We start from the raw sequence: 72,089 nt of genomic DNA, 5'->3' as shown, positions 1-72,089 counted from the left end.
GGATTGTCGGGCGATCGATGTGGCTCGCCGGAAGGTGAATGCCGCGGTTGCTAAGTTTGTGGTGGCCCAAGGCGGTGCGGTAGTTTGGCACCAGCGGATCAAGTCCCGGTACTTCTACTTGTTTAGACCTGATGGGGTTCACTTGACAGGACAGGGATTATCTATATTTTTGGAGGATCTGTTTTCGGTGTTTGGTTCGGTAGGTTAGGGGTATGGTTGCGGTGCGTAGTTTCTGTGGAACAGAACTTCGCTGTTGGCGGGAAAGAACGGCAAGTTAACATTTGTTGTATTAAAGAGTGGATTGAAAGTCGTTTGGTGTTTGATTTTTAGGTGCGCTCTCCTTCGCTGACTGGTTTTACATCTGCTGGACCGCCTTCTCGGGTGGCAGCCTCATCACCTTCACGGGTGGGTAGTCAGGATGGAGGTTGAGCGGATACCTATTGTTTGTTGGAAGGTTTACGTCAGTTTTTTATGAGATAGTTTGCTTATGGGATAGGGTTGTTTGGCCGTTCTTTCTGGCCACCATACTTTAGTTTAATTATTCACAGTTAATGGTTCACTTAAATTAATAACTAACATTTTCTGCCAAATTCTCAAGTCTCCGTGTCTTTATTTATTATAATTAAGTGTTAAGATGTTATGGTTTATGTTACGGACAATCCTCAGACTATATGAGGTTTAGGAGAACGAATTGACAGAATAGGAGAGGAGTGGGTTAAACCTCAGCTTGTCTGGGGGCAGGACGGTAAGGCATTATGGGAGTTTTATGGTTAGCCAATAGGAATGAATGTTGGGGGTTGGTGGAATGGGTTCTTAAGCCTGGGAAATGGGCCGGGTCAGTCTCTTTTGCTTTTGTCGTCCCACCCTCCCTCCCTACTGGTGGTGTTTGTTTTATGCTGTTGCGTTGGCTATTTTCGTGATGTGGGTTGTCACAGTTTGGTTGTGGCGGGAAAGAACGGCAAGTTAACATTTGTTGTATTAAAGAGTGGATTGGAGGTCATTTGGTGTTTGATTTTTAGGTGCGCTCTCCTTCGCTGACTGGTTTTACATCTGCTGGACCACCTTCTCGGGTGGCAGCCTCATCACCTTCACGGGTGGGTAGTCAGGATGGAGGTTGAGCGGATACCTATTGTTTGTTGGAAGGTTTACGTCAGTTTTTTATGAGACAGTTTGTTTATGGGATAGGGTTGTTTAGCCGTTCTTTCTGGCCACCATACTTTAGTTTAATTATTCACAGTTAATGGTTCACTTAAATAAATAGCTAACATTTTCTGCCAAATTCAAGTCTCCGTGTCTTTATTAATTATAATTAAGCGTTAAGATGTTATGGTTTATGTTACGGACAATCCTCAGACTATATGAGGTTTAAGGATATTATGAGGCTGATTCTGAGTTGGGAGCAAAGCACAAAAAAATCAAGTAACTTTGCACCTGGTTAAACCATATTGCACAGCAGGTGAGGCTGATTTAGAAAGCACAGAAATATTTAGAATTTGTGAGGATTGTGACCAAACTCAAATCTAGATTGCAATCTAAACATAAAGCTGTCCAGTATTTGTGGGCTACGTTCTGCCTCCTGAAGCAGTTGCAGTTTGCAGTGAAAGGCATTGAGGGATACAAATTCTCAATATCATGGGATTGCTGCTTACAGGATGGCATTTCTGCATGGCGCACCAGGCTTTTACTGTTGGCAGCCGGCAATCGGTCTATTAGGTCCTTTAAATCCATTAGGTATTAACGGAGCGATCGCTGGCTGCAAATAGTCAAAGCCTGGCACGCCATGCAGAAAGCCGTCTTGCAACATGCTGCACCGCATGGCTCCATCTGTATGTCCACCAATTTAAGCCTTTTTATTTATACAGCCAGCATGAATATTTTCCTAATTGTTGCACCATCTACCTGGCATCACACTGTGCATACACATTGGTCTTCATCATGGGGCTGTGCTACACTTGACAGCGCTTACAGTGACACCCCAAAGCACACAGGACTGCCTGCACACCAGCCAGACCAGAATTACAGCATGAACCAGCTGTCAGAAATGTCACTGGTCTCCATTTCCACAGGACTGTCTGCGACTTTGGCAAGAGTCCTGCGACTTATGTGACCACAGCGGCCTAATTGAATATTAACCAGTGCCGTGCTTATCATCATTTTGCTGCAGTTACTGACATCCTGAAGCACTGCCCTATAACAACATTATTTACCATATTCCCCTCTGACCTATTCTGCATTCCTTTGCAAAATCTGCGGATTCACCTGATCATAGGAGTAGCATTCCCACTGCACTGCCACTGAGGTGTCTCAGCGGCAAGTATCACCCATAAACATATATGGGAAACAGCAGCATTGGTTAGCAGGATTCTCAGTAGTGTAGTAATTACTATTGTGTGACTTTAAAACTGCGAAGTGGTTGAGATTCAGTCTATCTATTAGACTTAGTGATGTGCACTGGAAATTTTTCAGGTTTTGTGTTTTGGTTTTGGATTCGGACGCGTTTTGGCAAAACCTCCCTGAAAATTTTTTGTCGGATTCGGGTGTGTTTTGGATTCAGGTTTTTTTTTTACAAAAACCCCTCAAAAACAGCTTAAATCATAGAATTTGGGGGTCATTTTGATCCCATAGTATTATTAACCTCAATAACCATAATTTACACCCATTTTCAGTCTATTCTGAACACCTCACACCTCACAATATTATTTTTAGTCCTAAAATTTGCACCGAGGTCGCTGGATGACTAAGCTAAGCGACCCAAGTGGCCGACACAAACACCTGGCCCATCTAGGAGTGGCACTGCAGTGTCAGGCAGGATGGCACTTCAAAAAAATAGTCCCCAAACAGCACATGATGCAAAGAAAAAAAGAGGCGCAATGAGGTAGTTGTGTGACTAAGCTAAGCGACCCAAGTGGCCGACACAAACATCTAGGAGTGGCACTGCAGTTTTCTAGTGAGAGGATGAGTGCTTCCATCCTCATGTGAATCTGAACCACTAACCATGAACATAGGCCAGGGCCTCAGCCGTTCCTTGCCACTCCGTGTCGTAAATGGCATATTGGCAAGTTTACGCTTTTCCTCAGACACTTTTAATTTTGATTTTTGGGTAATTTTACTGAACTTTTGTTTTTTGGATTTTACATGCTCTCTACTATGACATTGGGCATCGGCCTTGGCAGACGACGTTGATGGCATTTAATCGTCTCGGCCATGATTAGTGGCAGCAGCTTCAGCACGAGGTGGAAGTGGATCTTGATCTTTCCCTATTTTACCCTCCACATTTTTGTTCTCCATTTTTTAATGTGTGGAATTGTATGCCAGTATCAATAGCAATGGCCTACTACTATATATACTGCGCACAACTGAAATGCACCACAGGTATTGATGGATAGTATACTTGACGACACAGAGGTAGGTAGAGCAGTGGCCTACTGTACCGTACTGCTATATACTATATACTGGTGGTCAGCAAACTGTGCAAAACTGAAATGCACCACAGGTATGGATGGATAGTATACTTGACGACACAGAGATAGGTAGAGCAGTGGCCTACTGTACCGTACTGCTATATACTATATACTGGTGGTCAGTAAACAAACTGTGTAAAACTGAAATGCACCACAGGTATGGATGGATAGTATACTTGACGACACAGAGGTAGGTAGAGCAGTGGCCTTCTGTACCGTACGGCTATATATTATATACTGGTGGTCAGCAAACTGTGCAAAACTGAAATGCACCACAGGTATGGATGGATAGTATACTTGATGACACAGAGGTAGGTAGAGCAGTGGCCTTCTGTACCGTACTGCTATATATTATATACTGGTGGTCAGCAAAATTATGCACTGTACTCCTACTATAAACTACAATGCAGCACAGATATGGAGCGTTTTTCAGGCAGAGAACGTATAATACTGGTGGTCACTGGTCAGCAAAACTCTGCACTGTACTCCTCCTATATAATACTGCTGGTCCCCAGTCCCCACAATAAAGCAGTGTGAGCACAGATATATGCAGCACACTGAGCACAGATATGGAGCGTTTTTCAGGCAGAGAACGTATAATACTGGTGGTCACTGGTCAGCAAAACTCTGCACTGTACTCCTCCTATATAATACTGCTGGTCCCCAGTCCCCACAATAAAGCAGTGTGAGCACAGATATATGCAGCACACTGAGCACAGATATGGAGCGTTTTTCAGGCAGAGAACGTATAATACTGGTGGTCACTGGTCAGCAAAACTCTGCACTGTACTCCTCCTATATAATACTGCTGGTCCCCAGTCCCCACAATAAAGCAGTGTGAGCACAGGAATATGCAGCACACTGAGCACAGATATGGAGTGTTTTTCAGGCAGAGAACGTATAATACTGGTGGTCACTGGTCAGCAAAACTCTGCACTGTACTCCTCCTATATAATACTGCTGGTCCCCAGTCCCCACAATAAAGCAGTGTGAGCACAGATATATGCAGCACACTGAGCACAGATATGGAGCGTTTTTCAGGCAGAGAACGTATAATACTAGTGGTCACTGGTCAGCAAAACTCTGCACTGTACTCCTCCTATATAATACTGCTGGTCCCCAGTCCCCACAATAAAGCAGTGTGAGCACAGATATATGCAGCACACTGAGCACAGATATGGAGCGTTTTTCAGGCAGAGAACGTATAATACTGGTGGTCACTGGTCAGCAAAACTCTGCACTGTACTCCTCCTATATAATACTGCTGGTCCCCAGTCCCCACAATAAAGCAGTGTGAGCACAGATATATGCAGCACACTGAGCACAGATATGGATCGTTTTTCAGGCAGAGAACGTATAACACTGGTGGTCACTGGTCAGCAAAACTCTGCACTGTACTCCTCCTATATAATATACTGCTGGTCCCCAGTCCCCACAATAAAGCAGTGTGAGCACAGATATATGCAGCACACTGAGCACAGATATGGAGCATTTTTCAGGCAGAGAACGTATAATACTGGTGGTCACTGCTCAGCAAAACTCTGCACTGCACTCCTCCTATATAATACTGCTGGTCCCAAGTCCCCACAATAAAGCATTGAGCACAGATATTTGCAGCCTCCTGAATAAAACTGAGAGGACGCCAGCCATGTCCTCTCACTATCATTTCCAATGCACGAGTGAAAAATGGCGGCGACGCGCGGCTCCTTATATAGAATACGAATCTCGCAAGAATCCGACCGCGGGATGATGACGTTCGGGCGCGCTCGGGTTAACCGAGAAAGGCGGAAAGGTTCGAATCTGCCTCGGACCCGTGTAAAAAGGGGGAAGTTCGGGGGGGTTCGGATTCCGAGGATCCGAACCCGCTCATCACTAATTAGACTTAACACTTTTTTCTATCATGGGGGATAATTCCAAGTTGATCGCAGCAGGACATTTTTTAGCAATTGGGCAAAACCATGTGCACTGCAGGGGAGGCAGATATAACATGTGCAGAGAGAGTTAGATTTGGGTAGGTTATTTTGTTTCTGTGCAGGGTAAATACTGGCTGCTTTATTTTTACACTGCAATTTAGATTGCAGATTGAACACACCCCACCCAAATCTAACTCTCTCTGCACATGTTTTATCTGCCTCCCCTGCAGTGCACATGGTTTTGCACAACTGCTAAAAAATTTCCTGCTGCGATCAACTTGGAATTACCCCCATGGTGTATTAATTCATACAATATTATGCAATATGTAACTCATATATACAGTAATGTCCTGCATATATTTCTGGGAGTGTTCTTAGAATGTATATAATAATATTTTGATATCTAACTTTACATATATATGCTTGTTAATAAATAAGATATTTGATATCTATTGGTTATTGTACTTTTGTGTGCCGCACCACCTACAGCTTTTCTCTTTCCCTATGTTTGTTTGGGAGAATTGCCAATACTCTCAAGAGGTGTGCAGCTGCAATTTTCACAATTGTGTTTTGGGATTATAGTATATTGGCACCAGGATAGTCATAACTAGAGATGTGCACCGGACATTTTTCAGGTATTGTGTTTTGGTTTTGGATTCAGTTCCGCTGCCGTGTTTTGGATTCGGACGCGTCTTGGCAAAACCTCCCTTAAGAATTTTTGTCTGATTCGGGTGTGTTTTGGATTCGCGTGTTTTTTTTTAAAAAAAGCCTCAAAACCAGCTTAAATCATAAAATTTGGGGGTAATTTTGATCCTATAGTATTATTAACCCCAATAACCATAATTTCCACTCATTTCCAGTCTATTCTGAACACCTCACACTATTATTTTTAGTGCTAAAATTTGCACCGAGGTCGCTGGATGACTAAGCTAAGCGACCCAAGTGGGCGGCACAAACACCAGGCCCATCTAGGAGTGGCACTGCAGTGTCAGACAGGATGGCACTTAAAAAAAATAGTCCCCAAACAGCACATGATGCAAAGAAAAAAAGAGATGCACAAAGATCGCTGTATGGTGGTCGCTGGATGGCTAAACTAAGCGACACAAACACCTCAATATCACAGGAATTATTCGTTCTAATCAATGGTATTATTTATTGGTCCAAATCACTGGAAGAAAATGACAAAATCACTAGAATTAAAAGCCAGTATCACAGGAATTATTCATTCTAATCAATGGTATTATTGGTCCAAATCACTGGAAGAAAATTACAAAATCACTGGAATTAAATGGCAGTAATGTCGAGAATTATATCAAATGGCAGTACCACTGGACATAAACAGAAGTGTCAGACATGATGGCACTTTAAAAAAATCTTTTTTTTACATGACAGGGACAAACCCACATTCCTAACAATTGGCAGGGCTGATTAAACAGCCAGGGGGAAACTCCTGAATCCAGTTTCTACCCCTGGGTAATAATTTTTATTATCCGGGATATAATAATAATCACAATAATCACTAAGGCTCCCCTGTAGTGATGTAGATGAGATCCCCCCCCCCAGTGGACACCACATGGGAGTCCTTCCGCGTCACGCTGAGGACGCTAAGGGAGTAGAATCCAACCTCTGAACCCGTGCACATGTAGAGGGTGCAGACTTTCTGCTCTTTCTATGGCCTAGCCTCGTGCAGAAGTAGGCCCTCCCGAATTTTCTCGATCTGGCAGCCCAAGGGGACTGCATCAGAGAAGCAGAGTTACGTCTTCTCACAGGTGGTGCTGCGGAAGGATTTGTATTCAGATTGTCAAGCGGTGTCTCACCTGCGAAGGGGAGGTACCTCTTGGATTCGGCGTCTGCGTTCCATTGGCGGACCAAGAGACCTCTGCGAGACGCTCCTGCCATGGAGGACGCTCTAGAATTCATCAGCCCAATGTCCCTCATGGCTTTCATCATGAATGTAGCCGAATCCTTTATGTGACCTAGAATCAAGACAACATCATCACTTTGATTGATTCAAAGTCTTCTATTAAATTGTCTGACCATTTTAACATAGCCCTAGCTACCCAAGTGCATGCAAAAGTGGGCCTAAGGGTGGCTCCAGTAGCTGTGTAAATGGATTTTAGAGTTGTCTCTATCTTGTGGTCAGTCGGCTCCGTTAACGAGGCCAAGCCTGGTATAGGTAATGTAATTACCCCCGATGGCCTGGACACCGAAATGTCCATTATGTGAGGAATCTCCCATCTCATTCTATCCTCCTCAGGAAAGGATATGTCTTAAGTACTTTATTGGGGATGTGAAAAACCTCTTCTGGGTTTAACCAGGATCTTTCAAATAGGGTATTCAACTCTTCCGAAACCGGGAATGTCACTAATGATTTTGCAGTTAGCACACAAGAATTTTCCTCTATTTGTATAAGTATTTCTAACACATCCCTAATGGCATTGATAAATTGCTGAATTTTATATTCCAATCTATCATAGTGCCCCCCCTCTAACTTCTGTGTCGATCCCTGTGTCGGCATCGATGTCCGCGTTGGCCTGCAAGACCTTTGTATCAGGAGCTGAGGGGGTCCTAGATGAAATGGACTGATCTATATCTAGAGCATTCTTCATAGCTTTTGTCCAGCAACTTAATAGAGTAATAGAGCCCTAATGAACTCTGATGAATCTTATTTCCTAGGCTATCCAGCCATTCTGTCTCCATCCTAATGGGATGAAACCACTCAAGGCAATCCTGAGTACCTGGTACAGACTCCTCTGAGGAAGACACCTCCACAACCTCCAAAACATTTTGTTCTGACATGACACTGACCAGTGATACTGAGCACTGTTCAGGATACTAGAAGTGACACGGAGCAGCAATGGGCTACTGTACTGTACTACCATATACTGGTCACCACAATGCAGCAATGATAATAATGAGCACAGATTCTGAGCACTGCTCAGGATAATAGAACTGACACTGGGCAGCGAGAACATCACTGGATTACTGTACTGTACTACTATATACTGGTCAGTGGTCACCACAATGCAGCAAAGATAATAATGAGCACAGATACTGAGCACTGTTCTGGATAATAGAACTGACACTAGGCAGCAAAATACAGCAATGGACTACTGTACTGTACTACTATATACTGGTCAGTGGTCACCACAATGCAGCACTGATAATAATGAGCACAGATACTGAGCACTGTTCTGGATAATAGAACTGACACGGAGCAGCAAAATACAGCACTGGACTACTGTACTGTACTACTATATACTGGTCAGTGGTCACCACAATGCAGCAATGATAATAATGAGCACAGATACTGAGCACTGCTCTGGATAATAGAACTGACACGGAGCAGCAAAATACAGCAATTGACTACTGTACTGTACTACTATATACTGGTCAGTGGTCACCACAATGCAGCAATGATAATAATGAGCACAGATACTGAGCACTGTTCTGGATAATAGAACTGACACTAAGCAGCAAAATACAGCAATGGACTACTGTACTATTATATACTGGTCAGTGGTCATCACAATGCAGCAATGATAATAATGAGCACAGATACTGAGCACTGTCCTGGATAATAGAACTGACACGGGCCAGCAAAATACAGCACTGGACTACTGTACTGTACTACTATATACTGGTCAGTGGTCACCACAATGCCGCAATGATAATAATGAGCACAGATACTGATAACTGTTCTGGATAATAGAACTGACACAGAGCAGCAAAATACAGCAATGGACTACTGTAATGTACTACTATATACTGGTCAGTGGTCACCACAATGCAGCAATGATAATAATGAGCACAGATACTGAGCACTGTTCTGGATAATAGAACTGACACAGAGCAGCAAAATACAGCAATGGACTACTGTACTGTACTACTATATATATATATACTGGTCACCACAATGAAGCACTGATACTAAGCACAGATATTGAGCTGAGATTTAGCTGATATTGGGCTATTCAGGCAGAGAACATAGCCACGTCTTCTCGCTATCTCGACGATGCACGAGTGAAAATGACGGTGACGCGCGGCTCTTTATATGGAATCCGAATGTCGCGAGAATCTGACAGCGGGATGATGACGTTTTCCCCGTTCGGGTTTTGCATGTTAGGCGGGAAAAACTGAGGCTGCCTCAGACCCGTGTAAACCACTTGAAGTTCAGGGGGTTCGGATCTCGATGAACCGAACCCGCTCATCTCTAGTTATAACTCTTTATTGTTACCTTCAAAAGCAGCCAGTATTTACTAGGGATGTGCGGGCTCAGTTTCCTGAAAACTGAGCCAGCTCGTACTTCAGGGATCCAAGGGAGTCCGAGTATTGTCTCGGGTCTTCTTGCCTTGCTGGGATAAACGAGTCAAAACATAATCTTCCAGGCATCAGATCTCGTATGTCTTGGATTCCATTTAAGTCTGTCCCACAGTGATTCGGGTGCCATTTCACACCGGACCGGGGTGTTGGATGTCAGGCATTCAGAATAAATTACAATCAAGATTTAAAGAGCACAAGAGGACACTATTTGATGGGCAGTGGCACCCACATGTACCATACTTATTGTTAACAGTGGTGCCGAGAGAGGGGGGGAGAGGATAAAAATTACCCGGGCCCAGGTGTGATGGAGCGGCTCAGTTAGGGCCCAGTGGGGCCCCCAAGCTTCCTCCCCCTTAACTGGCAGCAGCAGCTACAACTCTTCTCCTAAGCCCAGCACACGCTGCTGACTGCTGGGCTGTAGTGTGGCCATGGTGGTGCTTAAAATTCTATTTTTTCAGTATTTTTTCAAAGGGTGCATGACCACGCCTCCTGTGATTAGGCCATGGCCCCTGAAAAGTACCTGGGCCCAGCCAGGCTCCCTTATGCCCTGTATGAGATTGTAATATCTATCTATATACGTGTGTGTGTGTGTGTGTGTGTGTGTGTGTGTGTGTGTGTGTGTGTGTGTGTGTCTATCTATATCTATATATGACATGGCTGGAACTCCAAAATACTGCTCAATTTCCCGGGTGCCCTTAGTGGGATGACAGGTACAGTAGTATAAGCAGAAATACTGTGGCACTCTTGGGACTTACTAATGTAACAATATATTCTGGCAAGTCAACATTTCAGTTTATTCAACTTTAATCATAGTAATAGGCATTTCTGCATATACTCTATGGGGGTCATTCCGACCCGATCGCTCGCTGCAGATTATCTCAGCACAGCGATCGGGTTGGAATTGTGCATGCATGCACCGGCGCCGCAGTGCGCTGGCGCATGCCGGACGCCTAAAGGCCGCCATTCAGTAGCTATCGCCTCTGCCTGATTGATAGGCAAAGGCGGTCACAGGGAGGGAGGGGGCTGGACGGCGGCGTTAAGCCACCGTTTAAGGGGCGCGGTCTGGCCAACACAGGCATGGCTGGACCATTGGGGGGGCGAGCCGCTGCGGCCAGTTGCAGTGATGATCAACTCCTGGCCAGCCGTAGGAGGTGCGCTGGCCGGGTGTTACTCTACAAATACAAAAGCATCGTCGCTGTGCGATGCATTTGTACTTATGCGGGGGGGGGGGTGGACTGACATGTGGGGCGGACTAGTCCTGTGCTGGGCATCCCCCCGCAAGTCAGGGAAGATGATCGTGGCTGTGCTAAATTTAGCACAGCTACGATCAACTCGGAATGACCACCTATGTTTCTGTGTTTAAATGTGAGTGTGTGTGTGTGTGTGTGTGTGTGTGTGTGTTAACAGTGATTGCACTTACATGCTATAGCGCATCCTTCATCCCAAAATTACAATGGAGTATCCACTTTCACAAAATGATGGTCTTCCAGGGAATGCGATCTGCAACCAATGCAACTTTTATGTGAGTGACCCACCATCCTAATAGTGAACACTTTTGTCCCAACTGCTTAGAGCTAAGTCATGCTCTTGTGAGTGGGTACCTCTCTTGTGCTAGACATGCCCCCAAATTGGTGCAGCCTTGCAACTAACACGGTGTAGCAACGCCCCCTGCAGGGGGGCCCCAGAAAGTTACTGTACCGGGGCCCAGGATTTCTCTTGACAGCCCTGATTGTTAATACTGACTGTGCTATATATATATATATATATATATATATATAGCACAGTCAGTAATTGTAATTTTGGGATGAAGGATGCGCTATAGCGTGTTAGTGTAATCACTGTTAACACACACACACACTCACATTTAAACACAGAAACATAGGTGGTGATTGTTAATACTGACTGTGCTATATATATATATATATATATGTATATAAATATATATTAGAAGAAAGATGGAGGGTGCAGATATGAGTAAAAGATTTACAATTCCATTTATTATAAAAACATGCTCACATACATCTCAGCTTAAGTAGGTAAACTCAGTTCTACGTGCGGCGCCTGAGACTCCGGAAAGCTCTCTCCCACGCTAGCTCGCACTGCTGACAGCAGAAGCCGCAGGTACCGCCTGTTGTTTCACCGGGACCGGACACAGCAAAGTCAGTACGTCTCTTGCTTCACAGGCCCAGGCCAACGCGTTTCGCCGATGGACTTCATCAGGGGGTGTAGCTTTGGTCCGTCTCAACATCAATTTATACTTCTCCACAAACCTGTGCTCTATTTCTAGCTCCAATAGCTATACTGTGGTTCACATGATTCATTTAAACAACAAAACTATGACATATACTATAATTAAATATAAAAAATATATATATTTCATCCATTAATATACTAATAATTGCTACAAGAGATCCATATACAAAGTGGTCTCTCAAATTTTATATATATAAAAACAAGACGATTTAATGTCTATTACAAATTCTACATCCCATGTTCAATAGCTATATAACAATACTAAGTAAAAATACACAACTATTGTTAATAATTTCAGGTACCGGGTATAAATCATATAGTAATACAGTAGAACCTAAAGGATAATGGATAAAAGGAGAAAAGACACAAAACAGTCATGAGAACAACCCATAAACATAAATTTCTCTCAAGATTTTTATTTAACCCTTTATACTCATATATCAACGGTATCTTTAACTGGTTGCAGTTAAACATATCATTGATATATGAGTATGAAGGGTTAAATAAAAATCTTGAGAGATTTATATGAATTTTTCTTATTGGCTGTCCAAAACACCTGACAGCCTGATACAAGTGGACACATCTCTAATCTGTAATTGACTATATTCTTCTTCGCTCATCCAAAGCAGCCATAAATATGGGATGCACCCAAGCAGAATACATGGAAGGCTAATAAACAGTCAAGACTTGGTGGAAAATTGGAGATTTAACAATGCTTCTCCACATACTGTAGGTGATAAAAGGAACTTTATTGAACACAATGCATACAGATTTATATCAGACACAATGATCAGTCTATGATTACCAGCAGGGCTTGCAAATATGACCAGCTGTGATAAGTAAAGTCCAGGCTAAATTGTAGTCAATAGATAATGAAACTCTGTGTTGCTTCAGCAGCAAATAGTTTTGCAGAGATAATGAAGCAATGCTAAGATGAAGGCAGGTGTCTCTGCAGGAAATACATCTGTGGAGCTCTTTCTCTTGATCTGGTAACAAATATAGACTGAGATGTTACTGTAAATGAGTAAGCCAAACACTAGGAACCGAAGTAACATACTGGAGTATAGAAGGCTCTATAAGTTGTTCTGGCACTTGAGGGTGTCACTAATATTACTGTTGTCTATGATGAGCATGGCAGGACAGATTAGATGTATAACACTTAACAGTACTGATCAGCATAGAAAAGACAGATTACTCAGATGTCCAATAGTTTACAGCAGTAACTAGCTGGGACTTGCAGTATACAACCATATATAGGATAGCGTTCGGTGTGAATGATTAGTGCTGAAGTGAAATACAGCTCACAGGAATCCTGATTGTATGCACTAGAGCTATCTGGAACTGGAAGCAATAGTAAGCACAGTCTATGGACAGGGCACAGCAGCACTTGCTGACACTGGAGATAAAAACAGCAGCAGGAGGAATACTGAACTTTTGAGCCAAACTCTGTATACTGCATACTGGGTCAAGCAGATTAGATACAGAAGAAGTTGTTCTGGCCACGAGTAGGGGCCAGCTAGAGACTTATATAAGGAGCCTAGCTGTAGATAGGTCTCTGGAGTTATGTGCAGGAGATCTGGACCGTTATTGGTTGAGCAGCGGTCAGTTGAACTTGAGCAATAAATAAATCTAAGAAACACAGCGCTCTATGATTGTACCACCAATAAATCTGTTAATTACTAACAATAATTATAAAACACCAAATCTCTGCTGCTCCCACCGGTGGTACTGTTCCACCAATTACTGAGAAGTATAGATTATATTAAACAAGGGAGCGCTGAAACAGGGTCAATTTATATCACACATTTATTACAATCCACATATAAACAGCAAATAAAATCAAGGATAATATCCGGATATTAAAACAATATAGTGCACTTATTGTTCAGTCCCATGCCCTGAGCTCTAATTAATAAATGTCTATTCACGTAGACAGATCCGTTCAACCTCCGCTGGTTCACATTAATTGTGTCTAACTGTAGCCATGTTTTTTTGAAAATCAGATTGGTTTAAATAGAGCAATCTTTTTTGTATCCAGCCAAGTTATAACAGTCACTAAGCTCTTTAGTGTGTAGCTGCAACCATGTCCTGGTGGTGTTAGGTCCAGATCCAAATTCGAGTCCAGCTCAGGTTTTCCTGCCAGACTCAGAAACCAAAATGAGGCAAAATGTCATCATACCGCTGTCGAATTCTCACGGGTTTTGGATTCCATATAAGGAGCCATGCGTCACTGCCATTTTCACTCCAGTCCTGGAGAGTGTAGCAAGAGGATTGTCTCCTCAGTGTCTGTGTGGGAAAGTGGTGTGTCGCGTGGGGTGGTGACCTGCTCTTTTGTTTCATTCCAGTGCTGTCTTGTGCTGCATCAGTCCAGTGGTGGTGTCTTGTGCTGCATCAGTCCAGTCACAGTGGTGGTGTCCTTTGCTGCCATAACTCCAGTGCTGCTGTATAAGTCCAGTCCAGTGCAGTGGTGCTGTTTTTTGCTGCATCAGTCCAGTGGTGGTGTCCTGTGCTGCCATAAATCCAGTGGTGGTGTCCTGCGCTGCCATAAGTCCAGTAGTGCTGCTGTATGAGTCCATTCCTGTGCTGCTGTGTTGTGCTGCATCAGTCCAGTGGTGGTGTCCTGTGCTGCCATACGTTCAGTGGTGGTGTCCTCTGATGTCATAAGTCCAGTGGTGCTGCTGTATAAATCCAGTCCAGTGGTGCTGTGTTGTGCTGCATCAGTCCAGTGGTGGTGTCCTGTGCTGCCTTAAGTCCAGTGTTGCTGTCATGTGCTGCCATAAGTCCAGTGATGCTGCCGTATAAGTCCAGTCCAGTGGTGTTATCATGTAAGACCAGTGGTGCTGCCGTATAAGTCCAGGGGTACTGCTATATATGTCCAGTGGTGCTGCCATATAATTTAAGTCCAGTGGTGCTGCCGTATAAGTCCAGTTCAGTGGTGCTGCCCTATGAGTCCATTGGTGCTGCCCTATAAGTCCAGTGGTGCTGCCATAAAAGTCCAGGGGTACTGCCGTATAAGTCCAGGGTTACTGCCGTATAAGTCCAGTCAAGTGGTGCTGTCGTAAAAGTTCAGTGGTGCTGCCATTTAAGTCCAGGGGTACTTCGGTATAAGTCCATTCCATGTAGTGCTGCCGTAAAAGTTCAGTGGTGCTGCCATATAAGTCCAGGGGTACAGCCGTATAAGTCCAGTCCAGAGGTGCTGTGTTGTGCTGCATCAGTCCAGTGGTGGTGTCCTGTGCTGCCTTAAGTCCAGTATTGCTATCATGTGCTGCCATAAGTCCAGTGATGCTGCCATATAAGTCCAGTCCAGTGGTGCTGTTGTATAATTCCAGGGGTACTGCTTTTTATGTCCAGAGGTGCTGCCATATAATTTAGTCCAGTGGTGCTGCCGTATAAGTCCAGTCCAGTGGTGCTGCCCTATAAGTCCATTGGTGCTGCCCTATAAGTCCAGTGGTGCTGCAGTATAAGTCCATGAGTACTGCCATATAAGTCCAGTGGTACTGCCATATAAGTCCAGTGGTACTGCCATATAAGTCCATTCCAGTGGTACTGCCATATAAGTCCAGTGGTGCTGCCATAAAAGTCCAGTGGTACTGCCGTATAAGTCCAAGGTTACTGCCGTATAAGTACAGTCCAGTGGTGCTGTCGTAAAAGTCCAGTGGTGCTGCCATATAAGTCCAGGGGTACTTCCGTATAAGTCCAGTCCATGTAGTGCTGCCGTAAAAAAATTCCAGTGGTGCTGCCATATAAGTCCAGGGGTACTGCCGTATAAGTCCAGTCCAGTGGTGCTGCCATATAAGTCCAGTGGTGATGCCGTATAAGTCCAGGTGTACTTCCATATAAGTCCAGGGGAACTGCCTTATAAGTTCAGTCCAGTGGTGCTGCCATTTAAGTCCAGTGGTGCTGCCGTATAAGTCCAGGGTTACTACTGTATAAGTCCAGGGGTAATGCCATATAAGTCCAGTCCAGTGGTACTGCCGTATAAGTCCAGTGGTGCTGCCATATAAATCCAGGGGTTCTGCTGTATAAGTCCAGTCCAGGGGTGCTGCCGTATAAGTCTAGGGATACTGACGTATAAGTCCAGTGGTGCTGTTGTATAAGTCCAGAGGTACTGCCGTATAAGTCCAGTCCAGGGGTGCTGACGTATAAGTCCAGGGGTGCTGCCATATAAGTCCAGGGGTACTGCTGTATAAGTCCAGGAGTAATGCCGTATAAGTCCAAGGGCACTGCTGTATAAGTCCAGGAGTACTGTTGTATAAGTCCAGTACAGTGGTGCTGCCGTATAAGTCCAGGGGTACTGCCGTATAAGTCCAGTCCAGGTGTGCTGACGTATACGTCCAGGGGTGCTGCCGTATAAGTCCAGGGGTACTGCCATATAAGTCCAGGGTACTGCCGTATAAGTCCAGGAGTACTGTCGTATAAGTCCAGTCCAGTGGTGCTGCCATATAAGTCCAGGGGTAATGCCATATAAGTCCAGTTTAGTGGTACTGCCATATAAGTCCAGTGGTGCTGCTGTAGAAGTCCAGTCCAGTGGTGCTGTCGTAAAAGTTCAGTGGTGCTGCCATATAAGTCCAGGGGTACTTCCGTATAAGTCCATTCCATGTAGTGCTGCAGTAAAAGTTCAGTGGTGCTGCCATATAAGTCCAGGGGTACAGCCGTATAAGTCCAGTCCAGAGGTGCTGTGTTGTGTTGCATCAGTCCAGTGGTGGTGTCCTGTGCTGCCTTAAGTCCAGTGTTGCTGTCATGTGCTGCCATAAGTCCAGTGATGCTGCCATGTAAGTCCAGTCCAGTGGTGCTGTTGTATAAGTCCAGGGGTACTGCCGTATAAGTCCAGGGGTACTGCCATATAAGTCCATTCCAGTGGTGCTGCTGTATAAGTCCAGTGGTACTGCGATATAAGTCCAGGAGTACTGCCCTATAAGTCCAGGGGTACTGCCGTATAAGTCTAGTCCAGTGGTGCTGCCATATAAATCCAGGGGTACTGCCGTATAAGTCCAGGGGTACTACCGTATAAGTCCAGTCCAATGGTGCTACTGTTTAAGTCCAGTGGTGCTGCCGTATAAGTCCAGGGGTACTTCCGTATAAGTCCAGGGGTACTGCTGTATAAGTCCAGTGGTGCTGCCGTATAAGTCCAGGGGTACTGTCTTACAAGTCCTGGGGTACTGCCGTATAAGTCCAGTGGTACTGCCGTATAAGTACAGTGGTGCTGTCCTGTACTGTATATTATTTACTCCAAATAAAGGGGTTAATAATATTTAATCCAAATCATTTTTACAGGGTTTGCCCTGTGTGGTGTAGGGGTACGCTCTCCTGAGCCGCATATTGTTATATAACTACAGAAAAATAATGGAGAACAAAAATTTGGAGCATAAAATAGGGAAAGATCAAGAACCACTTTCTCCTACTGCTGTTGCTGCTGCTGCTGTTGTTGCTGCTGTGAGTCGATCATCATTCCAGAGGGGAAGTCGGAAGACCACTTGTACTACTTCAAATAAGCAATTGACTGTCCAACAGTCCTTTGCGAGCAGGGGCGTCAGAACACTTATAGGTTGGGAGGGGGGCAAGATAGATCCTCATTTTGGCGTCCCTGGGGGCGGAGCCACCAGGGAGGAGGAGACAATACTATGGGGACGAACAGTGGCGGAACTAGCAAGCGGTGTCCCAGGTGCGACAAAATGCTTTGTCCCACATCCTATCCAAGTTCACCCCCTCACCCCTGGAGATGATCTAGTGAGGGGTACCTGCTCAGGGCCAGAGAAATGGATACCTAGCGACAGTGCCGTAACTAGACATTTTAGAACTGTGTGCAAGAAACGGCATCGGAGTCCCCCCCTCCATGCAAAACTGGGGCAGTGCGCGCCACAGGCACGCGCAAAAATATATAGGGGCATGGCTTCGTGGGAAAGGGGTGTGGCCACATAAAAATACCAATTCATATAACGGTGCACAGTAGTCTCCATTATTAAAATTACACCGCACAGTAGCACCACTACACCAGATAGAGCCCCTTTTACACCTTACGGCGGACAGATCCCCCTTTTTACACCTTACGGCTGACAGCGTCCCCTTTTAACACATTACGACAGACAGCGTCCCCCTTTTTACACATAACGGCAGACAGCGTCCCCCTTTTTACACATTACGGCAGACAGCGTCCCCTTTATACACATTACGGCAGACAGCGTTCCCCTTTTTACACATAACGGCAGACAGCATCCCCCTTTTTACACATTAGGGCAGACAGCACCCCCCTTTTTACACATTACGGCAGACAGCGTCCCCCTTTTTACACATTACGGCAGACAGCGCCCCCCTTTTTACACATTAAGGTAGACAAGAAAGAAAGAAAGAAAGAAAGAAAGAAAGAAAGAAAGAAAGAAAGAAAGAAAGAAAAAATTATACTTACTGTCTCCGCTGGCAGTCAGGCTCCTCGGGCAGCTTCTTATAACAGAGATCCCGGGCAGGGGAGAAGGAGGAGGAGAAGGGAGGTGGAGGATGGAGCCGCAGCAGCGCTGTGTTATTGGTGGAGGCGCTGCTGCTGCTGTCCCTGTCCTCCGCCATAGGCTGTCCTCCACCGCTGTGTCTGCTTATTTTTTTTTTTTTAAAAAGGTGTATACAGGGTTTATTTATCAAAATGGTAAAATTATAGACAATACTATTACATGCAAACATCAGGTGCTACCTGATAATACTACTCTAAGCTAAGCTATTTTTAATATCTCATCCTCCTTCCATAACACAGTCCCTGATTTTTGTATATACAGGTGGAGTATCCCTTATCCAAAATGCTTGGGACCAGAGGTATTTTGGATATGGGATTTTTCCGTATTTTGGAATAATTGCATACCATAATGAGATATCATGGTGATGGGACCTAAATCTAAGCACAGAATGTATTTATGTTACATATACACCTTATACACACAGCCTGAAGGTCATTTTAGCCAATATTTTTTATAACTTTGTGCATTAAGCAAAGTGTGTCTACATTCACACAATTCATTTATGTTTCATATACACCTTATATACACAGCCTGAAGGTCATTTAATACAGTATTTTTAATAACTTTGTGTATTAAACAAAGTTTGTGTACATTGAGCAATCAAAAAACAAAGGTTTCACTATCTCACTCTTACTCAAAAAAATCCGTATTTCGGAATATTCCGTATTTCGGAATATATGGATATGGGATACTCAACCTGTATATATATATATATATATATATATATATATATGTGGACAGAGAATGAGGTAATAAAGGCGACCGCTGGTGCCAGACAATTTAGAAAACTAGGCAGTTTAGTAAAAAATGGAAAGCATTTATTATGAAGCACTAAGACAAATCCGAGTGTTAAAAAGGTGGGGATTAATACAGTAAAAATACATGCACAAGAGGATAAATAAAATGCATAAAACACTCGTAAAAAGACTCCAAAAAAGACATAAAAAGTAGGACATAAAATATACAGGAATAAAAATGACAAAATTTCAAAAAAGAGAGGAGTAAATAGCTTAACTTAGTATTTGAGGTTAGAACCAGGTAGCACCCTTGGTAGCGCCCTTGGAAAAAAGCAATAACTAGCCTCCCTATGCAAAGCTTTGCAGGAGTACCTCAGTAATGACTATTGTCAGCTGTAGTGCTTTACAGGGTGAAGCCCTGTACCTAATGGAAAAAAAAATATATATACACACACACATACGGAGCCCCCCCCTAATAAATCCTGCATTTGCCCCTGTGCTGTGCTCATGTTTTTCAGCAGCAGGGACTGGGAAACTGTTTCGAGTCGAGGGAAAGATGGATGGTGCTAAATACAGGGATATTCTTCAGCAAAACCTGTTTCAGTCTGCCTGTGATTTGAGACTGGGATGGAGGTTCACCTTCCAGCAGGACAATGACCCGAAGCATACTGCTAAAGCAACACTGGAGTGGTTTAAGAGGAAACAGTCAAAGCCCAGATCTCAATTGTTAGGCGCGGCGGTCCGTGACGCCGCTCCGACTGTTGCCGAGCGACGGTCTCGCCCGCCGCACCTCCTTCCTTACCCGCCCGGCGCCTAGCAGCGCCAGGACGCCGTGCGTGCTGTGCCGCCAGGTCCCTGGCAACACTAGGACGCCGGGCGTCCACAGCCGCCGGGTCCATGGCAACGGGGACGCCACTGGCGGCCCGCGTTCCCCGTTGCCAGATACTAATTCTATTTAATGAGCTGCTCGTGCAGCAGGGAAGTTGCACGGCAACCAGCAATTAGGGTCTGGGGGCTGGTCTGGCTGGCTCCCCGGTCATTGGACAGCAGGTCCTTTTTATTGGAGTCAGCACATGGCAGCCTCGCCGGTGATAGCTTCCTGTATGCTGTTCCTGCCCAGCTGTATCCATTATCCAGCATTCTGTTATCCGGTTGATCCTGCTCCCTGTGATCCTGAGTCTTGGTGTTCAGAAGCCGGTCCTGTGAACCTCTTCCAATCTCAACTCAAGTGCACCTGTGACTGTCTTCTCGGGATTCTTGCTCGTTGGGGTTTCTCTCCCGGTTTCGTGAGTGGTGGCTTCTGCCACGTCTTGCGGCCTAGGTCACTTACTCCTTGTATTTATTTGATACTGGTGTTTTTGCGGAGGTTTCCGCCCTCACTGTCACTGTCATGGTGCCGTGTAGGGTGTGGACAGTGGTACCTTTGTTGTTCGTTTTTCTTTGGCGGCGTGCCGCACATATATATTTATCTTTAGGTTTCTTAGTAGCCCCTAGCTCTCGGTTGTGTTTAGTTAGAGGTCCCCTTGTTATCCTCCCATCTCGGTTCACGCCTTGTCTCACACTAAGACCTGCGGGCATCGGAGTTGGGCAGACCTAATCCGCCCTTCAAACGCGGCTGCCGTGGGCCCAAGAAACCACAGTCTCGCAGGCGTAAACTGACCACGCGGGGGAAACAACGGAGTTAGGTTGCTAGGGGCTACCATCTCACCTAGTCATTATTTCAGTGTCACGTTCTGGTGCTTTAGACTTGCTACACCTCACATTTGTTCTGAAGCACCAAGAACGTAACTTTATCACCGGCCCAAGAAATAAAAAAATAAAAAAGAAAGGGGTTAATTGTTTCTGGTTGGCCTTGAAATTCGGCCTCATGAATCCGGCGGCATTAGGACCGAATTCCAGCCAGCTTTTGGCCAATCAGATTCAGGAACTCACTCAGATGGTTCAGGATCTTACCCTTCAGGTGAGATCGCAGGATTATCTTTTTCGAGCCTCCCCGGGTATGATTCCTGAACCAAAGATGCCTCTTCCTGACCGTTTTTTTGGGTAACCGAAAGGATTTTTTTAATTTTAAGGAAGCTTGTAAACTTTATTTTTGGTTAAGGCCCCGATCCTCTGGTACTGAGTCTCAACGGGTCGGGATTGTGATGTCTTTGCTTCAAGGCGACCCGCAAACCTGGGATTTTCGGTTAAAAGCCGATGACGCAGCCTTGCTATCGGTAGATGCCTTTTTTAAGTCCTTAGGCCTTTTGTATGATGACCCTGATAGAGAAGCGTCGGCTGAGAGCCACCTGCGTGCACTTAAGCAAGGGAAAAATCCAGCAGAGGCGTATTGTACTGAGTTTCACCGTTGGTCGAACGACTGTGGCTGGAATGACCCGGCCCTGCACAGTCAGTTTCACCTCGGTTTGTCTGAAGTTATTAAAGACAGTCTCCTTCAGTACCCCGCTCCAGAGACTTTAGACAAACTCATGGAGCTTGCTATTAAAATTGATCAGCGTCTCCGGGAGCGGAGGGCTGAAAGAGGAGCTAGTTTCAGGCCTAGTCCATGTGTGTATACTTTCCCTAAGGACGTCGAGGAGCCCATGCAAATGGGTCTCTCCCGGCTGTCCCCAAAGGAAAGAACCAGAAGGCTAAATTCTGGTCTCTGCTTGTATTGTGGTTGCAAGAGACACGTCGCGCATAATTGCCCGAATAAGCAGGGAAACGCTCTGACCAAGTGAATTGTGAGGGGGTTCACTTGGGTTTGCAATTGATCTCCTCTAATGATTCCTTATTAATTCCTGTAAAAAATTCCTTTGGTAGTTCGTTGGTGTCGGCCTTCGTCGACAGTGGAGCTGCGGGAAATTTCATGGATCTTCGTTGGGCTCAGGCTTTGGGCGTTCCGCAGATACCTTTAGATAAACGTATCACCATGCACGGCTTGGATGGTGGTCCGCTTTCTAATGAGGTAATTACTCACCGCACACCTCCAGTACAACTGACAGTGGGGGCCCTACATTCGGAGAAAATCGAGTTTTACCTTACCCATTGTCCGGCAGTCCCCATAGTTTTGGGTCACCCCTGGCTTGCCTTTCAGAATCCCACCATAGATTGGCGGTCTGGGGAGATTTCCCGATGGGGTCCCTTTTGTGTTAAGGAATGTATTTCCCGTCCAGTCCAGGTTGGGGCTGTCACCTCAGAACTTATTCCTTTGGAATATCAGGACTTTGCCGATGTTTTCTCCAAGGGTAATGCGGATATTCCGCCCCCTCATCGGTCCTATGACTGCGCCATTGACCTAGTTCCCGGTGCCTCTTTGCCTAAAGGGAAACTATATGCCCTGTCTGGCCCGGAAACTATGGCAATGGATGAGTATGTACAGGAGAGCCTGAAGAAGAGCTTCATTTGGCCCTCGAAATCTCCATTGAGTGCAGGGTTCTTTTTTGTTGAGAAAAAAGATGGGTCGCTCAGACCATGTATTGATTATCGGGCTCTGAATAAGATTTCTGTTAAAAACACCTACCCCTTGCCGCTGATCTCGGTACTGTTTGATCAGCTCCGTACTGCCGTTATTTTTTCCAAAATCGATCTCAGAGGGGCGTACAACCTCATCCGAATAAGATCTGGGGATGAATGGAAGACGGCTTTTAGTACACAGTCAGGACATTATGAATATCTTGTAATGCCATTTAATCTGTCTAATGCTCCTGCTGTGTTCCAGGATCTTATTAATGATGTCCTCCGCGACTTTCTTGGAAAGTTCGTAGTCGTTTATTTAGACGATATTTTGATTTATTCAGAATCCTCTGAACAACATGTTATCCATGTGCGACGGGTACTTCAGAGGTTACGGGAGAATCATCTGTACGCCAAATTGGAGAAGTGTGATTTCCACTGAGGGGGTCCTAGATGAAATGGACTGATCTATATCTAGAGCATTCTTCATAGCTTTTGTCCAGCAACTTAATAGAGTAATAGAGCCCTAATGAACTCTGAGGAATCTTATTTCCTAGGCTATCCAGCCATTCTGTCTCCATCCTAATGGGATGAAACCACTCAAGGCAATCCTGAGTACCTGGTACAGACTCCTCTGAGGAAGACACCTCCACAACCTCCAAAACATTTTGTTCTGACATGACACTGACCAGTGATACTGAGCACTGTTCAGGATACTAGAAGTGACACGGAGCAGCAATGGGCTACTGTACTGTACTACCATATACTGGTCACCACAATGCAGCAATGATAATAATGAGCACAGATTCTGAGCACTGCTCAGGATAATAGAACTGACACTGGGCAGCGAGAACATCACTGGATTACTGTACTGTACTACTATATACTGGTCAGTGGTCACCACAATGCAGCACAGATAATAATGAGCACAGATACTGAGCACTGTTCGGGATAATAGAACTGACACTAGGCAGCAAAATACAGCAATGGACTACTGTACTGTACTACTATATACTGGTCAGTGGTCACCACAATGCAGCACTGATAATAATGAGCACAGATACTGAGCACTGTTCTGGATAATAGAACTGACACAGAGCAGCAAAATACAGCACTGGACTACTGTACTGTACTACTATATACTGGTCAGTGGTCACCACAATGCAGCAATGATAATAATGAGCACAGATACTGAGCACTGATCTGGATAATAGAACTGACTCGGGCCAGTAAAATACAGCACTGGACTACTGTACTGTACTACTATATACTGGTCAGTGGTCACCACAATGCAGCAATGATAATAATGAGCACAGATACTGAGCACTGCTCTGGATAATAGAACTGACACGGAGCAGCAAAATACAGCAATTGACTACTGTACTGTACTACTATATACTGGTCAGTGGTCACCACAATGCAGCAATGATAATAATGAGCACAGATACTGAGCACTGTTCTGGATAATAGAACTGACACTAAGCAGCAAAATACAGCAATGGACTACTGTACTATTATATACTGGTCAGTGGTCATCACAATGCAGCAATGATAATAATGAGCACAGATACTGAGCACTGTCCTGGATAATAGAACTGACACGGGCCAGCAAAATACAGCACTGGACTACTGTACTGTACTACTATATACTGGTCAGTGGTCACCACAATGCCGCAATGATAATAATGAGCACAGATACTGATAACTGTTCTGGATAATATAACTGACACAGAGCAGCAAAATACAGCAATGGACTACTGTAATGTACTACTATATACTGGTCAGTGGTCACCACAATGCAGCAATGATAATAATGAGCACAGATACTGAGCACTGTTCTGGATAATAGAACTGACACAGAGCAGCAAAATACAGCAATGGACTACTGTACTGTACTACTATATATATATACTGGTCACCACAATGAAGCACTGATACTAAGCACAGATATTGAGCTGAGATTTAGCTAATATTGGGCTATTCAGGCAGAGAACATAGCCACGTCTTCTCGCTATCTCGACGATGCACGAGTGAAAATGACGGTGACGCGCGGCTCTTTATATGGAATCCGAATGTCGCGAGAATCTGACAGCGGGATGATGACGTTTTCCCCGTTCGGGTTTTGCATGTTAGGCGGGAAAAACTGAGGCTGCCTCAGACCCGTGTAAACCACTTGAAGTTCAGGGGGTTCGGATCTCGATGAACCGAACCCGCTCATCTCTAGTTATAACTCTTTATTGTTACCTTCAAAAGCAGCCAGTATTTACTAGGGATGTGCGGGCTCAGTTTCCTGAAAACTGAGCCAGCTCGTACTTCAGGGATCCAAGGGAGTCCGAGTATTGTCTCGGGTCTTCTTGCCTTGCTGGGATAAACGAGTCAAAACATAATCTTCCAGGCATCAGGTCTCGTATGTCTTGGATTCCATTTAAGTCCGTCCCACAGTGATTCGGGTGCCATTTCACACCGGACCGGGGTGTTGGATGTCAGGCATTCAGAATAAATTACAATCAAGATTTAAAGAGCACAAGAGGACACTATTTGATGGGCAGTGGCACCCACATGTACCATACTTATTGTTAACAGTGGTGCCGAGAGAGGGGGGGAGAGGATAAAAATTACCCGGGCCCAGGTGTGATGGAGCGGCTCAGTTAGGGCCCAGTGGGGCCCCCAAGCTTCCTCCCCCTTAACTGGCAGCAGCAGCTACAACTCTTCTCCTAAGCCCAGCACACGCTGCTGACTGCTGGGCTGTAGTGTGGCCATGGTGGTGCTTAAAATTCTATTTTTTCAGTATTTTTTCAAAGGGTGCATGACCACGCCTCCTGTGATTAGGCCATGGCCCCTGAAAAGTACCTGGGCCCAGCCAGGCTCCCTTATGCCCTGTATGAGATTGTAATATCTATCTATATACGTGTGTGTGTGTGTGTGTGTGTGTGTGTGTGTGTGTGTGTGTGTGTGTGTGTGTGTCTATCTATATCTATATATGACATGGCTGGAACTCCAAAATACTGCTCAATTTCCCGGGTGCCCTTAGTGGGATGACAGGTACAGTAGTATAAGCAGAAATACTGTGGCACTCTCGGGACTTACTAATGTAACAATATATTCTGGCAGTTTATTCAACTTTAATCATAGTAATAGGCATTTCTGCATATACTCTATGGGGGTCATTCCGACCCGATCGCTCGCTGCAGATTATCTCAGCACAGCGATCGGGTTGGAATTGTGCATGCATGCACCGGCGCCGCAGTGCGCTGGCGCATGCCGGACGCCTAAAGGCCGCCATTCAGTAGCTATCGCCTCTGCCTGATTGATAGGCAAAGGCGGTCACAGGGAGGGAGGGGGCTGGACGGCGGCGTTAAGCCACCGTTTAAGGGGCGCGGTCTGGCCAACACAGGCATGGCTGGACCATTGGGGGGGCGAGCCGCTGCGGCCAGTTGCAGTGATGATCAACTCCTGGCCAGCCGTAGGAGGTGCGCTGGCCGGGTGTTACTCTACAAATACAAAAGCATCGTCGCTGTGCGATGCATTTGTACTTATGCGGGGGGGTGGGGGGTGGACTGACATGTGGGGCGGACTAGTCCTGTGCTGGGCATCCCCCCGCAAGTCAGGGAAGATGATCGTGGCTGTGCTAAATTTAGCACAGCTACGATCAACTCGGAATGACCACCTATGTTTCTGTGTTTAAATGTGAGTGTGTGTGTGTGTGTGTGTGTGTGTGTGTGTGTGTTAACAGTGATTGCACTTACATGCTATAGCGCATCCTTCATCCCAAAATTACAATGGAGTATCCACTTTCACAAAATGATGGTCTTCCAGGGAATGCGATCTGCAACCAATGCAACTTTTATGTGAGTGACCCACCATCCTAATAGTGAACACTTTTGTCCCAACTGCTTAGAGCTAAGTCATGCTCTTGTGAGTGGGTACCTCTCTTGTGCTAGACATGCCCCCAAATTGGTGCAGCCTTGCAACTAACACGGTGTAGCAACGCCCCCTGCAGGGGGGCCCCAGAAAGTTACTGTACCGGGGCCCAGGATTTCTCTTGACAGCCCTGATTGTTAATACTGACTGTGCTATATATATATATATATATATATAGCACAGTCAGTAATTGTAATTTTGGGATGAAGGATGCGCTATAGCGTGTTAGTGTAATCACTGTTAACACACACACACACTCACATTTAAACACAGAAACATAGGTGGTGATTGTTAATACTGACTGTGCTATATATATATATATATATATGTATATAAATATATATTAGAAGAAAGATGGAGGGTGCAGATATGAGTAAAAGATTTACAATTCCATTTATTATAAAAACATGCTCACATACATCTCAGCTTAAGTAGGTAAACTCAGTTCTACGTGCGGCGCCTGAGACTCCGGAAAGCTCTCTCCCACGCTAGCTCGCACTGCTGACAGCAGAAGCCGCAGGTACCGCCTGTTGTTTCACCGGGACCGGACACAGCAAAGTCAGTACGTCTCTTGCTTCACAGGCCCAGGCCAACGCGTTTCGCCGATGGACTTCATCAGGGGGTGTAGCTTTGGTCCGTCTCAACATCAATTTATACTTCTCCACAAACCTGTGCTCTATTTCTAGCTCCAATAGCTATACTGTGGTTCACATGATTAATTTAAACAACAAAACTATGACATATACTATAATTAAATATAAAAAATATATATATTTCATCCATTAATATACTAATAATTGCTACAAGAGATCCATATACAAAGTGGTCTCTCAAATTTTATATATATAAAAACAAGACGATTTATTGTCTATTACAAATTCTACATCCCATGTTCAATAGCTATATAACAATACTAAGTAAAAATACACAACTATTGTTAATAATTTCAGGTACCGGGTATAAATCATATAGTAATACAGTAGAACCTAAAGGATAATGGATAAAAGGAGAAAAGACACAAAACAGTCATGAGAACAACCCATAAACATAAATTTCTCTCAAGATTTTTATTTAACCCTTTATACTCATATATCAACGGTATCTTTAACTGGGTGCAGTTAAACATATCATTGATATATGAGTATGAAGGGTTAAATAAAAATCTTGAGAGATTTATATGAATTTTTCTTATTGGCTGTCCAAAACACCTGACAGCCTGATACAAGTGGACACATCTCTAATCTGTAATTGACTATATTCTTCTTCGCTCATCCAAAGCAGCCATAAATATGGGATGCACCCAAGCAGAATACATGGAAGGCTAATAAACAGTCAAGACTTGGTGGAAAATTGGAGATTTAACAATGCTTCTCCACATACTGTAGGTGATAAAAGGAACTTTATTGAAAACAATGCATACAGATTTATATCAGACACAATGATCAGTCTATGATTACCAGCAGGGCTTGCAAATATGACCAGCTGTGATAAGTAAAGTCCAGGCTAAATTGTAGTCAATAGATAATGAAACTCTGTGTTGCTTCAGCAGCAAATAGTTTTGCAGAGATAATGAAGCAATGCTAAGATGAAGGCAGGTGTCTCTGCAGGAAATACATCTGTGGAGCTCTTTCTCTTGATCTGGTAACAAATATAGACTGAGATGTTACTGTAAATGAGTAAGCCAAACACTAGGAACCGAAGTAACATACTGGAGTATAGAAGGCTCTATAAGTTGTTCTGGCACTTGAGGGTGTCACTAATATTACTGTTGTCTATGATGAGCATGGCAGGACAGATTAGATGTATAACACTTAACAGTACTGATCAGCATAGAAAAGACAGATTACTCAGATGTCCAATAGTTTACAGCAGTAACTAGCTGGGACTTGCGGTATACAACCATATATAGGATAGCGTTCGGTGTGAATGATTAGTGCTGAAGTGAAATACAGCTCACAGGAATCCTGATTGTATGCACTAGAGCTATCTGGAACTGGAAGCAATAGTAAGCACAGTCTATGGACAGGGCACAGCAGCACTTGCTGACACTGGAGATAAAAACAGCAGCAGGAGGAATACTGAACTTTTGAGCCAAACTCTGTATACTGCATACTGGGTCAAGCAGATTAGATACAGAAGAAGTTGTTCTGGCCACGAGTAGGGGCCAGCTAGAGACTTATATAAGGAGCCTAGCTGTAGATAGGTCTCTGGAGTTATGTGCAGGAGATCTGGACCGTTATTGGTTGAGCAGCGGTCAGTTGAACTTGAGCAATAAATAAATCTAAGAAACACAGCGCTCTATGATTGTACCACCAATAAATCTGTTAATTACTAACAATAATTATAAAACACCAAATCTCTGCTGCTCCCACCGGTGGTACTGTTCCACCAATTACTGAGAAGTATAGATTATATTAAACAAGGGAGCGCTGAAACAGGGTCAATTTATATCACACATTTATTACAATCCACATATAAACAGCAAATAAAATCAAGGATAATATCCGGATATTAAAACAATATAGTGCACTTATTGTTCAGTCCCATGCCCTGAGCTCTAATTAATAAATGTCTATTCACGTAGACAGATCCGTTCAACCTCCGCTGGTTCACATTAATTGTGTCTAACTGTAGCCATGTTTTTTTGAAAATCAGATTGGTTTAAATAGAGCAATCTTTTTTGTATCCAGCCAAGTTATAACAGTCACTAAGCTCTTTAGTGTGTAGCTGCAACCATGTCCTGGTGGTGTTAGGTCCAGATCCAAATTCGAGTCCAGCTCAGGTTTTCCTGCCAGACTCAGAAACCAAAATGAGGCAAAATGTCATCATACCGCTGTCGAATTCTCACGGGTTTTGGATTCCATTTAAGGAGCCATGCGTCACTGCCATTTTCACTCCAGTCCTGGAGAGTGTAGCAAGAGGATTGTCTCCTCAGTGTCTGTGTGGGAAAGTGGTGTGTCGCGTGGGGTGGTGACCTGCTCTTTTGTTTCATTCCAGTGCTGTCTTGTGCTGCATCAGTCCAGTGGTGGTGTCTTGTGCTGCATCAGTCCAGTCACAGTGGTGGTGTCCTTTGCTGCCATAACTCCAGTGCTGCTGTATAAGTCCAGTCCAGTGCAGTGGTGCTGTTTTTTGCTGCATCAGTCCAGTGGTGGTGTCCTGTGCTGCCATAAATCCAGTGGTGGTGTCCTGCGCTGCCATAAGTCCAGTAGTGCTGCTGTATGAGTCCATTCCTGTGCTGCTGTGTTGTGCTGCATCAGTCCAGTGGTGGTGTCCTGTGCTGCCATACGTTCAGTGGTGGTGTCCTCTGATGTCATAAGTCCAGTGGTGCTGCTGTATAAATCCAGTCCAGTGGTGCTGTGTTGTGCTGCATCAGTCCAGTGGTGGTGTCCTGTGCTGCCTTAAGTCCAGTGTTGCTGTCATGTGCTGCCATAAGTCCAGTGATGCTTCCGTATAAGTCCAGTCCAGTGGTGTTATCATGTAAGACCAGTGGTGCTGCCGTATAAGTCCAGGGGTACTGCTATATATGTCCAGTGGTGCTGCCATATAATTTAAGTCCAGTGGTGCTGCCGTATAAGTCCAGTTCAGTGGTGCTGCCCTATGAGTCCATTGGTGCTGCCCTATAAGTCCAGTGGTGCTGCCATAAAAGTCCAGGGGTACTGCCGTATAAGTCCAGGGTTACTGCCGTATAAGTCCAGTCAAGTGGTGCTGTCGTAAAAGTTCAGTGGTGCTGCCATTTAAGTCCAGGGGTACTTCGGTATAAGTCCATTCCATGTAGTGCTGCCGTAAAAGTTCAGTGGTGCTGCCATATAAGTCCAGGGGTACAGCCGTATAAGTCCAGTCCAGAGGTGCTGTGTTGTGCTGCATCAGTCCAGTGGTGGTGTCCTGTGCTGCCTTAAGTCCAGTATTGCTGTCATGTGCTGCCATAAGTCCAGTGATGCTGCCATATAAGTCCAGTCCAGTGGTGCTGTTGTATAATTCCAGGGGTGCTGCTTTTTATGTCCAGAGGTGCTGCCATATAATTTAAGTCCAGTGGTGCTGCCGTATAAGTCCAGTCCAGTGGTGCTGCCCTATAAGTCCATTGGTGCTGCCCTATAAGTCCAGTGGTGCTGCAGTATAAGTCCATGAGTACTGCCATTTAAGTCAAGTGGTACTGCCATATAAGTCCAGTGGTACTGCCATATAAGTCCATTCCAGTGGTACTGCCATATAAGTCCAGTGGTGCTGCCATAAAAGTCCAGTGGTACTGCCGTATAAGTCCAAGGTTACTGCCGTATAAGTACAGTCCAGTGGTGCTGTCGTAAAAGTCCAGTGGTGCTGCCATATAAGTCCAGGGGTACTTCCGTATAAGTCCAGTCCATGTAGTGCTGCCGTAAAAAAATTCCAGTGGTGCTGCCATATAAGTCCAGGGGTACTGCCGTATAAGTCCAGTCCAGTGGTGCTGCCATATAAGTCCAGTGGTGATGCCGTATAAGTCCAGGGTTACTACTGTATAAGTCCAGGGGTAATGCCATATAAGTCCAGTCCAGTGGTACTGCCGTATAAGTCCAGTGGTGCTGCCATATAAATCCAGGGGTTCTGCTGTATAAGTCCAGTCCAGGGGTGCTGCCGTATAAGTCTAGGGATACTGACGTATAAGTCCAGTGGTGCTGTTGTATAAGTCCAGAGGTACTGCCGTATAAGTCCAGTCCAGGGGTGCTGACGTATAAGTCCAGGGGTGCTGCCATATAAGTCCAGGGGTACTGCTGTATAAGTCCAGGAGTAATGCCGTATAAGTCCAGGGGTACTGCTGTATAAGTCCAGGAGTACTGTTGTATAAGTCCAGTACAGTGGTGCTGCCGTATAAGTCCAGGGGTACTGCCGTATAAGTCCAGTCCAGGTGTGCTGACGTATACGTCCAGGGGTGCTGCCGTATAAGTCCAGGGGTACTGCCATATAAGTCCAGGGTACTGCCGTATAAGTCCAGGAGTACTGTCGTATAAGTCCAGTCCAGTGGTGCTGCCATATAAGTCCAGGGGTAATGCCATATAAGTCCAGTTTAGTGGTACTGCCATATAAGTCCAGTGGTGCTGCTGTAGAAGTCCAGTCCAGTGGTGCTGTCGTAAAAGTTCAGTGGTGCTGCCATATAAGTCCAGGGGTACTTCCGTATAAGTCCATTCCATGTAGTGCTGCAGTAAAAGTTCAGTGGTGCTGCCATATAAGTCCAGGGGTACAGCCGTATAAGTCCAGTCCAGAGGTGCTGTGTTGTGTTGCATCAGTCCAGTGGTGGTGTCCTGTGCTGCCTTAAGTCCAGTGTTGCTGTCATGTGCTGCCATAAGTCCAGTGATGCTGCCATATAAGTCCAGTCCAGTGGTGCTGTTGTATAAGTCCAGGGGTACTGCCGTATAAGTCCAGGGGTACTGCCATATAAGTCCATTCCAGTGGTGCTGCTGTATAAGTCCAGTGGTACTGCGATATAAGTCCAGGAGTACTGCCCTATAAGTCCAGGGGTACTGCCGTATAAGTCTAGTCCAGTGGTGCTGCCATATAAATCCAGGGGTACTGCCGTATAAGTCCAGGGGTACTACCGTATAAGTCCAGTCCAATGGTGCTACTGTTTAAGTCCAGTGGTGCTGCCGTATAAGTCCAGGGGTACTTCCGTATAAGTCCAGGGGTACTGCTGTATAAGTCCAGTGGTGCTGCAGTATAAGTCCAGGGGTACTGTCTTACAAGTCCTGGGGTACTGCCGTATAAGTCCAGTGGTACTGCCGTATAAGTACAGTGGTGCTGTCCTGTACTGTATATTATTTACTCCAAATAAAGGGGTTATTAATATTTAATCCAAATCATTTTTACAGGGTTTGCCCTGTGTGGTGTAGGGGTACGCTCTCCTGAGCCGCATATTGTTATATAACTACAGAAAAATAATGGAGAACAAAAATTTGGAGCATAAAATAGGGAAAGATCAAGAACCACTTTCTCCTACTGCTGCTGCTGCTGCTGCTGCTGTTGATGCTGCTGTGAGTCGATCATCATTCCAGAGGGGAAGTCGGAAGACCACTTGTACTACTTCAAATAAGCAATTGACTGTCCAACAGTCCTTTGCGAGCAGGGGCGTCAGAACACTTATAGGTTGGGAGGGGGGCAAGATAGATCCTCATTTTGGCGTCCCTGGGGGCGGAGCCACCAGGGAGGAGGAGACAATACTTTGGGGACGAACAGTGGCGGAACTAGCAAGCGGTGTCCCAGGTGCGACAAAATGCTTTGTCCCACATCCTATCCAAGTTCACCCCCTCACCCCTGGAGATGATCTAGTGAGGGGTACCTGCTCAGGGCCAGAGAAATGGATACCTAGCGACAGTGCCGTAACTAGACATTTTAGAACTGTGTGCAAGAAACGGCATCGGAGTCCACCCCTCCATGCAAAACTGGGGCAGTGCGCGCCACAGGCGCGCGCAAAAATATATAGGGGCATGGCTTCGTGGGAAAGGGGTGTGGCCACATAAAAATACCAATTCATATAACGGTGCACAGTAGTCTCCATTATTAAAATTACACCGCACAGTAGCACCACTACACCAGATAGAGCCCCTTTTACACCTTATGGCGGACAGATCCCCCTTTTTACACCTTACGGCTGACAGCGTCCCCTTTTAACACATTACGACAGACAGCGTCCCCCTTTTTACACATAACGGCAGACAGCGTCCCCCTTTTTACACATTACGGCAGACAGCGTCCCCTTTATACACATTACGGCAGACAGCGTTCCCCTTTTTACACATAACGGCAGACAGCATCCCCCTTTTTACACATTAGGGCAGACAGCACCCCCCTTTTTACACATTACGGCAGACAGCGTCCCCCTTTTTACACATTACGGCAGACAGCGCCCCCCTTTTTACACATTAAGGTAGACAAGAAAGAAAGAAAGAAAGAAAGAAAGAAAGAAAGAAAGAAAAAATTATACTTACTGTCTCCGCTGGCAGTCAGGCTCCTCGGGCAGCTTCTTATAACAGAGATCCCGGGCAGGGGAGAAGGAGGAGGAGAAGGGAGGTGGAGGATGGAGCCGCAGCAGCGCTGTGTTATTGGTGGAGGCGCTGCTGCTGCTGTCCCTGTCCTCCGCCATAGGCTGTCCTCCACCGCTGTGTCTGCTTTTTTTTTTTTTTTTTAAAAAGGTGTATACAGGGTTTATTTATCAAAATGGTAAAATTATAGACAATACTATTACATGCAAACATCAGGTGCTACCTGATAATACTACTCTAAGCTAAGCTATTTTTAATATCTCATCCTCCTTCCATAACACAGTCCCTGATTTTTGTATATACAGGTGGAGTATCCCTTATCCAAAATGCTTGGGACCAGAGGTATTTTGGATATGGGATTTTTCCGTATTTTGGAATAATTGCATACCATAATGAGATATCATGGTGATGGGACCTAAATCTAAGCACAGAATGTATTTATGTTACATATACACCTTATACACACAGCCTGAAGGTCATTTTAGCCAATATTTTTTATAACTTTGTGCATTAAGCAAAGTGTGTCTACATTCACACAATTCATTTATGTTTCATATACACCTTATATACACAGCCTGAAGGTCATTTAATACAGTATTTTTAATAACTTTGTGTATTAAACAAAGTTTGTGTACATTGAGCAATCAAAAAACAAAGGTTTCACTATCTCACTCTTACTCAAAAAAGTCCGTATTTCGGAATATTCCGTATTTCGGAATATATGGATATGGGATACTCAACCTGTATATATATATATATATATATATGTGGACAGAGAATGAGGTAATAAAGGCGACCGCCGGGAATCGGACGGACTCCGCACAAAGAAAGCCCCGCAATAGCACGTGTTCACGCACCAGGGGGAAAAACGGAAGTAAGAACCAGTGTCTGTATACCCGATATTTGCGTTCCATACTGATTATAACACAGATACGGAAGTGCAGGCCGCAGTTGGAACGCAAATGCCGAGGTGGAACGCAAACCGGAAGTTGTCATATCACACTTCCGCCGGGAATCGGACGGACTCCGCACAAAGAAAGCCCCGCAATAGCACGTGTTCATGCACCAGGGGGAAACTAGAAACGAAACACACTGACCCCGGGACCACATCCGGATACAAACCGGAAATAGATGTTTTTATATTTAGATTTATTTTTAAGGTTATATAAAAAAATCGTTTTTGATTAAAATTTATTTTAATGAAATGCATATTAAATAGAGATTGTATGTATATCAACATCTTTGTATTTTGGAATGTTAAGATACATTAAGGAAAATTCACTTCCTGGAAAGGATCCACCAATGATATCGCAGTAAGGGGTATATATATACCCAGAATACTACTAGCCCAAACACCTTGAAAAAGGCTCAGGAGAGCCGAAACGCGTTGGTGAACAGCATCTGCCTGGACAGCGACCCAGCTTTGGATCCTGAAGGGATTCCCATACCAGGAATTCACCACAGACATTTTACAAACGAGACTTGGTGTGATATATACACCTTATTTTAAGGTACGCTGCCAGCCATATGTTTTATTGCATTTGTTCTTATTAAAATTGAGTTACACTATTGCGGTTTCCCCTATCTTTTCTTTTATACATTGGAGATGAAGAATTAACATCCCTCTGAACCAAAAATTGGAAGAAAGATTTGGAGACCCAATGACTCACCAGAAAGAATAAGGAAAGCAATAATTTTTGGGCATTTCTGGAACTTTAAACTGTACACTCATCTTAAACTTACCTACAGAAGGTTTTTTTCCCTATCTCAACTGGAGATAGCGCAGAAACCACACATTTTCCTCTAAACCATATTTTGGCCCTACAGGTGGGCATAGAGGTTTTTGCAGCTCTCCGTTTGATGCACCAAATTTACACTTGTTCTTTGTATTTGCTATTTACCTGTATTTAAATTTGTTGTTGCATCATGTTGGGATATCGTGAGAAACGAAAATTGTTAATTAATGCATTATTTGATACAGATGATGGAGAGACGAGATCTCCACAAATAGATGAAGAAATGAGAGAGAATCTTAAATTATTAGAAAGTATATTATGTAAAGAAAGTAAAACATGGTGGGAATTAGTAACCCTGGAAAAATATATATCTGAAGGGATGATCCCAAAGGGATTAAAAATTATTAAAATAGCATCTGGTAATAATGAAAAAGAATCCTTCCTAGAAAAATGGGATAACATTCTAAAAGAATGTTCCATTTCCCTAATTAATCTTATAGTAGGGGAAAGGAAGAAAGATCTGGAAATCTTGGAAAAAGAGATTGAGGATCTCACTACTAGAATTCTACCTTATAGATCAGTAGAAGGATATGCAGATATCGAAAGAGAAATGGAGGCACGGATTATAAGAAAAGAAAGAGATATAATCCTTAGAAAAAAGAGAAAATACATTAGAGACAAAGAAGAAGTTAATAATGAAAATAGGGATATGGAAGGAGACCTTACCATAGAAGAGGGAGATGATAGATCCCAAAGGAAAACAATCTCACCAGAAAATAGACCAAGAAGGGAAAGAGAAAGAAAAAGACTTGTCTCCCACTGTGATTGTAATATGCACAAAAGAACACCTATGAGAAGACGAACAGAGCAAGAAAATATAACACCACAGTATCAAGAAAGAAGAAGATACCATGAGAGAATACCAATACATGAAAACAACTATGGAAGATATAGAAAAGAGAGATTCCAAAGAGAAGAAAATCACAACCAGGAGGGAGTAAGGAGAAGGAATCCTAATATAAGGAACAATAGGAATGCACCAAGAAGACATGAATATATTCCAAAGGATGAATGGTACCCAGAGGCACGGACATCAAGACCGGATCAGATGTCAACGTTAAATCGGTTTAAATCACTCAATGAGGATCATTTTTTAGAGCGGAGCTGGCGGAAGAAAACCAGATTTTAGAAGAAAAGACAAAAAGAAAGCCAACCAGACGGGGGAAGAGAGGGAAAGGAAAAATGAGTAAACAAAAAACAAAATCAGTTCAAAATAAGGAAAGGGAAACAAGTATTAAGATTTTTAATCTCAGTAAACACACATTATCAAAGGAGGAAGATTCCATCCTACAGAAGGGATTAAAATTCGCCCCAGACAATAAATTAAATAAATTTGCCACGTATATTGATATACAGAAATTTGTACGGAAGGTTTCACTGAAAAAATACTTCATAAATCAGAAGGCAGAAGCAAATTACAAAAGTGACATCTTTAAACCAAAATCAAACTTTAACCCTACATACAACAGAGGTTGTTTCATCGAAAGCTTTCAGAAAGCAGTCAGTATGGATTTGGAAGACATTGGACCACAGCGAAATCAACATCAGAATATTACAAGAAATGAAAGAACAGCCCTTAAGAATTTAGAAAAAAACGAAAACCTAACAATAAAACCAGCGGATAAAGGAGGCAGCATAGTTATTATGGACACAGAAAAATATGAAGCTGAAATAAAAAGACAACTTAACGACAAGGAAACATATAAAGTTTTGAAGAACAACCCGAGTGATCGAGTAGAAAAGTCACTTAAGAACTTACTAGGTGAATATAAGGAAAAAGATATATTATCAGAGAACGAATTTAAATATATCATTCATCCCAACCCTATGCTACCGGTGTTTTATGTTCTACCAAAAATCCATAAAGACCTGGAAAATCCACCTGGACGACCAATTGTAGCGGGAACAGAATCCATAACTTCAAATTTATCGCACTTTGTGGACTATCATTTACAACCTGAAGTCCTAAAACTAAAATCGTACATAAAGGACTCTACAGATATCCTTAGGATACTGAAAAAAATAGAGTGGAAGGAAAGTTATACACTAATTACAGCAGATGTGAGTACCCTATACACAATAATTGAACATCAAAAGGGACTAGAAGCTGCAAAATTCTTCCTAGAAAAATCAGATATGGATCCACAAAAACTTGAATTAATCCTTAGAAGCATAGAGTTTATCTTGAAGAATAACTTTTTCTGGCACAATGGAGTATTCTACGAACAGAAAAGAGGAACCGCCATGGGAACTCGCTTCGCACCGGCATATGCCAACTTATTTATGGGATATTGGGAGGAGTCCGTAATTTGGAACAACAACAAATTTATAAAGAATGTCATTTTATGGCATCGATTTATTGATGACATCATATTTATATGGGAAGGTGAATTGGAAGATTTAAATGCCTTCTGTCAAGAGCTAAATAAAAATGAAGTCAATATCAACCTGACGTATAATATCAGCAAAGAAGAAATAACTTTCCTGGACTTAACAATTTACATTAAAGACAATTGCTTACAAACAAGGAATTTCAATAAACCAACCGATAGTAATTCTTATATCCCAAAAAATAGTAATCATCATCCAACCTGGCTAAAAAACATCCCAAAGGGACAAATGAGGAGATTACGAAGGAATTGCACAGAAAAATCTACATTCCTAGAACAAGTAACAGACCTGAAGGAAAAATTCTTAACGAAGGGTTATACAGAAGATGAATTAAGAAAACCTCTAGAAGAAATTACGAACTTGGAAAGAGAAGAATTACTTGTAAGCAAAGTGAAAACCAGAAAAGAGGAAATCCAACTGCCATTTATTACCACATTTAATGGACAATACAAACAGGTAGAGAAAATTATCTGTAAACACTGGCACCTCCTGACCAAAGACCCTATAATAGGAACCATTGTCCCAAAGAAACCTAAATTTATTTATAAAAAAGCCAATAATATAAGAAATAAAGTCGTCAAGAGTTCCATACCACCTAAGAGAGAAGGAAGAATTAAAACAAAGGGATTCCATAGATGTGGACTTTGTATGATGTGTAAAAACCATCAAGGACAAGGAAGTAAAACTACTCACTATCAGTCGACATCCACAAAACAAGAATTTGAAATATCAAATTTCATAACATGCAATAGCAGTAACTGCATTTACATTATTGAATGCAAATGTAACCTACAATACATAGGACGAACTACTAGACCACTGAAAGAGAGATGGTCCGAACATCTAAGAAATATTAAAAAAGGTTACGAAAAACACTCCTTATCCCTACACTTCAAGGAAAAACATTCAAGTTTAATATCAGGGATTAAGAACGTTATAGGTATTAAAATAGTGGAGAAACAATGGAGAAGGAAATCAATAGAAAATAATCTTGCCACTACGGAAATGAGAGCAATATATGAAATGAAAACCCTCCATCCAAAAGGAATCAATACAGATTTTGAGATTAAATGGTTCCTATAGCTTAACGGGTATAAAATATATAGTCTAGAATGTGTAATTACCGGTTTCTGCATATAAGGAATCAATTTCCAATAAATCACTCACTGCCACCAATAAATGAACATTCATACTTTTTTATTACTTTTAAAAACAAATCTACATTTTTCCTATTTTTTAAATTATGGTTATAATATTGGGTTTTATAAGAGTTAAAATTCTCCCTGTGAAAAACGGAAGTAAGAACCAGTGTCTGTATACCCGATATTTGCGTTCCATACTGATTATAACACAGATACAGAAGTGCAGGCCGCAGTTGGAACGCAAATGCCGAGGTGGAACGCAAACCGGAAGTTGTCATATCACACTTCCGCCGGGAATCGGACGGACTCCGCACAAAGAAAGCCCCGCAATAGCACGTGTTCACGCACCAGGGGGAAACTAGAAACGAAACACACTGACCCCGGGACCACATCCGGATACAAACCGGAAATAGATGTTTTTATATTTAGATTTATTTTTAAGGTTATATAAAAAAATCGTTTTTGATTAAAATTTATTTTAATGAAATGCATATTAAATAGAGATTGTATGTATATCAACATCTTTGTATTTTGGAATGTTAAGATACATTAAGGAAAATTCACTTCCTGGAAAGGATCCACCAATGATATCGCAGTAAGGGGTATATATATACCCAGAATACTACTAGCCCAAACACCTTGAAAAAGGCTCAGGAGAGCCGAAACGCGTTGGTGAACAGCATCTGCCTGGACAGCGACCCAGCTTTGGATCCTGAAGGGATTCCCATACCAGGAATTCACCACAGACATTTTACAAACGAGACTTGGTGTGATATATACACCTTATTTTAAGGTACGCTGCCAGCCATATGTTTTATTGCATTTGTTCTTATTAAAATTGAGTTACACTATTGCGGTTTCTCCTATCTTTTCTTTTATACATTGGAGATGAAGAATTAACATCCCTCTGAACCAAAAATTGGAAGAAAGATTTGGAGAGCCAATGACTCACCAGAAAGAATAAGGAAAGCAATAATTTTTGGGCATTTCTGGAACTTTAAACTGTACACTCATCTTAAACTTACCTACAGAAGGTTTTTTTCCCTATCTCAACTGGAGATAGCGCAGAAACCACACATTTTCCTCTAAACCATATTTTGGCCCTACAGGTGGGCATAGAGGTTTTTGCAGCTCTCCGTTTGACGCACCAAATTTACACTTGTTCTTTGTAACTGTATATATATATATATATATATATATGTGGACAGAGAATGAGGTAATAAAGGCGACCGCTGGTGCCAGACAATTTAGAAAACTAGGCAGTTTAGTAAAAAATGGAAAGCATTTATTATGAAGCACTAAAACAAATCCGAGTGTTAAAAAGGTGGGGATTAATACAGTAAAAATACATGCACAAGAGGATAAATAAAATGCATAAAACACTCGTAAAAAGACTCCAAAAAAGACATAAAAAGTAGGACATAAAATATACAGGAATAAAAATGACAAAATTTCAAAAAAGAGAGGAGTAAATAGCTTAACTTAGTATTTGAGGTTAGAACCAGGTAGCACCCTTGGTAGCGCCCTTGGAAAAAAGCAATAACTAGCCTCCCTATGCAAAGCTTTGCAGGAGTACCTCAGTAATGACTATTTTCAGCTGTAGTGCTTTACAGGGTGAAGCCCTGTACCTATTGGAAAAAAAAATATATATACACACACACATACGGAGCCCCCCCCTAATAAATCCTGCATTTGCCCCTGTGCTGTGCTCATGTTTTTCAGCAGCAGGGACTGGGAAACTGTTTCGAGTCGAGGGAAAGATGGATGGTGCTAAATACAGGGATATTCTTCAGCAAAACCTGTTTCAGTCTGCCTGTGATTTGAGACTGGGATGGAGGTTCACCTTCCAGCAGGACAATGACCCGAAGCATACTGCTAAAGCAACACTGGAGTGGTTTAAGAGGAAACAGTCAAAGCCCAGATCTCAATTGTTAGGCGCGGCGGTCCGTGACGCCGCTCCGACTGTTGCCGAGCGACGGTCTCGCCCGCCGCACCTCCTTCCTTACCCGCCCGGCGCCTAGCAGCGCCAGGACGCCGTGCGTGCTGTGCCGCCAGGTCCCTGGCAACACTAGGACGCCGGGCGTCCACAGCCGCCGGGTCCATGGCAACGGGGACGCCACTGGCGGCCCGCGTTCCCCGTTGCCAGATACTAATTCTATTTAATGAGCTGCTCGTGCAGCAGGGAAGTTGCACGGCAACCAGCAATTAGGGTCTGGGGGCTGGTCTGGCTGGCTCCCTGGTCATTGGACAGCAGGTCCTTTTTATTGGAGTCAGCACATGGCAGCCTCGCCGGTGATAGCTTCCTGTATGCTGTTCCTGCCCAGCTGTATCCATTATCCAGCATTCTGTTATCCGGTTGATCCTGCTCCCTGTGATCCTGAGTCTTGGTGTTCAGAAGCCGGTCCTGTGAACCTCTTCCAATCTCAACTCAAGTGCACCTGTGACTGTCTTCTCGGGATTCTTGCTCGTTGGGGTTTCTCTCCCGGTTTCGTGAGTGGTGGCTTCTGCCACGTCTTGCGGCCTAGGTCACTTACTCCTTGTATTTATTTGATACTGGTGTTTTTGCGGAGGTTTCCGCCCTCACTGTCACTGTCATGGTGCCGTGTAGGGTGTGGACAGTGGTACCTTTGTTGTTCGTTTTTCTTTGGCGGCGTGCCGCACATATATATTTATCTTTAGGTTTCTTAGTAGCCCCTAGCTCTCGGTTGTGTTTAGTTAGAGGTCCCCTTGTTATCCTCCCATCTCGGTTCACGCCTTGTCTCACACTAAGACCTGGGGGCATCGGAGTTGGGCAGACCTAATCCGCCCTTCAAACGCGGCTGCCGTGGGCCCAAGAAACCACAGTCTCGCAGGCGTAAACTGACCACGCGGGGGAAACAACGGAGTTAGGTTGCTAGGGGCTACCATCTCACCTAGTCATTATTTCAGTGTCACGTTCTGGTGCTTTAGACTTGCTACACCTCACATTTGTTCTGAAGCACCAAGAACGTAACTTTATCACCGGCCCAAGAAATAAAAAAATAAAAAAGAAAGGGGTTAATTGTTTCTGGTTGGCCTTGAAATTCGGCCTCATGAATCCGGCGGCATTAGGACCGAATTCCAGCCAGCTTTTGGCCAATCAGATTCAGGAACTCACTCAGATGGTTCAGGATCTTACCCTTCAGGTGAGATCGCAGGATTATCTTTTTCGAGCCTCCCCGGGTATGATTCCTGAACCAAAGATGCATCTTCCTGACCGTTTTTTGGGTAACCGAAAGGATTTTTTTAATTTTAAGGAAGCTTGTAAACTTTATTTTTGGTTAAGGCCCCGATCCTCTGGTACTGAGTCTCAACGGGTCGGGATTGTGATGTCTTTGCTTCAAGGCGACCCGCAAACCTGGGATTTTCGGTTAAAAGCCGATGACGCAGCCTTGCTATCGGTAGATGCCTTTTTTAAGTCCTTAGGCCTTTTGTATGATGACCCTGATAGAGAAGCGTCGGCTGAGAGCCACCTGCGTGCACTTAAGCAAGGGAAAAATCCAGCAGAGGCGTATTGTACTGAGTTTCGCCGTTGGTCGAACGACTGTGGCTGGAATGACCCGGCCCTGCACAGTCAGTTTCACCTCGGTTTGTCTGAAGTTATTAAAGACAGTCTCCTTCAGTACCCCGCTCCAGAGACTTTAGACAAACTCATGGAGCTTGCTATTAAAATTGATCAGCGTCTCCGGGAGCGGAGGGCTGAAAGAGGAGCTAGTTTCAGGCCTTGTCCATGTGTGTATACTTTCCATAAGGACGTCGAGGAGCCCATGCAAATGGGTCTCTCCCGGCTGTCCCCAAAGGAAAGAACCAGAAGGCTAAATTCTGGTCTCTGCTTGTATTGTGGTTGCAAGAGACACGTCGCGCATAATTGCCCGAATAAGCAGGGAAACGCTCTGACCAAGTGAATTGTGAGGGGGTTCACTTGGGTTTGCAATTGATCTCCTCTAATGATTCCTTATTAATTCCTGTAAAAAATTCCTTTGGTAGTCTCAGTTCGTTGGTGTCGGCCTTCGTCGACAGTGGAGCTGCGGGAAATTTCATGGATCTTCGTTGGGCTCAGGCTTTGGGCGTTCCGCAGATACCTTTAGATAAACGTATCACCATGCACGGCTTGGATGGTGGTCCGCTTTCTAATGAGGTAATCACCCACCGCACACCTCCAGTACAACTGACAGTGGGGGCCCTACATTCGGAGAAAATCGAGTTTTACCTTACCCATTGTCCGGCAGTCCCCATAGTTTTGGGTCACCCCTGGCTTGCCTTTCAGAATCCCACCATAGATTGGCGGTCTGGGGAGATTTCCCGATGGGGTCCCTTTTGTGTTAAGGAATGTATTTCCCGTCCAGTCCAGGTTGGGGCTGTCACCTCAGAACTTATTCCTTTGGAATATCAGGACTTTGCCGATGTTTTCTCCAAGGGTAATGCGGATATTCCGCCCCCTCATCGGTCCTATGACTGCGCCATTGACCTAGTTCCCGGTGCCTCTTTGCCTAAAGGGAAACTATATGCCCTGTCTGGCCCGGAAACTATGGCAATGGATGAGTATGTACAGGAGAGCCTGAAGAAGAGCTTCATTAGGCCCTCGAAATCTCCATTGAGTGCAGGGTTCTTTTTTGTTGAGAAAAAAGATGGGTCGCTCAGACCATGTATTGATTATCGGGCTCTGAATAAGATTTCTGTTAAAAACACCTACCCCTTGCCGCTGATCTCGGTACTGTTTGATCAGCTCCGTACTGCCGTTATTTTTTCCAAAATCGATCTCAGAGGGGCGTACAACCTCATCCGAATAAGATCTGGGGATGAATGGAAGACGGCTTTTAGTACACAGTCAGGACATTATGAATATCTTGTAATGCCATTTAATCTGTCTAATGCTCCTGCTGTGTTCCAGGATCTTATTAATGATGTCCTCCGCGACTTTCTTGGAAAGTTCGTAGTCGTTTATTTAGACGATATTTTGATTTATTCAGAATCCTCTGAACAACATGTTATCCATGTGCGACGGGTACTTCAGAGGTTACGGGAGAATCATCTGTACGCCAAATTGGAGAAGTGTGATTTCCACATCGAGGTATCCTTTTTGGGGTTTATTATTTCTCCAAAGGGGTTTTACATGGAACCAAAGAAACTCAAGGCAATCCTAAATTGGACACAACCCACAAATTTAAAGGCAATCCAGCGCTTTTTAGGGTTTGCAAATTATTATAGGCATTTTATTCATGCCTTCTCAGATTTAGTTGCTCCTATTGTTGCGTTGACTAAAAAAGGAGCGGACCCTTCCAATTGGTCGCCTCAAGCCAAGTCTGCCTTCCTGGCCCTAAAACAGGCCTTTGTCTCAGCTCCAGTACTCAGACACCCTAAACCATATCTCCCCTTTATTGTCGAGGTGGATGCCTCAGAGGTTGGAGTGGGAGCCATCCTTTCTCAGGAAGACCCGGAGTCATTGGAATTACACCCATGTGCCTTCATGTCCAGAAAATTCTCCTCCGCAGAATCCAACTATGATGTTGGTAATCGAGAATTGCTGGCAGTTAAATGGGCCTTCGAGGAATGGAGGCACTGGCTTGCAGTATATTGAGTCAGCTAAACGGCTTAATGCTCGACAGGCACGTTGGGCGCTGTTTTTTACTCGATTCAAGTTCATCATCACCTTCAGGCCCTTTTCCAAGAATACGAAGGCCGATGTCCTGTCACGTTGTTTTCTTCCAGTTCACAATAGCCACTCGGCTACTACCCCCATTGTCTCACCGTCTGTCATCCGGGCTGGCCTCACACAGGATTTGTTTATACAGCTAGTCCAGCTTCAGCAGCAGGCTCCCAGTGTCACTCCTGCGGATCGTTCTTTGTCCCTGAGTTTCTGAGAGGCACTGTCCTAGCTGAATTTCATGATAATAAGGTTTCTGGTCATCCGGGTATTACTAAAACCTTGGAGTTAATCTCTCGCTCAGTGTGGTGGCCTAATCTTTCTAAGGACGTCAGGGAATTTGTCCTTTCTTGTCAGGTTTGTGCTCAGCACAAGATATCTTGATCGTTGCCGGTCGGGCGACTCATGCCTCTAGCCATTCCTTGTAGGCCATGGTCACACATTTCCATGGATTTTGTGGTGGACCTTCCTCTTTCAGCTGGATTCCGGGTCATTTGGGTGGTAGTAGACCGTTTTAGTAAGATGGCCCACTTCATTCCTCTTCCCCGATTACCCTCCGCCCAAGTTTTGGCAGTTTTGTTTCTCCGTCATGTCTTCAGGCTCCATGGTTTACCCATGGATATTGTCTCTGACCGGGGACCACAATTCATTGCCCGTTTCTGGAAACGTTTTTGTGCCTCATTAAATATGAAACTCTCTTTAACATCTGGATACCATCCACAGTCTAACGGACAGACTGAACGTGTTAATCAGTCATTAAAACAGTATTTACGGCTGTATTCAGCCAGACTTCAGAATGATTGGTCTGAATTTCTTCATTTGGCCGAGTTTGCCTATAATAACTTTTGCCATTCGTCCACCAAGGAGTCCCCATTCTTTTCGGTCCTGGGCTTTCATCCTAGAGCCAATTCCTTTTATCCTCATTTTCCAGGCTCTTTGTTGACCTTATCTTCCCGTCTTAGAATGAATTGGAAAAAGGTGCACCTTGCCCTTAAGAAGGCTGCCTTCCGGGAGAAATTTTTTTCGGATAGGTTCCGACGCCCGTGCACTTTTAAAGTGGGGGATAAGGGCCCTCATTCCGAGTTGTTCGCTCGGTATTTTTCATCGCATCGCAGTGAAAATCCGCTTAGTACGCATGCGCAATGTTCGCACTGCGACTGCGCCAAGTAACTTTACTATGATGAAAGTATTTTTACTCACGGCTTTTTCTTCGCTCCGGCGATCGTAATGTGATTGACAGGAAATGGGTGTTACTGGGCGGAAACACGGCGTTTCAGGGGCGTGTGGCTGAAAACGCTACCGTTTCCGGAAAAAACGCAGGAGTGGCCGGAGAAACGGTGGGAGTGCCTGGGCGAACGCTGGGTGTGTTTGTGACGTCAACCAGGAACGACAAGCACTGAAATGATCGCACAGGCAGAGTAAGTCTGGAGCTACTCTGAAACTGCTAAGTAGTTAGTAATCGCAATATTGCGAATACATCGTTCGCAATTTTAAGAAGCTAAGATTCACTCCCAGTAGGCGGCGGCTTAGCGTGTGTAACTCTGCTAAATTCGCCTTGCGACCGATCAACTCGGAATGAGGGCCCAGGTGTGGTTGTCAACCCGTAACATCAAGCTCCGACAACCCTCGGCTAGATTGGGACCCAGATTTATTGGACCGTTTCTTATTGTAAAAAAATTCAATCCTGTGGCTTTTCGGCTACGCTTGCCTAAATCACTAAAAATTGGCAACACTTTTCACTGTTCTCTTCTGAAGCAATATATTTTTTCCAGGAGATTCCCTCGGAAGACTTCCCAGGGTAGACCTCCGGTGGATGTTCAGGGGCAACAAGAGTTCCTGGTGGAGAAAGTTTTAGATTCCAAAGTTTCTCGAGGCTGGCTGTATTTTTTGGTTCACTGGAAAGACTATGGCCCGGAGCAAAGGTCTTGGGTCCTGGATAAGGATCTACATGCCCCTAAACTTAAGAAATTATTCTTTCAGGAATTTCCTCAGAAACCCGGCTTTAGGGGTTCTTTAACCTCTCCTCAAGGGGGGGGTACTGTTAGGCGCAGCGGTCCGTGACGCCGCTCTGACTGTTGCCGAGCGACGGTCACGGCCGCCGCACCTCCTTCCTTACCCGCCCGGCGCCTAGCAACACCAGGACGCCGTGCGTGCTGTGCCGCCGGGTCCCTGGCAACGCTAGGTCGCCGGGCAACCACAGCCGCCGGGTCCATGGCAACGGGGACGTCACTGGCGGCCCGCGTTCCCCGTTGCCAGATATAATTCTATTTAATGAGTTGCTCGTGCAGCAGGGCAGCTGCACGGCAACCATCAATTAGGGTCTGAGGGCTGGTCTGGCTGGCTCTCCGGTCATTGGACAGCAGGTCCTTTTTATTAGAATCAGCACATGGCAGCCTCGCCGGTGATAGCTTCCTGTATGCTGTTTCTGCCCAGCTGTATCCATTATCCAGCATTCTGTTATCCGGTTGATCCTGCTCCCTGTGATCCTGAGTCTTGGTGTTCAGAAGCCGGTCCTGTGATACTCTCCCAATCTCAACTCAAGTGCACCTGTGACTGTCTTCTCGGGATTCCTGCTCGTTGGGGTTTCTCTCCCGGTTTCGTGAGTGGTGGCTTCTGTCACGTCTTGCGGCCTAGGTTGCTTACTCCTTGTATTTATTTGATACTGGTGTTTTTGCGGAGGTTTCCGCCCCCACTGTCTTCCCCGGTACACGACGGTGCCGTGTAGGGTGTGGACAGTGGTACCTTTGTTGTTCGTTTTTCTTTGGCGGCATGCCGCACATATATATTTAGCTTTAGGTTTCTTAGTAGTCCCTAGCTCTCGGTTGTGTTTAGTTAGAGGTCCCCTTGTTATCCTCCCGTCTCGGTTCACGCCTTGTCTCACACTAAGACCTGGGGGCATCGGAGTTGGGCAGACCTAATCCGCCCTTCAAATGCGGCTGCCGTGGGCCCAATAAACCACAGTCTCGCAGGCGTGAACTGACCTGGCAGGGGAAACAACGGAGTTAGGTTGCTAGGGGCTACCATCTCACCTAGTCATTATTTCAGCGTCACGTTCTGGTGCTTTAGACTTGCTACACCTCATCTTTGTTCTGAAGCACCAAGAACGTAACATCAATCCAATTGACAATCTGTGATCAGACTAAAAAAATTGCTGTTCACAAGCGGAAACCTTCCAACACGAAGGAGCTGGAGCAGTTTTGCTTTGAGCAATGGGCAAAAATCCCAGTGGCAAGATGTGGCAAATCCAAAGCGACTTGCAGCTGTAATTGACACAAAAGGTGGCTCTACAAAGTACTGACTTTAGGGGGGCGAAGAGTTATGCACGCTGAAGTTTTCTGTTATTTTGTCCTATTTGTGGTTTGCTTCACAATTTAAAAAAAAAAAATCTTCAAACTGTTAGACATGTTCTGTGAATGAAATGATGCAAACCTTCAAACAATCCATTTTAATTCCAGGTTGTGAGGCAACAAAACATGAAAAAATGCAAAGGGGGTGAATACTTTAGCAAGGCACTGTACAAGATTGACTCCATATGTCCTTTCCGCTTCAATAAAGAAAAAAATGAGTTTTATGGTAAGAACTTACCTTTGTTAAAACTCTTTCTACGAGGTACACTGGGCTCCACAAGGAAAGACATAGGGGTGTAGAGTAGGATATTGATCTGAGGCACCAACAGGCTGAAAAGCTTTGACTGTTCCCAGAATGCATAGCGCCGCCTCCTCTATAACCCCGCCTCCCTGCACAGGAGCTCAGTTTTTAGTTAACCAGCCCAATGCAGTAGCAGGAAAAGAGACAACAACGGTTAGTAGCCACATACACCACACTCTCACGACAGGAGAAGTGTCAGCGGCTAATGCCATACCAACTCAAAGAAGCTAAGTACGTCAGGGTGGGCGCCTTGTGGAGCCCAGTGTACCTCGCAGAAAGAGTTTTAACAAAGGTAAGTTCTTACCATAAAACTCATTTTCTGCTGCGGGGTACACTGGGCTCTACAAGGAAAGACATAGGGGATGTCCTAAAGCAGTTCCTTATGGGAGGGGATGCACTGTAGCGGGCACAAGAACCCGGCGTCCAAAGGAAGCATCCTGGGAAGCGGCACTATCGAAGGCATAGAACCTTATGAACGTGTTCACGGAGGACCACGTAGCCACCTTGCACAATTGCTCAAGGGTCGCACCACGGCGGGCCCCCAAGAAGGTCCAACAGACCGAGTAGAATGGGCCATAATGTGAGCAGGAGCGGAGAGACCAGCCCTCACATAAGCATGTGCAATCACCATTCTAATCCATCTGGCCAAAGTTTGCTTGTGAGCAGGCCAGTCCCATTTGTGAAATCCAAACAGCACAAAGAGAGAATCAGATTCCTAATAGAAGCAGTTCTCTTCACATAGATACGGAGAGCCCGTACCACATCCAAAGACCGCTCTTTGGGAGACAGATCAGGAGAAACAAGTGCCAGAACGACAATCTCCTGGTTAATGTGGAACGAAGAAACCACCTTAGGTAAATATCCGGGACGAGTCCCTTGAACCACCCGGTCACTGTGAAATATAAGATATGGGGAACTACAGGACAAGGCACCCAAATCCGACACTCTTCTAGATGAAGCAATAGCCAGCAGAAACACCACCTTAAGGGAAAGCCACTTAAGATCAGCTAAACCAAGAGGTTCAAATGGAGACTCTTGTAGCACCTCCAAAACCACCGACAAGTCCCAAGGAGCCACAGGCGGGACATAGGGAGGTTGGATACGCAACATACCCTGAGTAAAGGTATGCACATCAGGTAAGGTCGCAATTTTTCTCTGAAACCACACCAACAAGGCAGATATTGGAACCTTGAGGGAGGCCAGAAGCAGGCGTAAGTCCAGGCCCTGCTGAAGAAAAGCCAACAACTTGGCTATACTAAACTTGGAAGCGTCATAAGCGTTAGATTCGCACCAAACAAAGTAAGAATGCCAGACCCTATTGTAAATCTGAGCCGAAGCCGGTTTCCGGGCCTGCAACATAGTTTGAATGACCACCTCAGAAAACCCTTTAGCCCTTTAAGACGGAAGCTTCAAGAGCCACGCCATCAAAGACAGCCTGGCTAAGTCCTGGTAGGCACAGGGGCCCTGAACGAGGAGGTCTGGGCATTGTGGAAGTAGAATTGGACGCTCTAACGATAGGCCTTGCAGGTCTGAGAACCAGTGCAGTCTGGGCCACGCTGGAGCTATGAGAATCAGATTTCCATTTTCTTGCTTGAACTTCCGAATTACCCTGGGCAGGAGTGACACCGGAGGGAACACGTACGGCAGCCGAAACCTCCATGGCACCGCCAGCGCATCCACGAATGCTGCTTGAGGATCCCTTGTTCTTGCTCCAAAGACCGGAACCTTGTGATTGTGTCGAGACGCCATCAGATTTACGTCTGGAAGGCCTCACTTTTCCACTAGGAGTTGAAACACTTCTGGATGGAGGCCCCACTCGGCGGCATGTACGTCCTGATGACTGAGAAAGTCTGCTTCCCAATTCAGGACTCCCGGAATGAATATTGCCAATATGGTCGGTAGATGGCGTTCCGTCCAATGTAGAATCCGTGAGACTTTCTTCATTGCCAAACGGCTTCGAGTGCCGCCTTGATGATTTATGTAAGCCACTGTGGTGGCGTTCTCCGACTGTACTTGAACAGGACGGTTCTGAATTAAATGCTGGGCCAAGTTCAACGCATTGAACACCGCCCACAATTCCAGAATGTTGATCGAGAGGAGAGATTCCTCCTTGGTCCACCAACCCTGAAGGGAGTGTTGCTCCAGCACTGCGCCCCAACCTCTTAGACTGGCATCTGTCGCCAACAGGACCCAGTTGGATATCCAGAATGGACGTCCCCTGCACAATTGTCGGTCCTGGAGCCACCATAGCAGCAACAGACGGACCTCCGGAGTCAATGAGATCATGTGAGACCTGATCCGGTGAGGCAGGCCATCCCACTTGGCTAGATTCAGCTTCTGGAGGGGGCGAGAATGGAATTAAGCATACTCCACCATTGCGGACGAGAAAGGATGCAACGAATCCTGTTCTGAAGCTTCAGGACTTTCTACTGAGACAAGAACAACCTCTGGTTGTGAGTGTCCAATAGCGCTCCCAGGAAGACCATGCTCTGAGCAGGGACAAGGGAGGATTTCTTCCAGTTGATGAGCCACCCGTGGGCTTGTAGAAACTGGACAGTCATATCCAGATGACGTAGGAGAAGTTCTGGGGAATTAGCCAGGATTAACAAGTCGTAGAGATACGGCAGTATCCTGACCCCTTGACGGCGGAGTACCACCGTCATTACCGCCATAACTTTGGTAAAGACTCGCGGAGCCGTAGTTAAACCAAAAGGTAACGCCCGAAACAGGTAATAGAGGTTGCCAATTGCAAACCTCAGGTATTGCTGATGTGACGCTGCTATAGAATATGCAGGTAAGCATCCTGTATGTCCAGGGAGACCATGTAGTCCTCAGGTTCCAAGGCCTGAACTATACAGCGAAGGGTTTCCATACGGAACTTGGAAACCTTCACAAACCTGTTCAATGCCTTGAGGTTGAGAATGGGCCGGGAGGATCCATTCGATTTTGGGACTAGAAACAGCGGAGAATAGTACCCCCGGCCCCTCTGCGCAAGAGGCACATGTACTACGACTACTGTATCCAGGAGGGTCTGTACCACCGAATGTAGAGTGTTTGCCTTTGTCTGGTCCAACGGGACGTCTGTCTGGCAAAATCGATGAGGGGGTCGGTTTTTGAAGGCATGGCGTAACCTCGAGTGACGACTTCCCATACCAAGGCATCTGAAGTGGTCTTCAACCATTCCTGGGTATACCCTAGAAGCCGGCCCCCCACCCTGGGATCCCCCAGGGGAGGCCCGCCCCGTCATGCGGTAGGCTTATCGGTCTTGGAAGCTGGCTAACGGGCCACCCAGGCTCTTTTGGGCTTTGGCTAACCAGGTTTGGAAGTGCGGGCCTGCTTGTTGTACGCCTGACCTTTTGCTTTACCTGAAGGACGAAAGGAAGTTCCTTTAACCTTTGACACAGAAGTAGCGGTACTTGGCAGACAGGTGGTTTTGGCAGTAGCCAAATCAGCCACAATCTTATTTAAGTCCTCCCCAAAACAGAATATCTCCCTTAAAAGGGAGTACCTCCAGGGTTTTTCTAGAGTCCAGATCCACAGACCAGTATCTCAGCCACAAAATCCAGTGAGCCAGGACTGATGTAGTAGAGGCCTTGGCTGCTAGGATACCGGCATCAGAAGCCGCCTCTTTAATATAGCAAGAAGCTGTGACAATATATGACAAGCATTGTATAGCATGGTCAGAAGAGATTTCAGCTTCTAACTCCAAGGCCCATGCTTCAATAGCCTCTGTAGCCCATGTTGCTGCAATAGTGGGCCTTTGTGCAGCACCCAGGAGGGTTTAAATCACTTTCAGACAACCCTCCACACGTTTATCCGTAGGCTCTTTTAGAGACATGACGGTAGTGACAGGTAGAGCTGAGGAAACCACCATCCTAGCCACAGGTGAGTCTACTGGAGGAGGCGTTTCCCAATTTTTAGACAGCTCTGGCACGAGGGGATAATGAGCCAGCATCTTTTTTGAGGCACAAACTTCTTACCCGGGTTTTCCCAGGGTTCCTGACGTATATCCAATAGGTGATCAGAGTGAGGTAAAACTTGTTATTCCACCTTCTGACGCTTGAACCTATCTGGTTTCTTAGGAGGGACGGATGGCTCGGGGTCATCCGTAATCTGTAAAATCAACTTAATAGCCTCCAAAAGGGGTGGTATTCATGTGACCGCCGGTCAGCTGATCGACAGTCACATGACCTCCTCCGTGAGCCCGAAGGCTCACTATCCCGATGGTCGGCATGCCGACCAACAGGGACTATTTCCACTCGTGGGTGTCCACGACACCCATAGAGTGGGAATAGAACCCGTGGCGACCGTAGGTCGCCACCGAGCCCGCAGCTTGGCGAGCACAGCGCAGCGTGGCGAGCGCAGCGAGTCCGCAAGGGGCTTGCTGCACTCGCCCCTCCCCGCCGGGATCCCGGCGTCGGTATGCTGCCGGGATCCTGGCGTCGGTAAGGTGACCGGTGGTCAGGAGACCGCCGGTCACCAGTACTACACCCCTCCAAAAGATCAGGAACATCCACATGTGAACCACCCTCCCCATCAGCAGTATCTGAGTCAGAATCTGTGGGGTCAGTGTAAGTGCCATCTTCATCAGACGAGGTGTCAGTGACAGCAGTGGATTGTGAGGAGATAAGAGCTCACTTAGAGGACATCTTGGGCTTAGGCGAGCGAGGGTCAGACTTTTTAGTAGTCAGGGACTGGTTCAACTTCTTCAACTGAGCAGATAAATTGTCTGGCCTCGGCGGGTTAGCTGCAGGGACCACATGCGGTTGCACCGGCATATGGGGTCCCATAGAGGGTGTTAATTTATTAACTAGCATATGCAGAAGTGTGGAAAAAGCCGCCCACGGTGGGTCATTATGGACCTCCGTTGCCACAGTCCCACTGGGGGGCAAGGAGACCCCAGAACCAGAACCCACAGCTACTATATTCTCCTCATATGGATCTGTGGCTTCAGCAACACCTGCAGTGTGTTCCGCCCCAGAACCGTTACTGTCAGAAGCAGACATGATATAACTTGCAGTATCAGGATACACAGTACAATTGGCAACAGCACAATACCTCTTACCCAAACCCCTGCGCAGTGTAGTCAGCACAAGCAGGGATACAGGAGAGATACGGTGACTAAAATCACAAAGAAAAATACGTATTAAAGTATATCTTGTGAATATCCTATATTATTATAAAACCTGACGCACCAAGCCCTCTCAGGTTATAGAATATGGGGATAGCAAGTTGAGTGAGAGACACGAAATGGAAACCACTCAGCAAGCTAATGCACACACATATAGTCACAATTGTACAATGCAGAGGTTATTACTAACAATAATACTGCACTGGACCAGCTTATATAGCTATGTAGTCAATATTAGTGATGTGCACCAGAAATTTTTCGGGTTTTGTGTTTTGGTTTTGGGTTCGGTTCCGAGGCCGTGTTTTGGGTTCGAACGCGTTTTGGCAAAACCTCACCAAATTTTTTTTTGTCGGATTCGGGTGTGTTTTGGATTCAGGTGTTTTTTTCAAAAAACCATAAAAAACAGCTTAAATCATAGAATTTGGGGGTCATTTTGATCCCATAGTATTATTAACCTCAATAACCATAATTTCCACTCATTTCCAGTCTATTCTGAACACCTCACACCTCATAATATTATTTTTAGTCCTAAAATTTGCACCAAGGTCGCTGGATGGCTAAGCTAAGCGACACAAGTGGCCGACACAAACACCTGGCCCATCTAGGAGTGGCACTGCAGTGTCAGGCAGGATGGCCCTTCAAAAAAATACTCCCCAAACAGCACGTGACGCAAAGAAAAAAAGAGGCACAATGAGGTAGCTGTGTGACTAAGCTCAGCGACCCAAGTGGCTGACATAAACACCTGGCCCATCTAGGAGTGGCACTGCAGTGTCAGACAGGATGGCCCTTCAAAAAAATACTCCCCAAACAGCACATGACGCAAAGAAAAAAAGAGGCGCAATGAGGTAGCTGTGTGACTAAGCTAAGCGACCCTAGTGGCCGACACAAACACCTGGCCCATCTAGGAGTGGCACTGCAGTGTCACGCAGGATGGCCCTTCAAAAAAATACTCCACAAACAGCACATGACGCAAAGAAAAAAAGAGGCGCAATGAGGTTGCTGTGTGACTAAGCTAAGCGACCCTAGTGGCCGACACAAACACCTGGCCCATCTAGGAGTGGCACTGCAGTGTCAGGCAGGATGGCCCTTCAAAAAAATACTCCCCAAACAGTAAGAGGCGCAATGAGGTAGCTGTGTGACTAAGCTAAGCGACCCTAGTGGCCGACACAAACACCTGGCCCATCTAGGAGTGGCACTGCAGTGTCACGCAGGATGGCCCTTCAAAAAAATACTCCCCAAACAGCACATGACGCAAAGAAAAATGAAAGAAAAAAGAGGTGCAAGATGGAATTGTCCTTGGGCCCTCCCACCCACCCTTATGTTGTATAAACAGGACATGCACACTTTAACGAACCCATCATTTCAGCGACAGGGTCTGCCACACGACTGTGACTGAAATGACTGGTTGGTTTGGGCCCCCACCAAAAAAGAAGCAATCAATCTCTCCTTGCACAAACTGGCTCTACAGAGGCAAGATGTCCACCTCATCATCATCGTCCGATTCATCACCTCTTTCACTGTGTACATCCCCCTCCTCACAGATTATTAATTCGTCCCCACTGGAATCCACCATCTCCGGTCCCCGTGTACTTTCTGGAGGCAATTGCTGCTGGTGAATGTCTCCACAGAGGAATTGAATCTTATATATTATATATATTGGATTAAGTCTTTTCATTTTTCTAGCAAGAGGATGAGTGTTTCCATCCTCATGTGAAGCTGAACCACTAGCCATGAACATAGGCCAGGGCCTCAGCCGTTCCTTGCCACTCCGTGTCGTAAATGGCATATTGGCAAGTTTACGCTTCTACTCAGACGCTTTTAATTTTGATTTTTGGGTCATTTTACTGAACTTTTGTGTTTTGGATTTTACATACTCTCTACTATGACATTGGGCATCGGTCTTGGCAGACGACGTTGATGGCATTTCATCGTCTCGGCCATGACTAGTGGCAGCAGCTTCAGCATGAGGTGGAAGTGGATCTTGATCTTTCCCTATTTTTTTAACCTCCACATTTTTGTTCTCCATATTTTAATGCGCACAACTAAAAGTCACCACAGGTATACAATGTAGATGGATGGATAGTATAGTATTATATTACTTATGGACGACGAGTGCACTGACGACACAGAGGTAGGTACAGCCGTGGCCTACCGTACTGCTATATATATATATATATAATATACTGTATAATAATAATAACGGACCTGGTGGACACTGTCAGCAGACTGCTAAACTAGTATGAAGAAAAAAAAACCACCACAGGTATACAATGTAGATGGATGGATAGTATAGTATTATATTACTTATGGACGACGAGAGCACTGATGACACAGAGGTAGGTACAGCCGTGGCCTACCGTACTGCTATATATATATATATATATATATATATATATATATATAATATACTGTATAATAATAATAACGGACCTGGTGGACACTGTCAGCAGACTGCTAAACTAGTATGAAGAAAAAAAAAGCCACCACAGGTATACAATGTAGATGGATGGATACTATAGTATAGTATTATATTACTTATGGACGACGAGTGCACTGACGACACAGAGGTAGGTACAGCCGTGGCCTACCGTACTGCTATATATATATATATATATATATAATATACTGTATAATAATAATAACGGACCTGGTGGACACTGTCAGCAGACTGCTAAACTAGTATGAAGAAAAAAAAAACCACCACAGGTATACAATGTAGATGGATGGATAGTATAGTATTATATTACTTATGGACGACGAGTGCACTGACAACACAGAGGTAGGTATAGCCGTGGCCTACCGTACTGCTATATATATATATATATAATATTCTGTATAATAATAATAACGGACCTGGTGGACACTGTCAGCAGACTGCTAAACTAGTATGAAGGAAAAAAAAGCCACCACAGGTATACAATGTAGATGGATGGATACTATAGTATAGTATTATATTACTTATGGACGACGAGTGCACTGACAACACAGAGGTAGGTACAGCCGTGGCCTACCATACTGCTATATATATATATATATATATATAATATACTGTATAATAATAATAAAGGACCTGGTGGACACTGTCAGCAGACTGCTAAACTAGTATGAAGAAAAAAAAAGCCACCACAGGTATACAATGTAGATGGATGGATACTATAGTATAGTATTATATTACTTATGGACGACGAGTGCACTGACGACACAGAGGTAGGTACAGCCGTGGCCTACCGTACTGCTATATATATATATATATATATATATATATAATATACTGTATAATAATAACGGACCTGGTGGACACTGTCAGCAGACTGCTAAACTAGTATGAAGAAAAAAAAAGCCACCACAGGAGTATTTTTCAGGCAGACAAACGTATACTGGACTGGTGGTCACTGTCAGCAAAACTGTGCACTGTACTCCTGCAATAACTGCTCCCCAGTCCCCACAATTAGGCAGTGTGAGCAGTGCACTCAGCACAGATATATGCAGCAGTGCAGCACACTGAGTGAGCATAGATATGGTGGAGCGTTTTTTTTCAGGCAGAGAAACAACGGATTAAACTCACTGGTGGTATAATCAAAACCCTGCACTGTACTCCCTAACAGCTGCTCCCCGTCCCCAATCCTCCCCACAATTATAAGTCACTCAGTCTTTTCTACTATAACGGAGAGGACGCCAGCCACGTCCTCTCCCTATCAATCTCAATGCACGTGTGAAAATGGCGGCGACGCGCGGCTCCTTATATAGAATCCGAATCTCACGAGAATCCGACAGCGGGATGATGACGATCGGGCGCGCTCGGGTTAACCGAGCAAGGCGGAAGGATCCGAGTCGCTCGGACCCGTGTAACAAAAGGTGAAGTTCGGGCGGGTTCGGATCCCGAGGATCCGAACCCGCTCATCACTAATAGATATAACACTGCACAGTAAGAACTGGATGTATATCACAGGGTAATGGTACTAGAAAACCCTGACTAAATGCACTCTTTCTTAACTAACACTGTCAAATAGGCAGGTAAAATACTTAAGTGTCATGAAAAGTCACAGCGTTGACAACCAGGCGGCTTTACACAGGAGGATTTGCTCAAGCAGTCCCAGGAACAGTGTAGCTGAGAGAAATGGCGCCCAAACACTGACAGGGAGTGAGGAAAAGACAGATATACAGCTCCAGGGTGGGAACATTTGCGGGAAATGGCGCCCTGGGGCTGGGAGAGGGGCTCCAGGTCTAAGCCTTATCCCCCTGCTGGCAAAACCACCGGGTACTGTGTGTGGGCTACTATTAAAATGGTTTTAAGGGAAAACCTGACCTGCACCCATGTCCTGGGTGGGATTGCCTGTACTGCCACAGTGTCCACTGCCAGCGCGCGCGGCCCGCCTCCCACTGACCGCACCAGATCGCGATAAAGTACGGGTCCCGCAAGCGGGACCCACTCACCACCTCCCGAAGCGCGGCCACGCGATCCCGGAGAGCCCCCGTCGTGTGTGCCTGACAATGGAAGAAAACCGGAGCCTCCTGCTGTAGTTACCCGGCAACCAGGGCTCGGGAGTGTACAGCGCCGCTGGGGAGAGATGGAGCTGCAGCAGTGAATGTCACTAGACTTGTATACACTGCTGCAGCCCTTGAAGTCTTCACTTTTCTTCTAAAAAGCTCTTCTCAGGGCTGCCCAGCGCAGCCCCTCGGTTATGTGCCTGTTATCTACAAAACTGAGCTCCTGTGCAGGGAGGCGGGGTTATAGAGGAGGCGGCGCTATGCATTCTGGGAACAGTCATAGCTTTTCAGCCTGTTGGTGCCTCGGATCAAGATCCTACTCTACACCCCTATGTCTTTCCTTGTGCACTGTACCCCGCAGCAGAAAGTAAGACCTATTTATACATATAGAGCAAAAATAGATTTGAATAGAAGCCTGTGCACTTTGGTTAATATCAGTAGTCAAGAGTTAGTAACCTACAGTTCTTGTGCCATGATTCTTCCACCCTACCAGACAAGGTCATATACTGCAAATAAAATATCTATATCAGGTTAGCATGTATTTAGTGTCTCTTATAATACACTTAAGTTTCACTGAGTATAAAAATATTTTCTGAAATGATGGCTGATGTACATGTACTATGGACCAGTGTTGGGTTCTACCCCTTCTTTCTCAGCTAAAACCCATGTAAAGGACAAACAAATTGTGCCATTCTAGAACTACTGTATGCAAGAAAATCTTTAACTTTTTAATTGACACTAGATGGCACTGCAAGTGACTTTTATGCTGAAAGTGTGCTGTATCTAAACAATTCTTTGACAATTGTTAAATGGTTTTAAAAGTTAATTTTAATGTGATATTTCCTGGGTGTTTTCTTTTTCTCTTTTTAACTGCTTGATTTGCCATGTTACATTGCAACAACTTCACAGTTATTGTTTTCTACAATCATGTCCAAATGTTAGATTTTTTTTCTGATATAGGTTATGTATGTCACATGAAGAGTTCAAATTAATAAGAAATAGTTGTTACCTGTTTGGCAATCAAAAAAATCAATGGCATAAAATATATTTTGAAGGTCATAAGTTGTGAGAAGAAATGTTCCTGAGAAATGGAGCAGCATAACATATAAAAGGAGTTCAATGCATAACCTAATATTGCAGATTGAAGGGTCACAGGAAATATGTATACCAAACTAAAATATCGAGGATAAATCTCTCTATGTGAATTGGACCCTCACCCTGGTTTTGTATCTGATTTCCATTCATTTCTCTCTCTTTTTAAATGTAACTTTTTCTAATAATTGAAACCAAACAAAGACAAAGGCCCTCATTCCGAGTTGTTCGCTCGCTAGCTGCTTTTAGCAGCATTGCACACGCTAAGCCGCCACCCACTGGGAGTGTATTTTAGCATAGCAGAATTACAAACGAAAGATTAGCAGAATTGCGAATAGAACTTTCTTTGCAGTTTCTCATACCTCCCAACATTTCTTCTTTATAAAGCGGGACACACTTGCAGCTTCGCTCCCAAAAAAGGGGCGTGATCTACGAAAACGGGGCGTGGCTTCGCGGGAGGACCGCGATCGCGAGCCATGCCCCCGTTTTCGTCACTGAGGGGGCATGCCCAGCGCTCTGTGAGCCGCTGGCATGCCCCCTCTCCCTCTGACTTCATTGAATAGACGCTGTGCGCATGCGCACAGTGTCTATTCACCGCTGCTTAGCTAAGCAGGGCAGCGACAGACAGAGCCTCCCAACTGCCCACCCCACCGCGAGACACTGTGGCCCGCGGGTGGGACAGTGGGACAGTCCCCAAAAAACGGGACTGTCCCGCAAAAATCGGGACAGTTGGGAGGTATGGTTTCTGAGTAGCTCGAGACTTACTCAGCCATTGCGATCAGTTCAGTCAGTTTCGTTCCTGGTTTGACGTCACAAACACACCCAGCGTTTGCCCAGACACTCCCCCGTTTCTTCAGACACTCCCGCGTTTTTCCCAGAAACGCCAGCGTTTTTTTCGCACACGCCCAGAAAACGGCAAGTTTCCGCCCAGAAACACCCACTTCCTGTCAATCACAGTAAGATCACCAGAACGATGAAAAAAACTTGTTATGCCGTGAGTAAAATACCTAACTTTTGTGTAAAATAACTAACCGCATGCGCTCTGTGAACCTTGCGCATGCGCAGTAAGCGACTAATCACAATATAGCGAAAATCGTCAACGAGCGAACAACTCGGAATGACTCCCAAAGACTGCACAACTATCTTTGCAGTGCTTCTCCCAAACTCACCTGCCTCAGGCAGGTCTATTATTTGTAGTGATGAGCGGGTTCGGTTTCTCGGAAACCGAACCCCCCCGAACTTCACCCTTTTTACACGGGTCCGAGGCATACTCAGATTCTCCCGTATGGCTCGGTTAACCCGAGCGCGCCCGAACGTCTTCATCCCGCTGTCGGATTCTCGCGAGATTCAGATTCTATATAAGCAGCTGCGCGTCGCCGCCATTTTCACTCGTGCATTGGAAATGTTAGGGAGAGGACGTGGCTGGCGTCCTCTCCGTTTATTCATTGTTGAGTTGATGCAAATATTTGTGCTTGCTTATATCATTGTGGGGACTGGGGAGCAGCTTTATATTAATATAGGAGGAGTACAGTGCAGAGTTTTGCTGATCAGTGACCACCAGTTTTATCCGTTCTCTGCCTGAAAAAAACGCTCCTTATCTGTGCTCAGTGTGCAGCATATATCTGTGCTCACACTGCTTAATTGTGGGGACTGGGGAGCAGCTGTATTATATAGCAGGAGTACAGTGCAGAGTTTTGCTGACAGTGACCACCAGTATACGTTGTCTGCCTGAAAAACACTCCATATCTGTGCTCAGTGTATTGCTTTATTGTGGGGACTGGGGAACACCAGTATAATATATATATAGGAGGAGTACAGTGCAGAGTTTTGCTGACCAATGACCAACAGTATATAATATATAGCATTTCGGTACAGTAGGCCACTGCTGTACCTACCTCTGTGTCGTCAAGTATACTATCCATCTACATTTTATACCTGTGGTGCATTTTAGTTTTGCAGTTTGCTGACACAGTGACCACCAGTATATATAGCAGTACGGTACGGAAGGCCACTGCTGTACCTACCTCTGTGTCATCAAGTATACTATCCATCTACATTCTATACCTGTGGTGCATTTTAGTTTTGCAGTTTGCTGACACAGTGACCACCAGTATAAATAGCAGTATGGTACGGTAGGCCACTGCTGTACCTACCTCTGTGTCATCAAGTATACTATCCATCTACATTCTATACCTGTGGTGCATTTTAGTTTTGCAGTTTGCTGACACAGTGACCACCAGTATATATAGCAGTACGGTATGGAAGGCAACTGCTGTACCTACCTCTGTGTCATCAAGTATACTATCCATCTACATTCTATACCTGTGGTGCATTTAAGTTTTGCAGTTTGCTGACACAGTGACCACCAATATATATAGCAGTACGGTACGGAAGTCCACTGCAGTACCTGCTTCTGTGTCATCAAGCATACTATCCATCTACATTCTATACCTGTGGTGCATTTCAGTTGTGCGCAGTATATATAGTAGTAGGCCATTGCTATTGATACTGGCATATAATTCCACACATTAAAAAATGTAGAACATAAATGTGGAGGGTAAAATAGGGAAAGATCAAGATCCACTTCCACCTCGTGCTGAAGCTGCTACCACTAGTGATGAGCCGAGACGATGAAATGCCATCAACGTCGTCTGCCAAGGCCGATGCCCAATGTCATAGTAGCGAGCATGTAAAATCCAAAAAAATAAAGCTCAGTAAAATGACCCAAAAATCTAAATCAAAATCGTCTGAGGAGAAGCGTAAACTTGCCAATGTGCCATTTACGACACGGAGTGGCAAGGAACGGCTGAGGCCCTGGCCTATGTTCAAGGCTAGTGGTTCAGCGTCACCTGAGGATGGAAGCACTCATCCTCCTGCTAGAAAACTTAAAGAGTTAAGATGGCAAAAGCACAGCAAAGAACTGTGCGTTCTTCTAAATCACAAATCCCCAAGGAGAGTCCAATTGTGTCGGTTGCGATGCCTGACCTTCCCAACACTGGAAGGGAAGAGGTTGCGCCTTCCACCATTTGCACGCCACCTGCAAGTGCTGGAAGGAGCACCCGCAGTCCAGTTCCTGATAGTCAAATTGAAGATGTCACTGTTGAAGTAAACCAGGATGAGGATATGGGTGTTGCTGGCGCTGGGGAGGAAATTGACAAGGAGGATTCTGATGGTGAGGTGGTTTGTTTAAGTCAGGCACCCGGGGAGACACCTGTTGTCCATGGGATGAATATGGCCATTGACATGCCTGGTCAAAATACAAAAAAAATCAGCTCTTCGGTGTGGAATTATTTCAACACAAATGCGGACAACAGGTGTCAAGCCGTGTGTTGCCTTTGTCAAGCTGTAATAAGTAGGGGTAAGGACGTTAACCACCTAGGAACATCCTCCCTTATACGTCACCTTGACCGCATTCATCAGAAGTCAGTGACAAGTTCAAAAACTTTGGGTGACAGCGGAAGGAGTCTACTGACAACTAAATCCCTTCCTCTTGTAACCAAGCAACTGCAAACCACACCAACAACTCCCTCAGTGTCAATTTCCTCCTTACACAGGAAAGCCAATAGTCCAGCAGGCCATGTCACTGTCAAGTCTGACGAGTTCTCTCCTGCCTGGGATTCCTCCGATGCATCCTTGAGTGTAACGCCTACTGCTGCTGGCGCTGCTGTTGTTGCTGCTGGGAGTCGATCGTCATCCCAGAGGGGAAGTCGGAAGACCACTTGTACTACTTCCAGTAAGCAATTGACTGTCCAACAGTCCTTTGCGAGGAAGATGAAATATCACAGCAGTCATCCTGCTGCAAAGCGGATAACTCAGGCCTTGGCAGCCTGGGTGGTGAGAAACGTGTTTCCGGTATCCACCGTTAATTCAGAGGCAACTAGAGACTTGATTGAGGTACTGTGTCCCCGGTACCAAATACCATCTAGGTTCCATTTCTCTAGGCAGGCGATACCGAAAATGTACACAGACGTCAGAAAAAGAGTCACCAGTGTCCTAAAAAATGCAGTTGTACCCAATGTCCACTTAACCACGGACATGTGGACAAGTGGAGCAGGGCAGACTGAGGACTATATGACTGTGACAGCCCACTGGGTAGATGTATTGCCTCCTGCAGCAAGAACAGCAGCGGCGGCACCAGTAGCAGCATCTCGCAAACGCCAGCTCGTTCCTAGGCAGGCTACGCTTTGTATCACCGCTTTCAAGAAGAGGCACACAGCTGACAACCTCTTACGGAAACTGAGGAACATCATCGCAGAATGGCTTACCCCAATTGGACTCTCCTGGGGATTTGTGACATCGGACAACGCCACCAATATTGTGCGTGCATTACATCTGGGCAAATTCCAGCATGTCCCATGTTTTGCACATACATTGAATTTGGTGGTGCAGAATTATTTAAAAAACTACAGGAGCGTGCAAGAGATGCTGTCGGTGGCCCGAAGAATTGCGGGCCACTTTCGGCATTCAGCCACCGCGTGCCGAAGACTGGAGCACCACCAAACATTCCTGAACCTGCCCTGCCATCATCTGAAGCAAGAGGTGATAACGAGGTGGAATTCAACCCTCTTTATGCTTCAGAGGATGGAGGAGCAGCAAAAGGCCATTCAAGCCTATACATCTTCCCACGATAAAGGCAAAGGAGGGGGAATGCACCTGACTCAAGCGCAGTGGAGAATGATTTCAACGTTGTGCAAGGTTCTGCAACCCTTTGAACTTGCCACACGTGAAGTCTTTTCAGACACTGCCAGCCTGAGTCAGGTCATTCCCCTCATCAGGCTTTTGCAGAAGAAGCTGGAGACATTGAAGGAGGAGCTAAAACAGAGCGATTCCGCTAGGCATGTGGGACTTGTGGAGCCCTTAATTCGCTTAACCAGGATTCACGGGTGGTCAATCTGTTGAAATCAGAGCACTACATTTTGGCCCCCGTGCTCGATCCTAGATTTAAAACCTACGTTGTTTCTCTCTTTCCGGCAGACACAAGTCTGCAGAGGTTCAAAGACCTGCCGTTGAGAAAATTGTCAAGTCAAGCGGAACGTGACCCGTCAACAGCTCCTCCTTCACATTCTCCCGCAACTGGGGGTGCAAGGAAAAGGCTACGAATTCCGAGCCCACCCACTGGCGGTGATGCAGGGCAGTCTGGAGCGAGTGCTGACATCTGGTCCGGACTGAAGGACCTGCCAACGATTACTGACATGTCGTCTACTGTCACTGCATATGATTCTCTCACCATTGAAAGAATGGTGGAGGATTATATGAGTGACCACATCCAAGTAGGCATGTCAGACAGTCCGTACGTATACTGGCAGGAAAAAGAGGCAATTTGGAGGCCCTTGCACAAACTGGCTTTATTCTACCTAAGTTGCCCTCCCTCGAGTGTGTACTCCGAAAGAGTGTTTAGTGCAGCCGCTCACCTTGTCAGCAATCGGCGTACGAGGTTACTTCCAGAGAAATGTGGAGAAGATGATGTTCATCAAAATTAATTATAATCAATTCCTCCGTGGAGACATTCACCAGCAGCAATTGCCTCCAGAAAGTACACAGGGACCTGAGATGGTGGATTCCAGTGGGGACGAATTAATAATCTGTGAGGAGGGGGATGTACTCAGTGAAAGGGGTGAGGAATCGGAGGATGATGATGAGGTGGACATCTTGCCTCTGTAGAGCCAGTTTGTGCAAGGAGAGATTGATTGCTTCTTTTTTTGGTGGGGGCCCAAACCAACCAGTCATTTCAGTCACAGTCGTGTGGCAGACCCTGTCGCTGAAATGATGGGTTCGTTAAAGTGTGCATGTCCTGTTTATACAACATAAGGGTGGGTGGGAGGGCCCAAGGACAATTCCATCTTGCACCTCTTTTTTCTTTCATTTTTCTTTGCATCATGTGCTGTTTGGGGACTATTTTTTTGAAGTGCCATCCTGCCTGACACTGCAGTGCCACTCCTAGATGGGCCAGGTGTTTGTGTCGGCCACTTGTGTCACTTAGCTTAGCCATCCAGCAACCTCGGTGCAAATTTTAGGACTAAAAATAATATTGTGAGGTGTGAGGTTAATAATACTATGGGATCAAAATGACCCCCAAATTCTATGATTTAAGCTGTTTTTTAGGGTTTTTTATAAAAAACACCCGAATCCAAAACACACCCGAATCCGACAAAAAAATTTCGGTGAGGTTTTGCCAAAACGCGTCCGAATCCAAAACACGGCCGCGGAACCGAATCCAAAACCAAAACACAAAACCCGAAAAATGTCCGGTGCACATCACTAATTATTTGTGTATGTTTCCCGTCATTAATCGTTTTGGTTGGTTTTAAATATGGCCATTCACAAATTTGCAATCCTGGGCCTGATTCAGTATTTTACAGTGTGCAGATCAATGTGTCTTTGTAAGTAGCAGCTGTGTACTGAGGCATCTTGTGTAAAGAGCTCCAAGCAGAACCGTTTCTAAACAATTTGGCTCCAGTGCGAACAGTAAAAAATGCGCCCCCCTATAGACATTAAAAATGTGCCCCCCATAAACTTAAAAAACTATTTTTCTCCCGACGAGGGGGCGTGGTATCGCTTAAATGGGCTTCGTCTCACTAAAATGGGCATGGTCTTGCAGGAAAAGACTACCTTACACCCCAGTTTTTGACCTTGCAACAGCAGGCCTCGTCCTCCACAGGTAAAAACAAAACACCATATTAAGCCCCACACAGTATTGCCCCTTGAACCATATTATGCCACACACCGCAATGCCTGTGATAAATTATGCATATTCTGGTCCCCCTCCTCCCTAGCAGTGTGTAAAGTGTAAAGTTTAAACTATGCTGCTGTTGCTGATTCTGGTCCCCCTCCTGCCTCCTCCCTCCTCCCTCCTCCCTAGCAGTGTGTAAAGTATAAACTGTATACTTGCTGCTGCTGGTTCTGGTCCCTCTTCCCGAGTACTCCGCTCGAGGAGGGGGAGATTCGCAGAATAATGTGGTTGCATCGTGACGTCATGACACAATCGCGTTATTCCGCGAAACTACACTCCTCCAAGTGGGGTTCTCAGGAAGAGGGAGGAGGGGTGGCAGGGAGCCACAGAAGTGCCACGCCCACCACCACAAACGGCACTACCTCCAGGCATATAGCATCAGATCATCTGCTTGAACATCAGTCACAGGGCTGTAACTAGACATTTTGGTGCTCTATGCCAGCAAGAGAATTGGTGCCCCCTCAATATTTAAAATAGGGACAGTGCGTGCCGAAGGTGCACGCCAAAAATAGAGGTGCATTGCTTAATAGGGAAGGAGTGTGGCCACAAAATAGTACCAATTCACATTACACTGCACAGTAGTATCCATTATTGAAATGACACCACACAGTGATACCCAGTAGCATGACTATAGTGGGTGCAAGAAATGCAGCAGCCATGTGGCCTGGCCCGGCCCACTACACCCTCTAAAAAAATGTTTTTCTTAATTTGTTTTTTGTTTTTTTGCAATCACTGCTGCCAGCAGTGTACTTACAGGGAGGTAGGAGGAAGGCTGAGCCGCTTGTTCTGCAGAAGCATGGCTGCGTCTGCAGAAGTGGCGCCAGTGGTGTACGGCTGACGGATATGGTACTGTATAAGTACAATCAGTGCACGTCCGTCAGCTTCTGCAGGTGTAGCCATGCTTCAGGATACTGTAAAACAAGTGGCTTTGCCTCTTGCCTCTCTCCTTATTTCCTGTAAGTAAACTGCCATGCTCCGAGCCCAGGGTTGCAGAAGTAATTACAAATAATAAAATGAGGAAAAAAAATTAGAATTAATAATAATAAATCATAGAGGGTGCAATAGAATTGCCATTGGGCCACAACAAGCCACCAAGCCCCATAATAGCTGCATCCCCTGCACCCAGTATAGTTAGAGGGGCCAGCAGTGTCTATCCATCTATGCCCCCTCTCTACCGACAATCTATGACACATCATGTGTGTCTGTCTATGCCCTTTCCCATCCATATGTCTAAGCCCCCTCCCATCAGTCATCTATGCCTCTTCCTGTCTGTCTGCCTGTCTGTCTGTCTATGCCCCATATGGTGCTCCATCTGTCCGCCCATGCCCCTGTCTGTCCATCTATCTATGCCCCCTCCCGTCTGTCCGTCTATACCCCCATATGGTGCTTTATCCATCCATCTGTCCATCTATGTCCCCATATGGTGCTCTATCCATCCATCTGTCCATCTATGCCCCCTCCTGCCCATCAGTCTATACCCTCATATAGTGCTCTGTCTGCCCATGCCCCAGTCCATCCATCTCCCAGTCCATCTTTCCGTGTATGCCTCCACTCCATCCTGTGCTTTAGTCAAGTAGTATCTCTCCCGCTAACTCCTTCTACCTCTGTCTCCCCTCTCTCTCTTCCTAACACTCTCTCTCCCTGTCCCTGATACTGTTTCTCTCTTTCTCTCACTCCCTCTTTTTCCATGAAAACCCTCTCTCTCTTTCTCTCCCTTTCCAACTTGCTCCTCATGCTCTTTTTCTCACTCTCCCCTGACACCCTCTTTCTCTCTCATTTCCTTCTCTCCTGCCCCTAAGGGACATAGGGGTAATTCCAAGTTGATCGCAGCAGGATTTTTGTTAGCAATTGGGCAAAACCATGTGCACTGCAGGGGAGGCAGATATAACATGTGCAGAAAGAGTTATATTTGGGTGGGTTATTTTATTTCTGTGCAGGGTAAATACTAGCTGCTTTATTTTTACACTGCAAATTAGATTGCAGATTGAACACACCCCACCCAAATCTAACTCTCTCTGCACATGTTATATCTGCTTCCCCTGCAGTGCACATGGTTTTGCCCAATTGCTAACAAAAATCCTGCTGCGATCAACTTGGAATTACCCCCATTGTAGTGACAAAGACGAACAAAGTTCGGGGGAAGGGCATTCCAGATTTTGCTATGGGGCTACAAAGTTATAGTTACACCCCATGTTATGCCACACAGTAGTGCCATTTATACACATTACACCAAGTTCAGCCTCTTACACATTATGCTTGGTAGAGCCCTATATATATTACGCCACATAGAGCCCCTTTTACACATTAGCCCTTTATACACATTATGCCAGGTAAAGCCCCGGATAGTAACAGTGAGTATGTGATTGCCCCCCATTCCCAGAGCACCTATGTTTCGCTTACATGACTTGTGCTAGCAGTCAGCTCCTGTAGCCAGAAGTCCTGCAGGTGAAGACGAGGGGAGGCAGAGTACAAGGAAAGACTTGGACACTCTCACCACCCAGTGCAGCCTGCTGTAAGGTATACCTCAGCCAGCCTGTAAGGTATACTCTAGGCAGCAATGCAGCTTTCAGCCGGTGACAATTAAGGACAGTGCATCCACAGGAAAAATGCATGGTGTGCAAGGCACCACCCTAGTTATTGTCCTGATCAGTCATCTCAGGTTACTCAGGAAGGCCAGGAAATTCATGCTCAAGCCAGTGAAACTTCATCTAGGGATGAGGAAGGATCCCTGCACAAATGTGTTTAAAATCTAGAGGGGATTCGAGTGAAGTAGAAATTTCAGAGTTAAGAGCACACTTGAAAACTTGGATGGTGGAGGAAATTCTATTGAAGTGAGGGAACATATTTCAGAGGTTCGTAGCAACCTGGGAGTAACCCCTAATGCTAAAGTGGGAAGTAGTGATCAGGAAGGATGTGAGACACCAAATATTTGAAAAGTAAAGAGGATATAAGCAGTATGTGAGAAAAATGAAGCTGTAGATATAAGGAGAAGAAATAAGGTTAATTTCTTCGTAGGTAAGAGAAATTATTCTGAAATTAACCCTGATGGAATAAAGAACAAACAGAGTGACTGACAGAAAAGGTCAGCAGAGATACAGAACTAGAGATGAGCGGGTTCGGTTCTCCGATATCCGAACCCCCCCGAACTTCACCTATTTTACATGGTTCCGAGGCAGCCTCGGATCTTCCCACCTTTCTCGGTTAACCCGAACGCGCCCGAACGTCATCATCCCGCTGTCGGATTCTCGCGTGATTCGTATTCTATATAAAGAGCCGCGCATCGCCGCCATTTTCACTCGTGCATTGGAGATTGAACGGAGAGGACGTGGCTGCGTTCTCTCCCTGAAAAGCTCCATAATCTGTGCTCAGTGTGCTGCAAATATCTGTGCTCAGTGTGCTGCAAATATCTGTGCTCAGTGTGCTGAAAATTTCTACGTTCTCTGCCTGAAAACGCTCCATATCTATGCTTAGTGTGCTGCAAATATCTGTGCTCAGTGTGCTGCATTGTGGGGACTGGGGACAACCAGTATATAATTATAGTAGTACAGTACAGTAGGCCATTGCTATATCTTGCAGCTCTGTGTCAAGTATACTATCTCTGTGCTGCATTATTGTGAGCAGTATATAGTAGGACAGTGCAACATTTTGGTGACCAGCAGTATACATATAGTACAGTACAGTAGGCCATTGCTGTATCTTGCAGCTCTGTGTCAAGTATACTATCTCTGTGCTGCATTATTGTGAGCAGTATATAGTAGGATAGTGCAGCATTTTGGTGACCAGCAGTATACATATAGTACAGTACAGTAGGCCATTGCTGTATCTTGCAGCTCTGTGTCAAGCATAATATCTCTGTGCTGCATTATTGTGAGCAGTATATAGTAGGACAGTGCATCATTTTGGTAACCAGCATTATACATATAGTACAGTACTGTAGGCCATTGCTGTATCTTGCAGCTCTGTGTCAAGTATACTATCTCTGTGCTGCATTATTGTGAGCAGTATATAGTAGGACAGTGCAGCATTTTGGTGACCAGCAGTATATATATAGTACAGTACAGTAGGCAATTGCTGTATCTTGCAGCTCTGTGTCACATCTAGTATCCTGATCAGTTCTCAATATCTGCTGCATTGTTGTGACCAGTATGTATACTGTACTGTGTGATGTGTGTTATACACCCGGTGATTTTATACATCCTGTAATCTGTACTGAGCGATGTGTGAGATACACCTGGGGATTATACACCCTGTATACTGTACTGTGCAACGTTTGTGATACACCTGGTGATTATACACCCTGTATACTGTACTGAGCGATGTGTGAGATACACCTTAGGATTATACACCCTATATACTGTACTGTGCGATGTGTGTGATACACCTGGTAATTAATTATACACCCTGTATACTGTACTGTGCAACGTTTGTGATACACCTGGGGGTATATTTACTAAAATGGGAGTTCTATTTAAGATGGAATGTTGCCCATAGCAACCAATCAGAATCCAGGTATTATCTTCTAGAAGGTGCTAGATAAATGAGAAATAAAATCTGATTGGTTGTTATAGGCAACATCCCATCTTAAATAGAACTCCCATCTTAGTAAATTTACCCCCTGGTGATTATACACCCTGTATACTGTACTGAGCGATGTGTGAGATACACCTGGAGATTACACACCAAATATACTGTACTGTGTGATGTGTGAGATACACCTGGGGATTATACACCCTATATACGGTACTGTGTGATGTGTGAGATGCACCTGGAGATTATACACCCAATATACTGTACTGTGTGATGTGTGAGATACACCTGGGGATTCTACACCCTATATACTCTACTGTGTGATGTGTGAGATGCACCTGGGGATTATGCACCCTATATACTGTACTGTGTGATGTGTTAGATACACCTGGGGATTATGCACCCTATATACTGTACTGTGGGATGTGTGTTATACACCTGATGATTTTACATCCTGTAATCTGTACTGAGCGATGTGTGAAATACACCTGGGGATTATACACCCTATATACTGTACTGTGTGATGTGTGAGATACACCTGGGGATTGTAATAGTGATGAGCGGGTTCGGATACTCGGGATCCGAACCCCCCGAACTTCACCTTTTTTTGCACGGGTCCGAGCAATTTGGATCCTCCCGCCTTGCACGGTTAACCCGAGCGCGCCCGAACGTCATCATCCCGCAATTTGATTCTCGCGAGATTCGTATTCTATATAAGGAGCCGCTCATCACCGCCATTTTTCACTCGTGCATTGGAGATGATCCTGAGAGGACGTGGCTGGCGTCCTCTCAGTTTCTATGTTCAGTGGGCTGCAAATATCTGTACTCAGTGTGCTGCAAATATCTGTGCTCAGTGTGCTGCAAATATCTGTGCTCAGTGTGCTGCAAGTACAAATATCTACGTTCTCTGCCTGAAAAACGCTCCATATCTGTGCTCAGTGTGTTGCAAATATCTGTGCTCAGTGTGCTAATTGCTTTATTGTGGGGACTGGGGACCAGCAGTATTATATAGTAGGAGGACAGTGCAGAGTTTTGCTGACCAGTGACCACCAGTATTATACGTTCTCTGCCTGAAAAATGCTCCATATCTGTGCTCAGTGTGCTGCAAATATCTGTGCTCAGTGTGCTAATTGCTTTATTGTGGGGACTGGGGACCAGCTGTATTATATAGTAGGAGGACAGTGCAGAGTTTTGCTGACCAGTGACCACCAGTATTATACGTTCTCTGCCTGAAAAACGCTCCATATCTGTGCTGCATTGTAGTATATAGTAGGAAGACAGTGCAGAATTTTGCTGACCACCAGTATAACTATATATATAGCAGTACGGTACAGTAGTCCACTGCTCTACCTACCTCTGTGTCGTCAAGTATACTATCCATCCATACCTGTGGTGCATTTCAGTTTTGAACATTTTGCTGACCACCAGTATAAAATATATAGCAGTACGGTACAGAAGGCCACTGCTCTACCTACCTCTGTGTCGTCAAGTATACTATCCATCCATACCTGTGGTGCATTTCAGTTTTGCACAGTTTGCTGACCACCAGTATAAAATATATAGCAGTACGGTACAGAAGGCCACTGCTCTACGTACCTCTGTGTCGTCAAGTATACTATCCATCCATACCTGTGGTGCATTTCAGTTTTGCACAGTTTGCTGACCACCAGTATATAATATATAGCAGTACGGTACAGTAGGCCACTGCTCTACCTACCTCTGTGTCGTCAAGTATACTATCCATCCATACCTGTGGTGCATTTCAGTTTTGCACAGTTTGCTGACCACCCGTATATAATATATAGCAGTACGGTACAGTAGGCCACTGCTCTACCTACCTCTGTGTCGTCAAGTATACTATCCATCCATACCTGTGGTGCATTTCAGTTTTGCACAGTTTGCTGACCACCCGTATATAATATATAGCAGTACGGT

The sequence above is a fragment of the Pseudophryne corroboree genome, chromosome 5, assembly GCF_028390025.1.
Source record: "Pseudophryne corroboree isolate aPseCor3 chromosome 5, aPseCor3.hap2, whole genome shotgun sequence".
Lineage (NCBI taxonomy): Eukaryota > Metazoa > Chordata > Amphibia > Anura > Myobatrachidae > Pseudophryne > Pseudophryne corroboree.
The sequence above is the reverse complement of the archived record's forward strand: the minus strand, read 5'-3'. Positions refer to the sequence as shown.